This window comes from Aegilops tauschii, chromosome 1 (assembly GCF_002575655.3).
Source record: "Aegilops tauschii subsp. strangulata cultivar AL8/78 chromosome 1, Aet v6.0, whole genome shotgun sequence".
Classification (NCBI taxonomy): domain Eukaryota; kingdom Viridiplantae; phylum Streptophyta; class Magnoliopsida; order Poales; family Poaceae; genus Aegilops; species Aegilops tauschii.
The window spans coordinates 28478646-28550734 of NC_053035.3; the positions used below are offsets into that span (position 1 = coordinate 28478646).

The window sequence follows — 72089 nt, forward strand, 5'->3', positions numbered from 1 at the left end:
CTTGTTGTTCGACCAATCTCTCGGAGAAGGAGAGGTGGTCGATATCACTTCTCTCCGTATGCATATGTTCATGACGATCTTCTGTTTCCTTCATTTGCTTACTAGCTAGCGTGTCGAGTCCTCTCTATACGTATATATAATATGTAGCGTACGTCGACCAAGCACGGAGATAAGAGATGACACTTCTCTCTATTAATTAGCTAGATAACACAATATATGAAACACCTAAATTAACCCCCCAAAACCCCTAAACCACCCCCTTTCAAAAAAAAACTCAGCTCCTGCCAGCTGCTGACGCGTGGATGCCTATTGGTCCCGGTTTGTGCCACCAACCGGGACCAAAGGGCCTCCTGCCTGGGCTCGCCGCACGGGCCACGTGGAGGCCCATCTGTCCCGGTTCATGTAAGAATCGGAACTAAAGACCCAGGGCATTAGTAACGACACTTTAGTCCCGGTTCAACAACCGGGACAAAAGCCCTTAAGAACCGGGACAAATGGCCCTTTTTCTACTAGTGATCCTGTCTGTTGGGGGAGAGAGCCTAACAGAGGACACTTGCTCAGGCATACCTCTTCCAGGTGACAGAAGCAGCAAGATCACATATGGTACCAGAAAAGCTAGGCAGTACCACAAACCTTAAGTAGCAGTATTTATGTATATATACTGATGCATGATGCATGTAACAAATTTTCGACAGATAAAAGATATTGCATGCATTCCTAATATTTTTATTTTGAGAATGCATTCCTCATATTCAGAAGCACACATAGAAAAAGTAAACAAAGCTCTCAAGATGGTTTTATTATATTTATTTTGGTCCATCAGATTAGCCATAGCTTGATTTCAGAGTGCTAAACAGGACGAGCATGCAGATTCTGCATTAGAAAACAGAAACTAGAGATTTTCTCTGGGAACGACATGGACCTCCATGGTAATCTCCTTCTCGTTCATCGACTTGAGTTCGAACAGGAGCATGTCTCCGTCAACCAGGCCACCCTCCCGCACTTCGTTGCCACGCATGAAGTCGCCCCAACCACTAACAAGCATCCATCTGTTTGAGTTATTATTGCCTTTCCTGCAAGACATCTTGGTTTCCCAGTCTTTCCCGTTCGATTTGAGTATCACATCTGTAGTTTTAGCTGGAAGATGTACGGCATGGGCATAGTCTTGACCGAATTCCTGGTGTTTTGCAGATACAAAAAACAAGTTAAAATGGTGGTTTGGTAAATTATGTCGGTGAAGTAAGTAAACTTCTTCATGTAGATAACCAGTTCTAACAAGTGCCTTTTCAAGAGTAATGTAGTTTGACGATATCCACGGTAGCCTGGAGACACTTTACAATGCAAATCATGCCCTTCAACAAAGCACACGTTAAGAAGATGAGAACCGGTGAACTCGAGTATAAAATGTACCGCTGACTCTTGTTTTTAGCGTAATCTCTACATGTGAACATGAGAAGCCTATTGTGTCTTGTTTAATAGTCCACACCCCCTACATCCCACAGAAAACCAACATAAAGCTAAAGGAGAAAAAAAGGAGTGAGAGGCTGAGAGCACAAACATAACTGTTACTCCCTTAGAAAACTCACATCCTTACATCTGCATCACTTAATTAAGTGTTTTTTTTCAATGGAAGATCGTAAGTTCACAACGAAATGGTTTTTGTACTTGTATAAATTGAAGCCTACAAAGAATTGAGCTTACAAATTGCTTCTTCTGAAGGCTGCTTGAGTTCAATGTTGCTACATATAGGCGATACTTGGATCCAATAGCTTGACATTTCTCATCAACTATCTTCCGCTGAGTAGTAGTTAGACTGGTTCTCCACGGTAGGATCAAAGAAGGTTGCTCAGAAGAATGAGTGTCCTTGCCATCTAGACTATCATGAGGAAAACCATGAATGTCGCTTTCCGGGGAAACATTTCCTCCTGCAGGTAACTTTGGTTGATCAGATCAAAATCTAGAACCTTTCAAATAGTTTAAGTATGGCTATGTTTTCTATTATAGTATGATACCATGAGAAGGCTCCACTTTAGTTACTGCTAAATCAGTCATTGCATCCTTTGTACCATGTCTTGAGAGAATGTTTGTAACACCCCTTGGAGGAGTTGCTTTTGCAAGTATATGGACCGTAAACATGGAACCTTCACTACCCGTTGATGGTACAAAGATGCACATATCTCCCACCTGCACATTGTTGTCACATACGAAGCCTAACCAATCACCTGCAAGCATGCCCTCGCCTTTTTCCATGTAGAATCTTGGATGCCACTTCTCACTCTTGTCTGGAATTTGAAGTGTGACAGGCATTCCATTTTCATGTGGAAACTGTGCAGCTTCAACTAATGTGCGTTCCTTCGAGATGATCTGGTTATGTATGAATCGGATGTGATAATCATTGAAGAATAAATAGATAAACCAAACTCAGGCTGAATTCAGAAAAAACATGTTTCAATTGTCCAGAGAAAAACATTTAATAAAGTGTTCTGAAGATCCACAAGAACTTGAAGATGGGAATTCCCCGCTTATAATGTACACTAGGAACATAAATGTAGAGTACAACAGCAATCACACCAACATATGGTTCATATTATAAGCATGTGAGTTGCCGATTCAGTTTAGAAGAAGAAGAGCATTTTACCAGAAGAGGACGAGGTGATTGAACATCACTATTTTTCATGACAGCCACGAATACAACAGTTTCAGGTTTAACTTTCTGGATAAGCGCATTTAGTCTCTCACTTTGTGCTCCAGATAGACAACCCCTAAGAATTAGCCCACAATCAGTTTCTGGAGGTGATTGCCCATCTTCTGGCTCCACAGACTCATATTCTAGAAGACTGCCATGTCCTGTACAAAATTTCACAGGTAAGTAATTTAAGGTTTGACACATACGAACATATCATCGGAGCTGCTTCAAATACGAAAATAAATGATGCATGTTTATTCAGCATTACCTTGGATTGGGACAATATCAGGTCTTCCAAGAAGGAAATTATCATGCCCAGGGCCTTCCTGTGGAAGATCATCCGACTTCATTGTCTTGTGCTGCAACAGAGTTCCATGAGTAAATTAAGCGGATTGTAGTGAGGGGTGACTATTAATTTGATGCAAATTGACCCTACAAGTTAACCTGAAAATTCCTGAGATGGAGAAGATGTTACTGCCCTCTTCAGTTGTTTTCCATGACGCCTTGAGGTATTGCTGTCACCTTCACCAGATCCATCAATCACAGGTGCAGCAGAGGACGAAGCTCTGTCTTTCGCACAGCGTACACAAATGTTATTTCTTCCGATGAACTCCATTCCCTTGCAGACCTTGCAAGGATTGCCCATCTCTCATAAGTCCTGCAAAATGGATCAAGCAGAAATTATTTCAGACAGCTACATTCAAGAAACTGGTAAAACGAACAGCACATTTCGGCTAGCTAGTTACTCCCTCCGTTCCTAAATATACGTCTTTCTAGAAATTCCAACAAGTGACTACATACGGAGCAAAATAAGTGAATCTACACTATAAAATATGTCTACATACATCCGTATGTTGTAGTTTATTTGAAAGGTCTAAAAAGACTTATATTTAGGAATAGAGGGAGTAGAATACTAAGTCTGTCTACAGCAGATTATATATCGTCATGCATGTGAAGTAAAGAAAATACAACGGAAACAAAGAAAGTAAACTGATTTCCAGGCTTAGAAGAACAAGAGAGACATGACAGACTGAAGGAAGCAAATTGGTGAGAAGATACTAGAGCTTACTGTGGTGCTTCTGCCACGGCAGATCGATAGGAGGGAATGAAGGTATCAGCGGCAGTTGGTCCTGGGCTTAATATATGAAGATGGGCAGGGGGAAATGAAGGGGTTTGAACGGCAGATTGTGAAGACGGATAGTGGGAAATTAAGGGATTGAACACCACTCCAAGAGGTTCCTGAACTTAATAGATAGTGGGAAATGGTGAAATTGAACAGCAGTCCAAGAGGTTCTTGGCCTTAATAAATTGGCACTGCATCACAAGAAAAAAAAAAGAGAGGAAGAGTCCACTTTTTCTTCTTCTTCCCAACGCCTAGTCCTCGATTCAAAGCAAACAAGTTCGTGCACCACACATCTAAACTAAATAAATGCAGATTTAGTGTGCAAGTGTGTACACCAAAGAGATGAATTCTAGAGGGATGCAGGGCAAACTCACAATTTTGGGTCGCTTCGAGCAAAAAGGAAGGGCTTGGCCGGCTCACCTCTCAGCCTGGGACGAGCCGCATGGGTGGAGGCCAGCGCCGCTGTCGCTTGCCGCCGGACTTCACTCCAGCTCCGCATGCCTGCCCCCAGCGCCGGACCCGTCGCCGCCATGTCCGGACCGGAGTGGGCATCAGCCAGCCGACGGGACAGCCACGACACGCTCAATGTGCGCCTGGGGCCCATGTGTTGGCCGCCCAACTACCGTCACGGTCATATTTAATGCAACCCACCCATCTCGGGCCCGCATGGCATCCTTTCGGTCTGTCACCCCTCCCTCTCCGCTCCCTGGCCACCGTCACTCACAACAGCGGAGACTGATATGCGGTGGCTCTGCCGCAAAAACCTCTGGCACACCATCGAGCACTCGTAGCTCGAGACTATGCTGGCGGCCAAATCAAAGGCCGCCTGACTGGCGAAGGCAGGAGCACGCGGTCCGTAGGATGACTAGCATCATCTCCTCCTCCTTCGACTCCGACCTCTCTAATGGCTCCCACGACTCCAACTCCAACAATGACACCCTTCCCTCCGCTGATGCTTACACGAGGGGTACAGTCGCACCGACGGACGCAAGGGGAACGGGCCGGCGAGGAAATGAAGATTTCCTCCACCCTTCTCCTTCTTCGTTTAGCTATTAAGCTATTTTAGTTTAGATTTGTGTTCGTTCGGCGATGAAATGTGTATTTTTGTCCGATGAACTTTCATATTTATATGCCCGTATGTAGTTTGGTTGAGCTATATCTGTTTGTTGCTTTGTTTCGTTGATCTACTTAAGATGATCTACGTACTTTCGTTCATGTTGCATGGATAACAAAGATTTGGGGGGCTGAATTTTAGTTACACGGGCGTGGACGCGTGCATTTGAGGGGGGCAATAGCTCCTGTGCGACGTTTTTCATGCGAATTGGAAGGAGTGCGATGTAGTTCGAATGAATGACTGTGATGCGACGTTTTAGAAGCCAACAATAGCTCCAATGCGACATGGCTCTGTTTAACCATGAAATGAAAAACACGAGGGGTTAGCGATTTGAGTTATGACATGCGGGACCCAACAGTTACTCGCATGCGGGTGGGACCCACAACTTATCCACACAAGCATGCCCGTGCTCATCAGCGTGCCCCGACCCGAGCCAGCCACGAGCCCGAGCCAGCCCACCCCCCCTCCATTGCTTGCCCTGCCCCTTTCCTTCCGCACCTTCTTCTTCCTCTGCTCCGACAAAGAAGCGCGCCGCCGGCGAGTGATGTCTAGCTCGACTTCGGCCTCCCGCCAATCATGGACGCAGTACGGTCCACTGCCGTCGACAAGATGCCCCGATTGCCCGCGCGTGGAGCCTCTGAAGCGTTTGACTTGTGTGAGGGAAGAAAATGGCAACCGTGGGCGCGAGTTTGTGAAATGCTTGAGCAAGCCACAGCCGGGGCAGGTTAGATCTGTGTTCTTGACCAATCGTATGGTCTAATTTCTCCCGATTTCTTCTTTTTTCCTCAAATTAGGGCGGTGGATCTGGGTGGTGGATCTAGGATTTATGCACCGCCGGCCCCCTGTTTTTTAGGTTCTGAAGAAATGTGGGCATTTTGAGTGGCTCGATGACTATGTTGAAAGGTTGAAATTGGAGGCATCAACCCCAACCGAAGAGCTCAATTTTGGGGGGCGGCTTGCCGTGGAACAAGCCCCCAATTTGGCGGACAGAGCCGATCCGATGATGCGCAATGCAGAACTAAACTGTGAATTGAAGAAAATGGGCAAGCAACTAAAGCATCTGATCGATTTGATGCAGCAAGCAAATATGATGGCTGGAGCATTTTATTGTTGTGTCATTGCTATGGGTTTATTTTACTTGATGTTCATCTATCGCTAGAATTTGTTAGAGTTTCAGTTAGTGTGTCAGCTAGTTGCAGGGGTTCCCTAATTTCAGTTATTGTGTCTATAGCTAGTAGTGCCCAGTAGTTTGAGTTAGCCAGGGATCATTTGTTAGATGAATTTGAATTTGTGTGAAGCAAAACTTGCTTGAATTATTGTAATGATATTCTCAGGGGCCCTATTCAGTGTTCATGCTCTGTTTCCTCTGTTTTTGTTCTTCAGTTAACAGAGTACACACCCAAATTCAGTTTCTAGTAAAAACAAAACTGGGCTGCCGAATAGATGTTGGGCCGTGAGACCAGCCCACCCGCGTAGGGGCACCAGCCCACCTCTAACTTCGGCAAATAAATGTTACTTGTTTTTACTTTGGCCTTTTTCTTGCACTAAATTTTATGATGGATCATTTTTGGATGCACTAAAACTAAATGTTACTTGTTTTTATGCATGTCTATGGTTCCATGAACTAAATGAGTTGCATGCTTGCATGAAGTAAATTAGTTTGCATTTCCTAGTTGCATGTCCATAGTGGCTTTGCATGGGGCTCCTAGTTGCATGTCCATGGCTTGGCCAATATTTTGAAGATGGTGTGTGTGGTGATTGGGGTGTAGCAACCCGGGCCCGTAGCAACCCATAACAATACACAAATAATAGCAAGAACAACCCATAGCAATCTACAAATAATAGCATGAAACACACAATATATACAGTAGCATAACGATTATATAGAAGCATAACGATTGCAACCCATAGTTCCACGATAGCCTTATAACTCCACGATATCCTTACAACTTAAAATACTAGTACAACTTAATAATAGTAGCATAACGATTACAACTTAAAAAAACTAATACGATAGATATATAGCAAGCTAGATAGATCGGGGGGCACCAAATGCGGGTTCTTCTTCGGGTTCTTCTTCTCCTCCTCCGGGTGAACAACGCCACCTCGCTCCTCCGGGCGCCGCCCTTCACTCCTCCCTGTTGTTGATGGGGTACGGGAGCCTGGGCATAACGCCGTTGTTGGGGAAGATGCTGTTGAAGTCGGTGAAGATATTATAGGTGGTGAAAGATATGAACTCACAACCAACCCAATACGCTCGCCCGAGGAGGTGGAAAGCATCGAAAGGGTTAGTGAACGTGGCAAGGAGGCCAACCACAACGCCATTGTGGTTGACCTCCTCAAGATGGTACATCCGAGGAGAGCCGCGGGGGAGGTGGCGGAAGCCGGCCGCAAGGAAGAACTCCGTTAACTCCCTTGCGCCCCTCCACCTCGAGATCACCCACACCCTAAGGGTTCTCTCCGGCCGGGTAGAGCCTTTCCGGCACGGTTGGGGGGAAGCGGTAGGTGGGGGCGTTGTACTGCATGGTGGCTCGAGGGCTCGATCGGGTTTGACGGAGAAGAAGGAAGAAGGAGGGCAAAGGAGGCAGAGGATGGGTATGGATGAGGAGGGAGAGGAAGACGATAGTGTCCGGCTTAAATAGCCCAAGTGCGACGTGGTTTCACCCCGTAGAATTAATGGGCGGGCGGCGTTTGGTGGCGCCCCATCGAAGTGTGTACACGAGCGTGGGAAACGGGCTGCGACGCTTCTGTGCCACCGGTCACGGGTCAAGGGGGACGGGCTCACGCACGCGTCTGTGCCGTCGTGGGTCAAGGGGACACGCCTACCCCGGGTTCTCTGCGTGTGCTGCCCGTGCATGCATGCATGGCAATGTAGGGGCCCGCAAGGTAGCCTTCTTGCTAGGACCTGGCTAGAGGGCAACGTTCGGTCGATGGGAGATGTGACAATAATGGACGCCTTAATTTGCCCATCTTGGAACGAGCAGCACGCCGTTCCCCCATTTGAACTGCATCGGTACCCATCATGCCAGTATTGTGTCGTTCAAAGAGGAGCACGCCATGCACCGCACGCCATGCACCGTTGGCTTTTTGGTTGTCTTCGTCGGGGTCTGGCTGCTGCATTGTGGCCGGGTGCATGCTTTGATGCGACGGTGCATCGATGCTAATGGTAGGCATGCGACAGCTTACGCGTCGAGAGGGGTGGCGGAGCAGGGCTATGCCGAGGGCATGCATGCAACGCACGGGCGCGTTCTGCGGGTGGGCATGCATGCTCAACGGGCGCCGGTGCTGCGGGTAGGCACGGGCACGCATGCAACGATGGAAAGGGCACTGCGTAGGCTTGGTCCATGCACCGCGTCAACTCGTGCCGTTGGATTCAAATGAACGGTCCTGATGCCCCAACGAGAGAGGCTGATCCAAACCCCACTGATTCAATCAATCAGCGCGTCTCATGCGGATCGAAGGACACTATAGCTAACCCTAGCGCCTGATCTCAACCGTCCACGCACAACGATCGACGACCCGGTAGTGTGTGGGGTTTTGAGGGGTTTTGAGAGGTTTTGAGGGGTTTTGAGTGATTAGGGTTGAGCATAACTAATTCGAAAAAATCAAAAATATATATAACTTGCGCACATCGTCTTATTATGTCGTATAGTAACGAGAAAAAAAATATAAATATGGTTTACATTCATTTTTACGAAAAACCATTCACTAAATTGTCATTCCTCGAACAATGTAGTATGGAGTTCAAGGGAGAGAGTAGTGGGCACCTGAGAGTAGGTGGGGTTTTGAAAATGAAAAGTGTGAAAACCTCACCAAAACTTCATTTTGGATTGACTAAGAAAGATCTTAACTTACTTTTCTCATTTTCATGTTTTAAACTTGTTATATATATAATTTTCTATTAAACCTTGTTTTTTAAAAAAGAAAAGAAAATAATAGAAAATTAATTCAATAAATAGTGAGACTTTAGATTTACACTATATAGGTAGAATAGATGTGTAGAAAAATTATTTGGCTGGTTTAGACAAGGTGCCAAAAAAACTTGCTTAAATATGAGGCCGTTTACCCTACCTTTGGAGGTCATTTGAAACACACTTTTCATGACTATGAGTTCAACTTACCAAAAGGGCTCGGATTGATCAGCAAGTAAACATATTTCAGTTGAGGTACTTTAGATAGCATTAAAACATCAATACCATTCAAATTTCAAATTTGAGCCCAAATTTGAATTTAAAACAATGACCAACAAACAAGTTCGAATAGAAATACGGGGATACGTAGTGACTACCAGTACGCACCAAGTTACAAATATTATTGGGCCCAAATATTATTACATGACACAAATTTTCAAACAGTTCTCTGTTCTACCTCTTCCTACCACGCCCACGTCGTGTGCCCTTCTTCGCCTTAGCACTTCTTGTTTTTGGTTCTACTACACACACAAGTTCACTGATCATCTTGGTTTTCTTCACTGGTGTTTTCAACACCTCGCCAACACCCTCGAGATCAGTGTCTTCAGTCTGAATGTTGACAGCAGTTTCAGTTTTTTCGTTGTGTACCTCAACATGGGTTTCTTCAGTCTGAACCTCAACAAGCTCAGGTTCAGTTTCAACCTCGAGAGCAGTTTCTTCAGTCTGAATGTTGACTGCAATTTCAGTTTCTTCGGTGTGCACCTCCACATCAATTTCTTCAGTGTGAATGTTGACCGCAGCAGGATTTTCTTCAGTTTGCTCAGGCTCAGGCACACTTCTCTTCTTTCTACAGCCATTGACTCTTGCTTTTTTTGTTGGCCAACACTATTCAACAACAAGGGGTTGACTTGCTCGCTTCCTCCTGGCCATTGGGAAAATGTTATAGATATAGTAATTGGAAAAAAGCACCAATCAGAACACAGACAAATAAACAAGAACATACTTTGGCTTATCAGGAGTGTAACGGCATTTGACAGATCCCACTCTATGCCCAAGTTCCTGGCACAACTTGCATATGTTTTTGTTACCTTTTTGGGCCCTTTTTGGCTTTCTATCTTTCTTTCCCTTCTTACTACTCCCACCTTTCTCAAACCATGCCTTGAATCTACTCTGTTTAGGCCTGCCAGCCTTTCTTTTCGTCAAGGGAGGACACATGGAAAATTCGATCTCCACTTCAGGCCACTGAGACTGATCTGTAAGTGCTGGAATTGGAGTAGCATATGCAGCTTTGAATCTTGCTACCGAATAATATTCATGCAAATATGGGTACATGTTTATCTTCGGTTGGGATGCTAAGAAAAGAATGGCATGCTCACATGGTTTACCAGTGTGTTGCCACTCGAGGCAAGTGCAATCATGCAATTCAGTGTTAACAACATGTCTCCTTCCGGTTTTGTTATCTCTAACTTCAGCACCCCAAGGTGAAGATTTTTCAACAAACAAATGTGAAAGACTTCTGCTCCTATTGACCACCTGTTGTACCACTGCTGGAAGCTTATCACATTGCAGACAATCACCTATCCTTCTTCTCAAGTCCCACAACCGCATGACCATGATCCTGATTTGGTCAACCATGTCATGCACAGGCAAATCTTTTAACTCCTTCACCTTGTTGTTGAAACTCTCTGCCAAATTGTTGTTGATGTGGTCACACTTGATGGCAGTGTTGAATGCTGACCTGTACCATAACAAAGAATGGTAGGTGTTCAACCATGAACCAAACTCATCGCATGCTGCCATTATCTTATCAAGATGATATTTGTGTGTCTGTCTAGTGTAAGATCTTGCTGCAGGCCACATGCGCCCAAATTCTTCTCCTCTAAATTTTTTGATCAAATTCATCCAAAAATGACCGAAGCACTCCCTCTGCTCAGCATGTGGGAAAACATTTTTCACTGAATTTTCCAGCCCCTTACATGCATCTGTGTGTATAGCCAAAGGTGACATTGGCCCTAGGCATCTTTTTAACTGGATCATGAACCATGTCCATGAAGCCTCTGTTTCTGACTGAAACAAGCCAACAGCAATAGGAAACATCCAGTTGTGTCCATCTAGAGCATTGCATGCTGCCAACTGACGATTCCACTTGCCTGTCAAAAATGGTGAGTCTATGCTCAAATATGGACGGCACCCTGCTTTGAAGCCATCGATGCAAGGCTTCAAAGCCATAAAAAACTTGGAGAACTTGACTTCACCTTCGGCTGATACCTCAGTATCTATCTCCACAACACTGCCAGGTGACCTCTTTTCCACCTCTACTTTGAAGTTGTAAAGCATCCTAAATGTATTTGCCCAATCACGATATAAATTTTTTATTGCCCTTTGTTTTGCCTTCCACACTGTGGTATATTTCAGTTTAATGGGGTACATCTTTTCCAAGTCTACTTTGAGTTTCTTGGCAGTAGTGTTTGGTGTTTTGGCTAAAATTGGGGTGATCTTTTCTGCAACCCAAAGTTGTGATGTCATGGTTGATACTCACTGTGAACTTGTAATACAAGTATGTTGATTGGGGATTTGGTTAACCCTGACAGTACTTCCATCAGGTTGCACTCTAGCAGATATGTACCACTTGCAAGGCTTGACACTACCATCAAATCCTCTGCACCTCGCATAAAACTTCTTTCTATCAGTCCAAACAGTCTTGGCATCAAACTCATGTTTCACTGCATAAGTCTTGAAACACATCCTAAACTCCTTCATGCTTGGGAACAACTTGCCTACTTCAATGACAGGGTTTTCTTTGTCATACACATGCACCAGCTCATCATCATGTGCATCATCTACTTCATCTGCAGCTTGTTCCATCAACTGTCCATCTACATCTTCATCAGCATTAGAAGGCAAACTAGATTCGCCCCTCTCCTGCTTATCTCTGTCATCGACTGGAATGCCAAAAAGTTTGGCCATCTCAATGTCAGGCATTGGTGCAATGGCCAAATCAGTAGGCTCATCTATATCAACTACATTCCAATCAACAGTAGCTGCAGTTTCAGTTCTAGTCACCTGTCCCTCTTCGGCTATTACTGTAAGTTTAGTACACATGGGAATCAATGGCCTCTGTGTAGCCCAATCATCATCTACCATCCGCGCAGCCAAGTGTGATGACAAATATCCAACCTTCGAAAAAATATTCAGATCAACCAGCTCAGCAAAAAAATTAGCATGTTTGCTTGTCCAGCCGTTTTGCCGATCGATTTCTTCAACAATCTGTTCACCATCTTCTATTCTCACATACTCTCCTTTCCAATCATCAAACCGCAACAGTGATACTTCTTGCTCTGGACCCCAAACAATAATATCCCCAATTTTTTCCACCCATTTCTTCACTGCCTTCTCTCCCATGTTCATAGAACTTGTGGATCAATCTCTGTAAACTCAACCTCCCATTTAAGAATTGTGTCTCTCTCAATGTTCTGTATGCTACCATCAACTAATTTTGCCTTTGATGGAAAGAAATTGACCGTCAATTCGAAGGTCCGAGCGGCAGCATCCCCTCTGTCAGTGGCAGACAGTGTGAGCCCGTGAGAAAGAGCAGACGAGGCCCTAATTGCATGCAAAATTGGATCGGAGAGAGGCGCATTACCTATTCGAAGTTGAATCTGGTGGCTCCATCTCAGTATGCCCACGGGCTCCCCTCACAACCTATCGATTCAACAACCGAAAACAGAGGAAACGAGTTGAGATCTACGGGCCCGAGAGAGGAACGGGACTAGGGTTCGAATTCGCTCACCATTTTCTGAGGACGAAGGCTCTGCCGCCGGTGAGAACGAGGGCTCCGCCGCCGCCACCGAGGACGCAAAATCCGCCACCACCGGAGAAGAAGGGGGGGGGCAGAGTGGCGGGCCCGGCACATTCGGGCGGCAGGACACGGTCAGCTGTTTTGAGGACCAATTAAGTTGGACCCACATGTCCTAACATAAACGGGCTTGGTTGACGACCAATTTAACCCCATTTAACACCCCATGTGGCCCTGGGCTATTTACACGCTCAAATGTGTCGCATCACAGCCATTCATTCGAACAACGTCGCACTCCTTCCAATTCACATCAAAGACGTCGCACAGGAGCTATTGGCCCGCATTTGAGGGGTGTTCGGTCCCTTTCCATGGGCGCTCCCAGGCACGTTCGGGGACATATAGGGGTTGTATTAGCTACATCTGGCTGTAGATGCTCTAACTTCCACATTGTCAGACTGCTTCTATTATGTTAATGCCAAGAGAATTACTAAGATGGAGATCATCCTTCATGGCCAGTGCTTCCATAGTCGCAACATCAGTTGCATATAGATAAAAAATGCACTTGCCCATGATGAAAGAGCCATTAACATCTCTCAAAATTGCAATTGTCGCTCACGCACCTGATTTCCCATAAAATAATGCATCAACATTCAGCTTCATATACACATGGTTTGGTCTGGTCCATGGGAGGTTTGTACGGGAGGTATTCTTTCGATCCCTGTTCGCGGCATTAGCAATGAATGCTAGAACCGAGACTAGCCAATGATCCATCGGCGGAACCGCACAATAAACTATCAAAGCAATGAACATCACATTATCATAGGTTCCACCGCACAATACACTGCCAAAGCAAAATGAACGGTAAGTACGTTATCTTAATTATTCTCATGTATTTGCGGATGCTTGCATAAAGGTTATAATCATAATTATTTTGTTTGTTCAGGTAAGAACATCACATTATCATAGGTTCATAGGTTCCACTGCACAATAAACTATCAAAGCAATGAACGGTAACTCAATGAATCTTGATGAAAGTAACTTGGTGAAACTCTCGTGTGTCCTTGAGAACACCTTGATCCCTATAAGTAAAACAATCAGCTTGTCCTTGGCACAATTAAGGATTGGGCCACTTGTTGCACCATTACATGTTTTTACTGTTTACTTTTCTAGCGATTGCTCTTGCTTTCAAACAAACCATCAAACACTCTTTGCATCTTTTCAGTGAACTCTTGCTAGTTTCCATCAACCAATCATTCTACTCCTCATGGGGTTCGATACTATTAGTTATTGAAAAGACTACTATAGATCCCCTCCACTTGTGGGCTATCATTGTGCTACCGCCTTCAACAAAATTTCTTTGCCACCAGTAGATAGCTGCTTCTCCTTCCATCCACTAATTTTTTTCATGAATTTAATTTTTCCAAAAAATGTTTGAAATAATCACTCCTATCCACTCCCACAAGCATAGGGAGACCCAATAATAGCCAGACAATGCTTCCATGTCAATATGGAGCTCATTACAAATTTTAGTCTTAGCAACATTACTTTGTATGAGGACTAAAAATATACTAGAGTTTGCTCCACTCACCAATTGTCCAGAATTCTGCATTTAGCAAACCCAGGTTCATGCGTATTAGAGAATCATCGGTAAAAAGGAGCTATGACACCGATGGTGCATTTCCGCACAGTCTAATCCCATAAATGCCGCTAGCTTCTTCTTCATGCATCAGTAAACTTGATAATGTTACATGTTATGTTTGCTAATTACCATCTTTCTTACTCTGTTTTATGCTCCTATTCTTAGCTTCAATGGTCTAGAATGGTGTGTCATTGATCCGATTCATGTCCAGATTGAGTTCAACTTAAGGGAACTAGTGAAGAATATGTACAACTGCCAATGTCAAAGTTGTGTGTCTCATGTTGCTATATTTAAAAAAAAGTGTTAGTGTATGACTAGATGGATTTTTTTAGATTTAGATGTATGCTTAATATATTGGCATGATATGTACTCATGTGCAGAAAAATCCTGGGCTAAAACGTGTTTGGTTCTGCTGTTGAATCTGAAACGTAAATTACCAGACTATATTGTAAAGTATAAACCACTTAGCAATCCACCTTCTTATCTTGCCATAGATTAAGGCATGCCAATAAAACACACAAAATAACCCTCATACTATGTAGAGCATATGAACTTTAACCAAATCATGTCATACTATAATTCCATTTTATGGTGTGTTGTCCAAAAGGAAGAGGAAGGAGCAGAAAAGAATAATAGGCATGAGAGCATCAAGAAACTTAAACCAAAGCATCCTCTAGCGTTATACGATGAACAAGGGCTTTAACCTTTCAGCAGGTTTCCATGCGCACTGCTCTTACGCCCACTTTACTTTGGTTTCCTACCTCACAATGTACATCTCATATCATCTCCCACATATATGTTTAGTTTTCCTTCTAAATGATTTAGCAAACGAAAAGGAAAAGGAAGGAGGTGCATAAGAACGATAGGAATGAGAGGCATTGGGAAATACCAAAAGGGATTTCCATGTCAACAAAAGAGGTGAAGAACCAATAAGTTAGTTTTTCCTCTATGTTCTCATTCCCGTTGCTCTTAGGGCATCTCTTTATTCCTATTCCTAGCTTTCTTTTAAGAGTTAACATTGAACATGTGCACACATATATATTTGGTTTGTAAGCTAAATCAACCAAGCGAGCCAAAAAATGAAGAGGAAGGAGTGCTTTAGAACAATAGGAATGGGAGGCATCGGGAAACACCAAACAAAATTATCACCTCCAACACAAAGAGGTCATAATGAAGGAAGTTAGGCTTTCCTCAATGTTCCCATTCCTACTACTCTAAGGCCCTCTATTCTTCCTCTTCTGCTCTCACCTTCAAAGTCTCATGTTATCTAAATTTATCGACACATGTCTATGGTTTCTCCATCAGAGCTATTGCGTAAGCCAAAAGGAAGAGGACGGAGTGAACAAGAACGGTAGGAATGGGAGGCATCAGGAAAGGATTCATGCCAAATATTTGCACCTCCAATACTAGAGGTCCAACAAACAAGGAGGGCTTTCCTCCATGTTCCCATTCCTATTGCTCTTGAAATCTCTCTTTCTTCCTCTTCCCGGCTTGCTCTCGCCTCTCAGTGCCTACAAATCTAACAATACAAAAACTCTCGAATAACAAGCTTGAATTATTGGACAAATTGTTTCAACTTTGAGGTATAAATAATGGGTGGTACACCATATGCATAAACTTTGAGAAGTAAGCAATGAAGACACCCGGTGCATGGAGGCATCATTCTACAATCAATGATAATGGGGTCACAGAATCACCAACCATGTCCTATTGTCCTCTACTCTTAAGTAAGGGCATGTGGCAATATATCTGTTTTGCCTACCTTTATTATCCATATCCGAGACCGGTACATAATATGTGTATCGGCCTTTTTTTTCTGAACAATATATGTATCCATGTGAGCATTTATAGTGTCAAAATATGTAGCAATAAGAAGTTATGAGCTAAAAATAATATGAAATTGGACAAAGTAAACCCTAAGTAAACTTGGAAAATGTACAAAACAGTGGGTGAAGAACCACTGAGGTGACAATCTTCTATTATATACATAAAATAGAAGTCAAACGAGCCATCATATTAATCCACATAGCTTAAAATTATATCGCCCCTTTGATTATAATAATAACGATTGAGATTAAAAGATATTACATAACATCCAAAAACATAGCATATTGATCTGTCACGAGTACAAAGCTATAGGCATGGAAGGACTTGTATCGTGCCAAAAAAAGACTACCATCACGTAATAAAAAGACAGCCAAATACATGGCAGATTGATCTGTCACGTGTACACATGCAGAAGGTATAGGCCTGGAAGGTCTCCCCAAAAGAGGAGATATATTGTGTCAAAAAAAAACTACCATCACGTCCAAAAACAAAACTTGCAGTCATTGTACTTCGTGTCCTACAAGACTTGGTGTTGCCTCAAAAAAGGTAATACCCCCGTTTTTAGCTGGAATTAAAATCAGAAACAAGAGCCCACTAATAATTAGTTTTTTGCTTTATTAAACCAGGATCATAAGGACTACGACCTAATTATTAGGCTAAACTATTCAAAATAAAACATGAGAGCACCTAAGAGCATTTACTAAATTAGGAAGTCTATCTCTATACTACTTAAAAAACGTAAGGTTCCTATTTCACCCTTCTTCCCACCACTTTAGACATGAGCTACATTATATTGATGCCATGATGTGATTAAACCATGATTTGAGATAACTCGTATCAGCAAAACCAAAATGTCTATATTTCATTTTATCAAGAAAAATAATTGTATAGTCCTATTGTCCAGCGAAAATGCCAAACGGAGACCGAGCTCCATGGAGGCCTTTATTTGAAAACTTCAAAATTCAAACTTTTCAGTTTCAAAAAATTCTGAAAATAAATACACCTATAGCTAGATACATAATATACATGTGTGCAAATTTTTAGGTCGAAATACAATAAAATGTGAGCTACACAAAAATGAAAAATCTGAGGCTTTTTAGCATATGTACTGTTCATCTTTAAAGTTCATGATTTTGTTTTTTTGTGCAGCTCGCAATTCAAGATATTTCATCCTGAAATTTTGCACACGTACACTTTACATCTTTGCATACTTGTGTAATTTTTTACAGAATTTTTTTTAAACGGAAATTTATGAATTTCGATTTTTTCAAAATAAAGGGCTCCATGGAGCTCGGTCTCCAAAATGCCCTACTCTATTGTCCAGTAAGCAATTTATTCTAACGAAACATATCTCCGTAGAAAGAAATATAGAAAAACATATATCCAAGGTACCATCAAGCGCAACCCCTGTGAGGAAAATACATGAAGATATAATTGCCAGATATTTAGTCTAAACTCACTGTACACATTAATTCAACGTGGATGGCCTAAGCAACACGATGAACCACCTAGTATTTTAGGGACAACATTCACACGCAAAGAACGAGATCCTGAAGAGACTTCAGTACTTCTTCCACCTAGTACTTCACAGTAACAACCTTGTAGCTCTGCCACCATCACTATAAGGATCAAATAACCCAGGTCGAAATGCAAAGACCCACCAAGGATCAAAGCCTTATCTTGCAGGTCAAAAAAATCCATAAGAAAACATCTTTTTATGATCGCGTACAAATGCCATTAAAGTTTAGAATCTTCAAGTTGTTGTTTCTTGGTAGTTCCCGTCACTAGTAGAAAAAGGGTCATCTGTCCCGGTTGGTAAGGGCCTTTTGTCCCGGTTTTTGAACCGGGACTAAAGGGTCGTTACTAATGCCCTAGCCCTTTAGTCCCGGTTCCTACACGAACCGGGACAGATGGGCCTCCACGTGGCCGGTGCGGCGAGCCCAGGCAGGAGGGCTTTTGGTCCCGGTTGGTGGCACTAACCGGGACCAATAGGCATCCACGCGTCAGCATTTCAGGGGCTGGGTTTTTTGTTTTTTTAAGGGGGGGGGGGGGGGGGGGGTTGGGGGTTTTGGGGGGTTAATTTAGGTGTTTCATATATTGTGTTAGCTAGCTAATTAATAGAGAGAAGTGTCCTCTCTTATCTCCGTGCTTGGTCGACGCTACGTACTATATACGTATAGAGAGGACTAGACACGCTAGCTAGTAAGCAAATGAAGGAAACAGAAGATCGTCATGAACATATGCATACAGAGAGAAGTGATATCGACCACCTCTCCTTCTTCGAGAGATTGGTCGAACAACAAGTTCTCGTATATCTATCCGACACTACCGGCTACATATATACAATAATTATCTCTTACAATATAATCTCCTAATTATATATGAACACAGGGTCCACATAGTATTCTCCGTTTTCAGCGATCACGTGGTCAAGGAAGAATGCCGCCAATTCCTCTTGAATTGCTCGCATACGATCTGGTGCTAGGAGTTCATCCCGCATCCGAAAGATCTAATTTGAAGAAGGGGGTCAATACATATATATATGAATAAATGAAACTCAACACAAATGATGGTAATAAAATAAAATTGTGAATATTATTGCTTACGCACTTCATATTGTTCGTCAGAGTAGCCCCGCTCACAGGTCGTGTGGCGGATGGACTCGCAAACGTAGTATCCACATAAATCATTCCCTTGTTCCTGCCACAACTACTTTACAAGAAATAGAGGTCAATCAAACTGATAAGCAAGCATGCTAAATGGTATTGATGAAACTAGCGCGTGAATCACTAGGAGATGCGCAGAACATGCTACTATAGTACATACTTTCGGGTGTCTAAATTGCAGCTTCTTCGGCAGTCCCGGAGCTTTTTTGGTGAATTTTCTCCAAACCCTGCCAGACAAAGAAAACAATTACTTGATATCAGGAAATGAACAAAGTTGCTGATATGGTGGATAATTATCGATTTAACTTACTTCTCGAGCATTTGAGTCATGTCCGCATAGTCCTGGGGATCTTTTCGTCTCGAGTCTAAGATGGTTACTACTCCCTGCTCAAGCTTAATCTCTAGGAGAATATAGTGGAAGCTGCGCACGCATGCATAAGTCATCAATTACATTACTATAACCTGGACTAATAAGGGATACCGAATATGCACAAGACAGTAACACTCACTTGAAGTTGTAAGGAAAGAGTATTATATCTTTGTTTTCATTTATTACCAAGGATCGTAGCAAGTTGGCCTCGGTATTTTCGGCATGATATTTAACCTCAGTTGCATCTATGAGATTTGTGTTAATGAACCCAATGTCACCGATTCGTCTTTTCTTCAATTCGGCGATCTTCAATCTGCATAATATAGTGAGGATAATTATAAATACATGCAATGAAAGAGCTGACCTATATAGAGAGACTTAATGACAGAAGTATTACTACTTACAGACAGTAGCAAGTGACCGTTGATTTATCGAGGGCCTTTTGATTGAAAAACTGGAAGAACTCCTCAAATGGAACATTCAACAGTTCAATTCCAACGAGGTCATGCTCCTCTTTAACTCTCAGCGTCAAAGTATTCCTCCCCCAGACTCTCTGCAGGTTTTCATGTACCAATCATGTAATCTTCGCATCATCGTTGTTAGAGATCTTTCATCTTTGACGAGAGGCTTCCCGTAATGGTATTTGTGTTCGTCCACCTCCAAGAAATCATAATGTACATCGTCGGGCAGGTAATCTCCAAGATTGCTATAACCGGGCACCATCCTCGGATCATTAGCGACGATGTCGCTAGACACCTTGAGCGGGGGGGCACGATTGGTTCGCTTGTTCGCCGAGCTGGGCAATTTTTTCCCAGCTCGTCGTTCTTTTAACCTTTGATCACTGACTGTACTTCCCGACCGCTCCGCTTCGACAAATGTCTTTGCAATAATGCGCTCATAGTTGCCTTTCGGCGGAGACTTTGATGGTTTTGTCAGGGCAGCCAGAGTGTGCTTCGCTTTCACCGGATCTACCATCTCCTCCGGAGGTGGATGTTTCTTTGCTTTCACCCCTTCAAAGAAGTTCGTCACTTCGGCTCGCACGATCTTCGTGGTTTCCTCCTCGGTCCTCTCGTATGGTAACTTCTCTGGAGTCTTCAGAGAAGGACCGAATCTGTATTGCCTCCCGCCTCTGGATGTACTGCTAGACGCCGGCAGAGCAGACGGAGCGGTTGCGGCTGTCTTCTTTCCTTGCTTACGAGGCGGAGGAGAAGGACTACGACGCGCCGGAGCAGCCGGAGCGGCGGCGGGTCTCTTCCGCCCTTGCTGACGAGGCAGAGAAGGAGGAGGCTGGCTGCTCGGGCGCACCGGCGTAGGCGGAGAAGGAGGCGGAGTGCCGCCACGCGCCGGAGAAGGAGGCTGAGTGCCCTGATCACTCGCCGGAGGAGGAGGCGAAGTGCCGCCACGCGTCGGAGAAGGAGGCTGAGTGCCCTGATCACTCGCCGGAGGAGGAGGCGGAGGAGGAGGCGGAGTGCCCTTACTCGCCGGAGGCGTCCAGTTCGGAAGGTTGATGAGCTCCTTCCGCCATAGGCATGGAGTCTTCAGAGCAGAACCGAGCCGAGTCTCCCCTTCACCGGTAGGGTGGTCAAGCTGGAGGTCCTCAAATCCCTCCGTTATTTCGTCCACCGTCACCCTAGCATATCCTTCTGGAATGGGATGACAGTGAAAAGTTGCGCCGGGTTCAGGTGGTCGAACAGAGCCGACAGCCGCCTTGACTTTGAAGTTCTGCCATTGCGTCATAAGGTGGCAATGTTGAGACTCCGTGATAGCATCCACGGGGTAGCTAGCAGGAGCCGTCAAGACATGCTCCGGCTGAAGCAGCTCGGTGGAAGCCACGCTGCTTCTCCGCTGAGATGGTGGGGTAGCTTCGGGGGTAGTTTCGGCAGGTCGATTGCTGCGAGCTACGTCTCGTTCCTCTAGCGCTTGAACCCTTTCGTGCAGCTTCTGAATTTGGGTCTGCTCCACTTTTTTCCTCCTCTCCTAGCTTTTGTAACCGCCTGCGTCCGGAAAACCAGCCTTCCACGGAACGGAGCCTGGCGTGCCTCGTGTCCGTCCAAGGTGCTCAGGATTCCCGAGGGCCATTGTGAGATCGTCGTTCTCTCTGTCTGGAACGAACGTCCCTTGCTGCGCTGCATCGATATAGTGCTGAAGCCTCTTGACTGGTATTCTCAAAAGCTCGTCCGTCCAAACGCACTTCCCTGATACAGGGTCCAAGGAGCCGCCAGCCCCGAAGAACCAAGTCCGGCAACGGTCTGGCCAGTTCATTGTCTCTGGTTCGATCCCTTTATCAAGCAGATCATTCTCATCCTTAGCCCACTTAGGCCGGGCTTTGAGGTAGCCACCTGACCCATGCGATGGTGAAGCTTCTTCTTCGCAGCATTTTTCTTGTTTGTCGCTGAAAACTTCTTACTCTTTTTCGATGTCTTGTGGGCCACAAATGCGGGCCAGTGATCTCTGATCTTCTCATATTTGCCGATGAATCCTCGTGTCTCTTCTTTATCGACAAACGTTTTCAGCTCATTCTTCCACCTCCTGAATAGGTCTGCCATCTTCTTAAGAGCATGAGACTTGATTAATTGCTCTTTAACTGGCTTCTCCAGATCCTCCTCTGGCGGTAGGGTGAAATTTGCCTTCAGCTCAGTACAAAGATTATCTTTCTGCATATCATTGACATAAGACACCTCAGGGTCTTCCTTCTTAGGCTTATACCATTGGTGGATGCTGATCGGGATCTTGTCCCTAACAAGAACCCCGCACTGAGCAGCAAATGCTTCCTTTGTCCGGATGGGTTCAATCGGTTGGCCGTCGCGCGCGATTGCTGTGATCTCAAACCTTTCATCCGAGCGCAACTTTCTCTTCGGGCCTTGTCTCTTTACCGAAGTTGTGCTTGATCCGGAGGGCTAGAAAAAGGAAGAAAGACGAGAGTTAATTAATATGTGTACATACCAAAACAATGAATGCATCAATTAGCTAGTCAGCACAGGCTTAACTAATATATTTACCTGGCCGGAGTCTGTTCGGTCACCGGAGCCGTCACCACGGGCTTCTTCTTGCACCAGCATTGGGTCACCGGAGCCATCATAATCATGTCTTTCCTCCCCTACTCTTCGATCACCGTAGCCTGCTTCTTTACCCTGTTCTTCCAGACCATCATTGTCGTTAAGATACGACAAGACATCACCTCCGGCTAAGATTATGTCCCCCAACACCTCTTCTGCTTCCTCGTCTCGTCCGTGCTCCATTGTTTCTGCAAATATTACAACATGGCAATTATTACACAAACATGACAGCAGGTGGATATATTAGTGCAAACGTAGACCTAGCTTATTCCGGGTTTGGGGTGGCCTCGGCAACGCTTCAAGGGTAGGGGCGCGGCGGGAGGGGGTAGGAGACCGACATCGTTTTTTCTAGGGTTTGGGTGTCCTCGAGAGTTTTGGTCGAGCGAGAGGGCCGGGGGGTGCTCCCGTGGTATAATTTATCACGGTCGAAGTTATCCGGGAGGGGGTTATATCGACAACGACGACATACATACATGGGAAAATAATGTTATCGGGGAGGGGGTAGGTCGAACCCCCCCCTCGTGTTGAAGTTATCGGGACACGGGGTATATCGACAACGACATATCCGATAAAAAATAAGAAGACGGAGAAGAAATAAAAAGAGGAGAAGAAGATATTAATAAAGGAGAAGATTGAAGAAAAAAAGAAGAAAAAAAAAAGAGGAGAAGAAGAAAGGAATAGAGGAGAAGAAGAGAAAATAGAATAATTTTCTCTTCTTCTCCTCTATTCCTTTCTTCTTCTCCTCTTCTTTTTCTTCTTTTTTCTTCTTCTTATTTATTTCTCATCTTCTTCCTCTCCTCTTCTTCTCCTTTCTTCTTCTTCTTATTTTCCTTTTTCCTCTCATTCTTTTTCTTCTTCTTCCTTTCCTAGCTAGATATATAAAACTTTTCTAAAAATGTAAGTTTTGCATATATAAAACTTTTTCTTCTTCCTTCTTCTTCCTTCTTCTTCCTTCTATTCCTTCTTCCTAAATATATAAAACTTTTCTAAAAATGAAACTAACCTAAAATGTACTAAATCAGAGAACATATATAGATAAAACTTTTCTAAAAATCTAACTTTTGCATATATGTATTTTTAAGACATCATTACAAATGAAAAATACATACATACATACAAAAAACATGTAAAAAATACATACATACATATATGAACATACATAAAAAAAATACATATATCTAAAAATACATACATACATATATGAAAATCTAAAAACATGTAAAAAAAATAGCACGGCGGCGGGGCAGTGGTTTATAAGCCCCACTGCCGCTCCCCTCTCGAGCTCCTCTCCATTGCAGGCTTACGGGCCTAATTGTCACTGCTATGCCTGATGGGCCTACTGGGCCTTCTGCGGGCCTGAATCCTGGCCCATCGATGGGTTTCTAGTCGTATTCAGGCCGTGGTGGCCCAGTAGGTGGCATAATTTTTATTTTTTGCCTTTTTTTCTTTTTTGCTTTATTTATTTTGTTTTGTTTCTACTTACAAAAAAAACTTATTTATTTTATTTTATTTTGTTTCTAATTACTTATTTATTTTACTTTATGATAATATTTTTGCTATTAAAGTTTCTAACAAAAAAGTTCTTTATGAAAATTCTTTTTGCTTTCCATGATTTTGAACAGAAAATACTTCGATAATTTTAGTTGCATCAATTTTATATAATTTTAGTTTCAATAATACTAGAGGTAGCTTATAATGTTTTGAACAAAAAATACTTTGATAATTTTAGTTTCATAAATTTTATTTATGTTATTAAAGTTTATTTTATTTTGTTTGTACTTATATATTTTATTAAAGTTTATATTATTTTGTTTCTATTTACTTATTTATTTTATTTATTATTTTTCATGCACCATTTTTCATGCATTTACTGGTTATTTTGAGCTATAAGACCCTAAAATTGAAAAGCATTTCAAATGAACTCTGAAAAGGTTGAAAGTTGGCATGGTATCATCATTTCATCCACATAGCATGTGCAAGAAAGTTGAGAGGGTTACGGCAAAAATTGGATGCACTTCCTGTATAAAACGGACAATCTCTTTCGAAGTATCAGGATTTCATACGGAAACTCGTCTGTTACAAAGGGATTTCATTTTTTAAAACTTATTTGAACTCCTGACTTTTTATGTGTTCAAAATGCACCATTCAAAGCCACATCATCAATTTTCAACCCTTTCTGACTTCATTTCTTTTTTTTCATGCATTTATTGATTATTTTGAGCTATAAGACCCTGAAATTGAAAAGCATTTCAAATGAACTCTAAAATGGTTGAAAGTTGGCATGGTATCATCATTTCATCCACATAGCATGTGCAAGAAAGTTGAGAGGGTTACGGCAAAAACTGGATGCACTTCGTGTACAAAACGGACAATGGTATCATACTCGTCTGTTACAAAGTTGGCATGGTATCATCATAATGGTTGCGGGAGAAAGTCTTCACTTTTTCTTCGCTTGTGTCATTTGCTTATTGCGCCGTAACCATGGATAATCTTCATCGTTTATTAGGATGCTTGGTTCAGCCTTGACTTTCAAGGGAGGAATTTCATGAAACTTTTCATATTCTTCAGATATGTCTGTCTTGCCCTCCACTCCCACGATGTCCCTTTTTCCTGAAAGAACTATGTGGCGCTTTGGCTCATCGTATGATGTATTCGCTTCCTTATCTTTTCTTTTTCTTGGTTTGGTAGACATGTCCTTCACATAGATAACCTGTGCCACATCATTGGCTAGGACGAACGGTTCGTCAGTGTACCCAAGATTTTTCAGATCCACTGTTGTCATTCCGTACTGTGGGTCTACCTGTACCCCGCCTCCTGACAGATTGACCCATTTGCACTTAAACAAAGGGACCTTAAAATCATGTCCGTAGTCAAGTTCCCATATGTCCACTATGTAACCATAATATGTGTCCTTTCCCCTCTCGGTTGCTGCATCAAAGCGGGCACCGCTGTTTTGGTTGGTGCTCTTTTGATCTTGGGCGATCGTGTAAAATGTATTCCCATTTATCTCGTATCCTTTGTAAGTCAATACAGTCAAAGATGGTCCCCTGGACAACGAGTACAGCTCATCACAAACAGTGTTGTCACCTCTGAGACGTGTTTCCAACCAACTGCTGAAAGTCCTGATGTGTTCACATGTAATCCAGTCGTCGCACTGCTCTGGGTGTTTGGAGCGCAGACTGTTCTTGTGTTCATCGACATACGGGGTCACCAAGGTAGAGTTTTGTAGAACTGTGTAGTGTGCTTGAGACCAAGAATGCCCGTCCCTGCATATTATTGAGTCCGCTCCTAGCGTGTCTTTTCCAGTCAATCTCCCCTCATACCGCGATTTAGGGAGACCTATCTTCTTAAGGCCAGGAATGAAGTCAACACAAAACTCAATGACATCCTATGTTTGATGGCCCATGGAGATGCTTCCTTCTGGCCTAGCGCGGTTACAGACATATTTCTTTAGGACTCCCATGAACCTCTCAAAGGGGAACATATTGTGTAGAAATACGGGCCTCGGAATGTCAATCTCGTCGACTAGATGAACTAGGACGTGCGCCATGATATTGAGGAAGGATGGTGGGAACACCAGCTTGAAACTGACAAGACATTGCGCCACATCACTCCTTAGCCTTGGTATGATTTCTGGCTCGATTACCTTCTGAGAGATTGCATTGAGGAATGCACATAGCTTCACAATGGCTAATCAGACGTTTTCTGGTAGAAGCCCCCTCAATGCAACCGAAAGCAGTTGCGTCATAATCATGTGGCAGTCATGAGACTTTAGGTTCTGGAACTTTTTCTCTGGCATATTTATTATTCCCTTTATATTCGACGAGAAGCCAGTCGGGACCTTCATACTGAGCAGGAATTCAAAGAAGATTTCTTTCTCTTCTTTCGTAAGAGCGTAGCTGGCAGGACCTTCATACTGCTTCGGAGGCATGCCGTGTTTTTCGTGCAAACGTTGCAGGTCCTCCCGTGCCTCAGGTGTATCTTTTGTCTTCCCATACACGCCCAAGAAGCCTAGCAGGTTCACGCAAAGGTTCTTCGTCATGTGGATCACGTCGATTGAAGAGCGGACCTCTAGGTCTTTCCAGTAGGGTAGGTCCCAAAATATAGATTTCTTCTTCCACATGGGTGCGTGTCCCTCAGCGTCATTCGGAACAGCTAGTCCGCCGGGACCCTTTCCAAAGATTACGTGTAAATCATTGACCATAGCAAGTACGTGATCACCGGTACGCATGGCGGGCTTCTTCCGGTGATCTGCCTCGCCTTTGAAATGCTTGCCTTTCTTTCGACATTGATGGTTGGTCGGAAGAAATCGACGATGGCCCAGGTACACATTCTTCCTGCATTTGTCCAGGTATATAGTTTCAGTGTCATCTAAACAGTGCGTGCATGTGTGGTATCCCTTGTTTGTCTGTCCTGAAAGGTTACTGAGAGCGGGCCAATCGTTGATGGTTACAAACAGCAACGCGTGCAGGTTAAATTCCTCCTGTTTGTGCTCATCCCACGTACGTACACCATTTCCATTCCACAGCTGTAAAAGTTCTTCAACTAATGGCCTTAGCTACACATCAATGTCATTGCCGGGTTGCTTACGGCCTTGGATGAGAACTAGCATCATAATGAACTTCCGCTTCATGCACATCCAAGGAGGAAGGTTATACATACATAGAGTCACGGGCCAGGTGCTGTGATTGCTGCTCTGCTCCCCGAAAGGATTAATGCCATCCGCGCTTAAACCAAACCATACGTTCCTTGGGTCAGCTGCAAACTCAGTCCAGTACTTTCTCTCGATTTTTCTCCACTGCGACCCGTCAGCGGGTGCTCTCAACTTCCCGTCTTTCTTACGGTCCTCACTGTGCCATCGCATCAACTTGGCATACTCTTCGTTTCTGAACAGACGTTTCAACCGTGGTATTATAGGAGCATACCACATCACCTTCGCAGGAACCCTCTTCCTGGGGGGCTCGCCGTCAACATCACCAGGGTCATCTCGTCTGATCTTATACCGCAATGCACCGCATACCGGGCATGCGTTCAGATCCTTGTACGCACCGCGGTAGAGGATGCAGTCATTAGGGCATGCATGTATCTTCTGCACCTCCAATCCTAGAGGGCATACGGCCTTCTTTGCTGCGTATGTACTGTCAGGCAATTCGTTATCCTTTGGAAGATTATTCTTCAATATTTTCAATAGCTTCTCAAATCCTTTGTCAGGCACAGCATTCTCTGCCTTCCACTGCAGCAATTCCAGTACGGTACCGAGCTTTGTGTTGCCATCTTCGCAATTGGGGTACAACCCTTTTTTGTGATCCTCTAACATGCGATCGAACTTCAGCTTGTCCTTTTGACTTTTGCATTGCGTCCTTGCATCGACAATGACCCGGCGGAGATCATCATCATCGGGCACTGGTTCTTCTTGATCTTCAGCAGCTTCCCCCGTTGCAGCATCATTGGGCACATCATCTGGTTCCTCTTGATCTTCAGCAGCTTCCCCCGTTGCAGCATCACCATATTCAGGGGGCACATAGTTGTCATCGTCCTCTTCTTCTTCGCCGTCTTCCATCATAACCCCTATTTCTCCGTGCCTCGTCCAAACATTATAGTGTGGCATGAAACCCTTGTAAAGCAGGTGGGTGTGAAGGATTTTCCGGTCAGAGTAAGACTTCGTATTCCCACATTTAGGGCATGGACAACACATAAAACCATTCTGCTTGTTTGCCTCAGCCACTTCGAGAAAATCATGCACGCCCTTAATGTACTTGGAGGTGTGTCTGTCACCGTACATCCATTGCCGGTTCATCTGCGTGCATTATATATAATTAAGTGTGTCAAAAACCATTACACAACATCATGAATAGATAATTAAGTGACCAAATTAATAGAAGTTCACCATCACATTAAAACCAAAGTACATACATAGTTCTCATCTAACAACATATAGCTCTCCAGAGCATCTAATTAATTAAACCATACATTGAAACTATGTAAAACATTTCAATACGAAGACAAATGCGATCATAATCGCAACCAAGGTAACAATTGATCCAACGGCATAATGATACCAAGCCTCGGTATGAATGGCATATTTTCTAATCTTTCTAATCTTCAAGCGCATTGCATCCATCTTGATCTTGTGATCATCGACGACATCCGCAACATGCAACTCCAATATCATCTTCTCCTCCTCAATTTTTTTATTTTTTCCTTCAAGAAATTGTTTTCTTCTTCAACTAAATTTAACCTCTCGACAATAGGGTCGGTTGGAATTTCCCGTTCACATACCTCCTAGATAAATAAAATCTATGTCACGTTGGTCGGCATAATTTTCATAAACAATAAATGAACCAATAGTTATAAAGATAATATATACCACATCCGAATCATAGACAGGACGAGGGCCGACGGGGGCGGATACCAAAACCATCACACTACATAATAACAAGCAATAAAATAGTAAGAAAATTAGACAAGTATCTATCTAAAGTAAGAATTTTTTTCTTTCAGAAAGAAGATAAGAACAAGAGGCTCACCACGGTGGTGCCGGCGACGAGATCGGCGCGGGCGATCGACGGCGGTGAAGACGGGAATGGGACGTGACGGGCCGCTAAACCTAGACAAATCTCGAGGAAAATGGAGCTTTGAGGTCGAGCTTCGAGAGGAGAAAGCTTAACTAGTGTGGCTCGGGCATCTCATCGAACACCTCATGTGCATAGGAGGTGAGCTAGAGCACCACAAAGCCCTCCCCTCGCCGGCCAGAGAAAAACAAAGCACTGGAGTGCTCTGCTCGCGGGCGAGGGGCATATATAGGCACCTCATTGGTCCCGGTTCGTGGCATGAACCGGGACTAAAGGGCAGCCTGTGGTCCCGGTTCAAGCCACCAACCGGGACCAATGGTGGTGGGCCAGGAGCGAGGCCCATTGGTCCCGGTTTGTCCCACCAACCAGGACCAAAGGGGCCAGACGAACCGGGACCAATGCCCCCACGAGGCCCGGCAGGCCCCTGGCCTCACGAACCGGGACCAATGCCCCCATTGGTCCCGGTTCTGGACTGAACCGTGACTAATGGGCTGACCCGGCCTGAACCAAAGCCCTCTTTTCTACTAGTGCGTGTATATCATTACTTTGCTATGTGCATGTGTGAAGTCTCTAGGAACAGTTTGTCCGATTCAAATCATTTTCAGGGTGGATGCTAGTTGATGCTAAAAAATGTGCAATGCATTTACTGTTACATGTTTTGTGAGCTAATTACCATCTTTGTCACTCTTATTTCTGCTATAAGTCTTACCTAAAATGTGTCATTGAACTGATTTTATTTCGCACATAGGTTCAACATACCAGAACTAGTGAAGAATCTGTATTAGTTTATGTATTAAAGTTTTGCGTCACATCTTATAGTACTCCCTCCTAAACTAATATAAGAGCGTTTAGATCACTAAATGCTGTATTATTAGTCTTGCTTTGTTTGTGGTGCTAGTAAAATCTAGAAAATGAATTACAGTACTACTAAATTATCTAAACCAGTAGCCCCGTTAAGCTGACATCTTATCTTATGAATGGATTAAGGCATGCCAAAGAAACAAACAAGCAAACATAGAAAACTATGCAGGTTGAATGAAATCATATTATACTATGCATCTTTTTTATGCTGTGTGATCGAGAAGGAAGAGGAAGGAACACCAAAGACAAATAGGCATAGGAGGCATCATGAAAACTCAAAACAAAGCCTCTTTCAGTCTTAGACGAGGAACTGAATTCTCTAGCCTTCCATCATGTTCCCATGCCCATCGCTCTTCGGCCCTCTTTCTTACTCTCCCTGACGCACAGTGGACAACTCGTATGACCTGAATATATGCACATATATGTTCTATTTGTCGACTTCAATGATTTCACAAACGAAAAGGAAGAGGAAGGGGCGCATAAGGATAGGAATGAGAGGCATCAGGAAATATCAAACTAAATTTCCATCTCAACACACGAAGTGGACCAATAGTTAGACTTTTCCTCTATGTTCTCATTCCCGCTGCTCTTAGTCCTTCTCCTTCTTCCTCTTCCTAGCTTGCTTTTGTGATCTCATAACAAATATGTGCACATATATATTTTTTACACTAAAGCAACCAAGCAAGCCAAAAAGAAAGGAAGGAGTGCTTGAGAACAATAGGAATAGGAGACATCGGGAAATACCAAACTAAATTCTCACCTCCAACATTAGAGGTGAAAAAAAGCAAGTTAGGCTTTCCTTCATGTTCCCATTCCCACTGCTCTCATGCTATCTTTTCTTCCTCTTCTCGACTAGCCTTCTAGATCTCAGATTGTCAAAGTATGTACACACATATTTACCGTCTCAGACGGAAAGGGAGGTGGGGAGGAAGGAGTGCTCAAGAACCATAGGAATTGGAGACATTAGGAAAGCAAAAAACTAATTATTTGCACCTCCAACATGAGGGGTGAAAACAAAAAAGTTACACTTCCCTCCATGTTCCCATTCCTAGTGCTCTTATGTTATCTCTTTCTTTCTCTTCCCTATTTACTCTCAGAGCCTACAAACTCCGAAGAAAAACAGTATCAAACAACAAGCTTGAATTGCTGGATGAAGTGTTTCAACATTGATGTATAAATAGATGTGTTGTGCATTATGTCGAGAATCACAGAGGGATCATGTAATGAAGACACTCAGTGCATCGAGTATCACTAAAGTCAAGGATAATGGGGCACATTGTCCTGTACTATACGTGTAAAGCACTTCAGGGCTACAGAAGATTCCCAGAAAGAAAAGGATAGTTACTGAAACTTAATCCTTGTTCATTACCAAGGGATAGTATCAGAACATAACAATAGGTGCTATATAATTTGTTCACAGTATTTCATTAGTAAACATTAAGTATTCTATCGAGTAAAGACAAATTGTTAGTATTCTAGAGAGAACAGACAAATATTTGTTCTTGTCTAATGTCCTTTTAGGGAACTGGTTTCAGAGGCATGCATGATGCATCCCAAATAGAAACTCCATCTGCACTACATATAGAAGGTAGCAAGTTAGCAGGGCTGGTACATGAGGAAGCAAAATAGAAAATGATGAAAAACTTGTCCATATAAATAGCTTAGATGATCGTTCCTACTTAGAGTAATCAACAACATATGTAGCTTTTGCTTTTAGGAATGTAATAAGTTTTGAGATGACATTAGCGCAAAGGCGTAAGTTGACCCAACACCCTCAAATCGGAAAATGGTGATGCATACTGATCAAGTTAACTCCAGTTATTCATGATTAGTTAACCGGGATATTGAAAAAATGCAGTAGTGGGGAGTTCCTTGAATTTGAAGTAGTGCCCTCCTACTCGTAAATCTCCCAATTTCACCAAGCACATTTGCCTTTAAATTAATATTCTGAAAATGCAGGAACTACGTGTTGTTCATCAAATTCAACTGCACCTACTATAAGCTACTACAGAGAGTAAGTCACAACAATAAAATGTGCAATCCTCCTTAGTGCAATCTACTTGATATGCACAGCTAGAGACCTTGGGGGTGATAAAATTTATCCTAAGTTACCATAAGAGCTAAGAGCATCTTCAGCCATTCGGCCCCCTAGGGCGCCGAAAAAGAGCCCCCTGGGGGCGAGCCGGCGCTAGATTGGCGCGTGGGGGCGACCTAGCTCCCAGTCGTCGGCCCACCGGTCACCCCGGGTTCGGCGATGTTGTACAAAATATATGCAAACTGGGCAACTTTTGCACGAACTCTGCGAAACTTCATTGAAATTTATACATAAAACATGCAAACTACGCCTAAACTACGCCAAACTATGCCTAGCCGCCACCGCCGCCGCCGCCGCCGTCGTCTACATGCCGAGAAGCCTGTAGAAGCGGGTGTAGTCGCTGCCGTCGCCGTCGTCGTCATCGTCGCGTGGCTGGCTTGGGCCGGCGACGTCCCTGCTGCAGCCCTGGCCAAGGTCGTCGAGGCGCGGTTGCGCGCTGGACGGCCTGGCCTCGTCCTCCTCGTCGCTGTCGAGGACGATGAAGCCGCCCTCCTCGCGCCCGCGGCGCCGGGCCTGGAGCTCCGCGTACGCCCAGCGCTGGCGGCGGACCTGCTCCCGGACGTAGTCCTCCTTCGCCCACTTGAGGGTGGACTCGTCGTCGGGGGCTGCCATCTCAACGTGCTCCAGCTTCACCGGGAGCAGCCCCGGCTCGGGCTTCGGCCGGACCAGGCGGGGAGGGCCGGGCACCCTCGTTGATGACGAGGGCACCGCTGCGCGTGCGGCGCCCGACCGGCGTCTCCTCCGGCTCGGGCTTGACGGGGCGGAGCGTGGCCGGTGAGCTGGAACCTGACGACGAGGACGACCCCGGCTCCATCCGCCGCGGCGTCCAAGAGCTACCACGGCGGCGAGAGAAGGACGACCGCTGCATGTACTCGAGGCGCGGCACGTTGCCGGTCTCGATGTGGTCGAGGACGGCCTCGAGGGTGCGGCCTGGCATGCCCCACCACTCGCGTCGCCCGTCGGCGTTGAATTGGCCGAGGGGGATGACGCCGTTGGTGGCGGCAATCTGCTCCTCGCAGCGGCGCTGGAAGTACATGGTCCAGAGGTTGTGGCTGTCGGTGGCGTAGCGCGGCTCGTCCCTCTGCTCCTGCGTCAGGGACGAGCGGATGCGGGCGATCTCAGCCCGCCGCGCCGCCCCTTCGGGCACCGGTGGCACTGGCGCGCTGTCGGCACTCAGCCTCCACGTCGCCGGCACCCGCATGTCCGGGAGCGCCGGGTACTCGGCCTCGTAGAGTAGGCGCGCCTCCTGCTCTTGGAGGTGGCGGCGGCCGAAGCCGTTCGCCGCCGCACCGTCGCCTAGGTACCTCTCGACCATCTTTCTCATCAGCGGGAGGAGGGGAGTGTTGCTACCTACGCCGGAGAGGGGGGGAACGAGGGCTGTGGCGTCCACCGGCGGGGAGGGCGCCTTTTATAGCCATAGCGGGGCGGCGACGGGCTGCATGTCGGGCGACACGTGGCTGGACGCGCGTCGTGGCGCGTTCACTGCGCCACCCGTGAGGCATCAATGGAGGCTGACCAGCGCGGCAGCCTTCGCATTGATTCCCGCGGGAACCGAGGAGATGAGGGCGACGAAGCGGCGTCTCGCTGACTCGGCGGGCCCATCCGCTTTCGCGCCAAAACCGCTCGCCCCGGCGCCCCCCAGCGCGCCAGATTCGGCCTGGGTCCGCCGGCGCCAGTTTCGGCTCAAACCGGCGAAAATCGGGCTCCTGGGGAAAAAACGCCTGAGCCGATTTTTGAGCGCGGGCGCGGAAAAAACGCCTGGGGAGGGCATGTTGGGGGCGCGGCTAGAGATGCTCTAATAAGTGTCCAATATGTGCATTCCTGTCAGAAAAGGGGACCAGGTAATGATTGGCTTCACATCATCAAGGAAACACAACAGAGCTAATGTTAATAACTTAATATGCCCGCCGCACTAGAGCACAAAGTAATATTTTAAGCACGTGTATGAATCAACATAAGTACTTAGAACATGCACATACTTACTCTAGCAAAAAGAAATGCATGTTCTATAAGAAACTGATAAGCATAAAGTAGAAACTAGGCCAGTAGGGGGAGAAGCCCCTACTGATTTTTAATTAAGAGGAGAATGTGAGACGACAGCGTCCGAGACAATGCTCGAACCTGCGCGGGCCAGCTCACACAGCCGCTCGCTGGCCACTGATAAGCGTAAAGTACATGCCTAATATTTTTTTAAGTTCTACAGGGAACAGTAAACAAGAACAAGGACAGTTGGTTACATTTCTCCCTTAAACAGAATGAAACTATCTAAAGAGACCATCAGATAGACCACTGGTTGCCTAAAGGATCCATTAGACACCGTAATTCTGAAAGCAGCGAAATGTCATCAGGTTGAGAGAGTTGAAGGACGAAAAATAAACTCCCCCCTCCAGTTAATGCTATAATATTCAAATGATCTCTCTCGTTACCATTATCCTGTGAGCTAGCAATGCAAGTGGGTATCTAGTAGACACCCTCCATTGTTGCCGGTACACAAATCAGTGACTGGTTAAAAGAGTTGGTTGCAGAGCAGCAAGAATGGAGATCAGAGAGATACTGCTTTCGTTTGCCTGCATCAGCTCTTTGTAGTTTTGTTTGCGGGCATCGGCTCTCTGTAGTTGACTGCAGAAGGGCAGCTCCCGCTGCTCGAAACCGGTAATACCAGCCCAAGTCATGGAATGTGTAAGAGGAGAGGCCAGAACATCCATCTTGGAAACTTCCTTGCCCGCAAGGCGGTGCCATAATGAGTTTGAGAGCCTCGGAAATCCAGACACCCGGATCCGTTGGTACATAATGCAAGAGTTCCAATCAAGACTCCGCGAATAGTAAAACACTAGCACTTAACACCCAGGCGCTTCTTATGGAATGATGCCAATGGTTTCAAGCACAGAATAGTGTCAAAGGTTGGCCTCCTCCCTCTAGAAGTCTAGATACTTGCAGTCTTGTAGATCCGAGTAAATCATATAAGCACTCGCTTTGATAACCCCTCTTTTAGTTGATGCATAGCCATAGTTTTCTATTCTTGGAAACCCAAATCAGCAAGTGTAGGCCATAGGACCCGCTGCTGAAGACAATGCAAACACCTCAAAACTCTCTAATCATGAGCAAGAAACAGCAAGAGCTCCCCAGCGTAGCAAGAAGTTGTGAATGAATTTCAGAATCGGTGCTCATCCTATGCAACTTGGCAACCGGTAGGATACTGTAAGAAATTTATGTCGCTCACCGATAGATTGTTTCATATACATGCCTGAGGTGATGCCCATGCTCTTTCAGCTGAACTCCAAAATTACAACAACAATTAACAGCTATCTGGTCGATGATTGTTTCAGCTGAACTCGGACAACGGCCACGGTCTTGGCCAGGATAACCAACGCTTGGATCTGCCTTTGTCGTGACCTGAGGTTGCAGAGGTCACAGCTGCACTTTGTAGAACAACATGTGCGCCGCGGCGACGTCCTCGACGTCGGCACGCACCTGAACTACCGCGCAAATGTCATCGTGGGGTTGGAGTACCCACCCAGAGAGGCAGAGACGATGTTCGCAGCACCCTGCTAGCATCGTTCCCCGAGCATTCGGTCGAGCACATGGTGGGCGTCGGCGTGTCAACCTCAAAGGACGGCGAATGGTTGCAGCAGAGGAGGGGTCAGCCGTCGGCGAGGGCTCTGATGGTGACATTACGGACGTAACCCTGCATCAGTTCAGTAAAGAGTAGTAAACTACAGTAGCTCGCACCACATTTCAGTTTGCCTCGCGATAGTTTGACAAAAGTTCAGTCAGCGCTAATAGGATATTAGATAATAACGAGAAATAAACGAGACAGAGAGACACGGATTTTTACGTGGAAACTCTTGCGGGAGAAAATCACGGACGCACGAAGGCGCAATTACTATGAGGAGGAGTATTACAAGCACGAGATGACAGACCGTCTGAGGTGCGACTATATGGGGTATATAAGAGGGCAATACATGAGATTCCTTGGAGGACAAGTAAACGAGTTGTACTCGTATGCGTCGGTACCAACGTAAAAGCCCACACCGTTTGTACTACGTCTAGTCCAATACGGTATAATTTGGATCACAATTTAACAATCTCCACCTTGATCCAAATTCCCTCTAGGAGTCGAAGAAAGTGAATAACTCCATCCAAATCAGTATAAACACCTTGTGCGTCAAAGTCCATAGAACTAGTGAGAAATACAACCTAAGCCTGAGCAAAGCTCAAACTTATTGGTCGGAACTGGCTTTGTCATCATATCAGCAGGATTATCATGAGTACTTATCTTGCATACCTTTAAATCACCTTCAACAACAACATCTCGAATATAATGAAATCTGACATCAATGTGCTTTGTTCTCTCATGATACATTAGATTCTTTGTAAGATATATAGCACTTTGACTGTCAGAAAATATGGTAGGGCAAGATGAATCTCCACAAAGCTCAGAATACAAACCTTTCAACCAGATAGCTTCTTTGCATGCCTCAGAAATAGCCATATACTCGGCATCAGTAGTGGAACATGCCATAATAGACTGCAAAGTTGCTCTCCAACTCACAGCACAACCACCAATGATGAAAACATAACCTGTGAGCGATCTTCTCTTATCCAAATCACCAGCAAAATCAGAATCAACAAAACCAACAAGTCCATCTCCAGTTTCCCCAAACTATAAATAAGCATTAGAAGTACCACGCAGGTATCTGAAAATCCACTGAACTGCTTTCCAGTGCTCTTTTCCAGGATTAGCCATGTATCTACTGACAACACTCAATGCATAAGATAAATCCGGACGGGAACAAACCATGGCATACATAAGTGAACCAAGTGCACTTGAATAGGGAACTCTAGACATGTACTCAATATCTGCATCTGACTTAGGACATAAGGCTGATGATAACTTGAAGTGTGCAGCTAACAGAGTACTCACCGGCTTGGCATTATGCATATTAAAACGACGAAGAACTTTATCAATATATCCCTTCTGACTTAGATATACTTTTCCAGACGGTCTATCTCTGGATATTTTCATGCCAAGTATTTTCTTTGCTGCACCCAAATCCTTCATCTCAAATTCATTACTCAATTGCTTCTTTAGTTCATTAATATCTGACATACTCTTTGGAGCAATAAGCATATCATCAACATAAAGGAGCAAATAAATAGTTGAACCTTTGACAGTTTTCAAATAAACACAACTATCATAATTAGACCTTTTGAAACCTTGAGAGAGCATAAAGGTGTCAAATCTCTTGTACCACTGACTAGGGGATTGCTTCAATCCATAAAGAGATTTCTTTAACTTACAGACAAGCTTTTCTTTTCCAGGAATAACAAAACCTTCATGTTGTTCCATATAAATATCCTCTTCTAATTCTCCATGTAAGAATGCAGTTTTAACATCCAATTGTTCAAGCTCGAGATCATGCATGGCAAGAATACTGAGTAAAGTGCGAATAGAGCTATGCTTCACAACAGGAGAAAAGACTTCGTTATAGTCAATACCTGGAATCTGACTGTAACCTTTAGCAACTAACCTTGCTTTATATCTTGTCTCATCATTAGGAGAAACACCTTCTTTCCTCTTGAAAACCCACTTGCAACGAATAGGTTTCTTCTCTCTAGGTAATTTTACTAAATCACAAGTGCCATTCTTTTCAAGTGATTCCATCTCATCATGCATAGCAGTCATCCACTTATTACTATCACCCGAAATAATAGCCTCGGAATATGAAAAAGGCTCAGAATTACCTTCAATTTCTTCTGCAACAGATAAAGCAAAAGAAACAATATTGCACTCTTCAATTAACCTGTCAGGTTTATTAGAACCCCTCCTAACTCTATCACGTGCAAGATTCCAACTGGGTGGAACAATAGGCTGATTTGGAGTGGGAGTGACATGATCATTATCAACGACGGGTTCATCATGTGCAACAATTTTATTACCACATGTATCACCTGAATCAATAACATGCCGCTCCACCTGAACAGTAGGCTCCTGAACAATAGGCTGTTGTTCACTCTCAACGGGAACATTAGTAGATGAAACATCATGTAACATAGCAGATTCATTAAAGATAACATTTTTGCTAATAACAACCTTCTGGGTTTCAGGATTTCACAATTTAAAATCTTTAACACCAGACTTATAACCAAGAAAGATGCACTTAACAGCCCTAGGCTCCAACTTTCCATTATCAACATGAGCATAAGCAGTGCAACCAAAAACTCTCAACTGTGAATAATCAGCAGGTGAACCAGACCATACCTCAATTGGAGTTTTCTTATTAAGAGCAATAGATGGTGAACGGTTAATGAGATAACAAGCAGTGGAAGCGGCCTCAGCCCAAAAACGCCTATGCAAACCTGCATTGGACAACATGCAACGGGCTCTGGAAATAATGGTCATGTTCATACGCTCAGCAACACCGTTTTGTTGAGGAGTATAAGGAACGGTGTAATGTCTGACAATGCCTTCAGACTTGCAATAATTCTTAAATTGCTTAGAACAGAATTCCATACCATTATCAGTGCGAAGTATTTTTACCTTCTTTTCAGTCTGCCTTTCAATCATAATCTTCAATTCCTTAAATGCTGAGAATGCTTCATATTTATGCTTCAAGAAATAAGGCCAAACATTTCTCGAATAATCATCAATAATAGTCAGCATGTAACTAGCACCACCTAGTGACTTCTCGCGAGATGGTCCCCATAAATCAGAGTGGACATAATCAAGAATACCTTCGGTTGTATGAGTCGAAGTGTTGAACTTCACCCTCTTGTGCTTGCCGAAGATACAATGCTCACAAAATTTCAATTTACCAGGTTCATATCCATCAAGAAGACCTCTCTTATTTAACTCTGCCAAACCAAGTTCACTCATATGTCCAAGACGCATATGCCAAAGGTTAGCAGCATCACAATCAGAATTCTTTGAAATAGCTGGAGTAGCGTTACCTGAAACGGTAGAACCTCGAAGGTAATAAAGACCATTGGTCGAACTTAAGTCACCTTTCATCACAACAAGGGAGCCTTTGGTGACCTTCAAAACACTATCTCCACCTGAATACTTATACCCCTTTGCATCAAGGGCACTAACAGAGATAAGATTTCTCTTCATCTTCGGAATATACCGAACATCTGTCAAAGTTCTGATTGTGCCATCAAACATCTTGATTCGAATAGAACCTATGCCTTCAATCTTGCATGGTGAATTATCAAAACCCAAAACGGAACCAGCAGAAGTAGTGGAATCAAAAGTATTAAACCAATCTCTATGTGGACACATATGAAACGTGCATGCGGTATCAAGTACCCACTCATCATTGGTCTCAGCACATCCAGCAATAACGACAAGAGCATCATCGGAACAATCATCACGAGCAACGTTAGCAGAATTTTCACCTTGTTTGTTACCTTTTCTCTTTTCTTTATTCTGCAACTTGAAACATTCTGAGATGTCATGCTCGTCTCTCTTGCAATATCTGCAATATTTCTTGTCTCTGGATTGCGACCGGCCCCTGTAGTCGTTTTACTTTTGCCTCTGTTTCCATTATTGGAGTTCTTCTCCTTTGTCCTGCCACGAACAGATAATCCCTCTGCTTGGGATGAACTTGAACCATCATGAGGCACCATTAGTTTCATCTTCTCCTTAGAGTTTAAAGCTTCATAAACTTCATTAAGCGTGATACTCTCATATTGCGTTGAAGGTGTGAGCAGTGTTAATTGTTTTACCATCAGAGGAACAAGATTGTTGCTGAAATTTGAGATGGGCTCTAGGCCCATATAGCAATTTCTGAAAAATCTCTAAGGGCCCATGTGGGTTATATGTTACTAGGTGTAGTGGGAAGTTTAGTCCCACCCCGGAAGTGGAAGAGGAGTTGGACCTCCTTATAAGGGATTCTCTTCTACATGCTATTGGAGCTTGAGAAGAGATGAGGCCCGACGCGCTTATTTTTGCCAGTCACTAACGGAGAGTTCTCTGACAGCTAGGCCATAATCTGAGACGTCGGATCGTGGGCTGTCACTGACTCGGACGTGAGTCGAGCCCACGTCTCTCCACGCGGCTGCGCCTATATAAGCGTGCGGTGCCTCCTAACCCTAGCCGCTACGAACAGATCACATCTGCTCACGCGCACGCCCACCGTCGTTGCTTTGCTGCTGCTGCCGCCGGTGACTCCATCCCGTCCGCCGCGAACACGGTCGACGGGAGAGCAGGTCTCCGAAACCCCGTCTCTTCGGTTCCTGTACGGGAGAGAGGCGAATAGGTTTTTGGGAAGCGACTACGCGACTGCTCGCTGTTCGTCTACTTCCTCTACGTCTGCGTCGCCCTCATCATCACCATGTCCACCGACGCCGAACGTGCCGCCATCGAGAAAGCTGAAGCCGACAAGAAGACCGCCGAGGACGCCGCTGCTACCACCAACGCCGCGGCCTCTGCATGGCCTACTAGAGGGTATAACTCGTTTATCCCGCTCCTACTGTTTTTTGTTTTAGCCATGCTTGCGTTATACGTAGATCTTTCTGCAATTAGAGTAGTATGTGCTTGCTTGACTGAATATCAGTATGCGTTTATTTGTGTCAATGCCATGCTAGTGATTTACTCGTGGATTAATTTAATCGAGAAATTGCCTATTTATTCAACAATTGTTAGGGAGATCACGATGCTGCATAAATTCATCAGTTCAGTACCAAGTCGAACCAAAATGCCAAAGATATAGATGATCTATACCTGAACGTCGCTGCACTAGACAACATATCCTCCTCCAGCAACACTAACATCACGGGGGGCATGATGCCCTCTCCAAAATGATCTTCAAGCTTACTAGTGCTGCTGGATGAACCTCCCATGGTTGTTTTTCCATCACCCAGCCCTGACATCTTAGAGAAAGGAGCTTGTTCAAATCCGACGAACGGCTCCCGCGGTATATTTTGGAGATTGGAGCCGCCCAACTAAATGATGCAGTTATGGGAACCGGATGGCACTGCAACACAAAATAAATGGTCAGCTTGAATACAAACTTATTTTGGGTGAGAATTCGATGGCTCTTTCGGATGCATAGCGCGCAGTGCCAACCAAAGTTTGCAAGACTGAAAATAAATGGATGATTGCTTAAAGTTCCTCGCTGGGGTGTACAATGGCTCATGATCTTCAAGAGCACATTAAATAACACAGTGCCAACCGGGACAGCATGAACAAATGCAGCACTTTCCACCATAGTTGAAAAGGTGTAGAATCCTTGTTAGCTTATGCAGTAGATGAATGGGACCTTTCATACTAAAACCTACTATAAATAAACCGAGATGAATGGAACCTTTCACTGCTAGCAAAGCAACAAAAGCTAGAACGTAGGCATTCTCTAAATAGAGCATGCTAGCTGACCAATGCTGGAAAGCAGTTGTCCCCATTCCACTTATAAATCTGACTTTTCAGACTCTAGCTTGCCATTTTCGTCCACCGCCCAGTAAAGCCCCCCACATGATTTCCTCTTCTGTAAATGTGATCTCCAATAATGCAACAATTCAGAACCTTATCCAACTAGAAGTTCGGATCTTGATGCAAACCAAGGGTTCCGATAGCACCCTCTGCTGCTAGTGATGGTAGGAAAGCCGTTCTCTATCTTATCTTACCATGGATTAAGGCATGACATAAAACCATGAAAAATAACCCTCCTACTATGCGGAGTATATGAACTTGAATCAAACCACATTATACTATGAATTTTTATATGTTATAATGTGGTCCAAAAGGATGATGAAGGGGCACAAAAGAACAATAGGCATGAGATTCATTAGGAAAGCAAAAACATCATATAGTGTTAGCCGATGAGCGAGAGATGTAGCCTTTCATTAGGTTTCCAAGCACACTGCACTTAAGCCCTCTTTACTTTCTCTTCCTGTTATACACAAAGCATATGAACATGAACCAAATCAAGTTATACTATGAATCCTTTTTTATGTTGTGTGGTCCAAAAGGAAGAGGAAGGAGCAAAAAAGAACAATAGGAACGAGAGGCATCAGAAAAACTCAAACCAAATCATTCTCTAGTGTTAGATGCTGAACGAGGACTTTAGCTTTCCATCATGTTCCCATGTGCACTGCTCTTAGGCCCTCTTTACTTCCTTTTCCTGTCTCGCTATGGACATCTCATATCATCTGAATATATACACATATATGTTTGGTTTTCCCGCTAAACGATTTAGCAAACTAAAAGGAAGAGGAAGGAGGCGCTTAAGAACAACAGGAATGAGAGGCATTGGGAAATACCAAACATGGTTTCATCTCAACACAAGAGGTGAAGAACTGATAAGTTAGGTTTTCGTCTATGCTCTCATTCCCATTGCTCTTAGGCCCTCTCTTTCTTCCTCTTCCTAGTCTCTTTTGTGATTTCACATCGAATATGTGCACACGCATATTTGGTTTGTAAGCTAAATCGACCAAGCAAGACAAAAAAAATGAAGAGGAAGGAGTGCTTTAGAATAATAGGAATGTGAGGCAACGGGAAACACCAAACTAAATTATCACCTCCAACACTAGAGGTGAAAACCGAGCAAGTTAGGCTTTCCTCCATGTTCACATTCTCAATACTCTAAGGCCTTCTATTTTCCCTCTTCCGGGCTCCCCTTCGAGGCCTCATGTTATCTAAATATGTGGACACATGTCTATGTTTCTCCACTAGAGCTATTGCATAAGCCAAAAGGAAGAGGAAGGAGTTCACAAGAACGGTAGGAATGGGAGGCATCAGGAAAGGATTCATGACAAATGTTTGCACCTCCAGCACAAGAGGAGCAAACAAACAAAGAGGTCTTTCCTCCATGTTCACATTCCTATTGCTCTTGAGATCTCTCTTTCTTCCTCTTCCCGGCTTGCTCTCAGTGCCTACAAATCTAACGACACAAAAACTCTCGAAGAACAGGCTTCAATTGATGGACAAATTGTTTCATCTTGGAGGTATAAATGATGGGTGGTGCACCATATGCAGAAACTTTGAGAAGTAAGCAATGAAGACACCCGGTGCATGGGGCATGATCTAGAGTGAATGATAATGGGACCACGTAATCACCGACCTTGACTTATTGTCCTCTACTCTTAAGTAAGGGCACATGGCTAAAGATCTCTTTTGCTTACCTTTGTTACCCATATCCGAAATCGGTACATAATATGTTTATCAGCCATTTTTCATAACAATATATGTATCAACTTGAGCATTTATAGTGTCAAAATATATAGTAATAAGAAGTTATGAGCTAAAAATAACATCAAATTGGACAAAGTAAACCCTCTTCACTACAAAAAAAGGCACATCCGTGACATTTTGGGCCAAACGATTTTTTTTCTGTCATGCTTATTGTCGTGGAATTGTCACGACAGATGTCCTAGCGGAAGGACTTAGTCGTGGAGCCATCACAACTAGGTTAGCTTAAAGGGGTTAAACGGGACAAAGAACACAGGGAGTTTATACTGGTTCGGCCCCTTGCGGTGAAAGTAAAGGCCTAATCCAGTTTAGGGTTGTATTGATTGGGCGTCGATTACCAGGGAACGAATACGCTTGACCTAGTTCTCGATCTCTTCTCTATTGCCCTAAACCGCCGTCGGGTCGTCCCTTTATATACACAGGTTGACGCCCGTCGGTTCACAAAGTCCCGGCCGGCTCATACACAACGTGTCCGGCTCGGTGACTAACTACGCTTGCCTTACAATACAAGTCATACATACATGGCGGTTCATCCTCCTGGGCCTTAAATCACCTCTGGGTCTTGGGCCGTCAACGGGCTCGTATGATCCGCCATCTTTATTGGTAAGCCGCCAGTAGTATGACCCTGGCCCCTCCTAGGCGGTTCATACCCAGTAGTTATATACCCAACATTAGGCCCCAGGTTGATTTGAACTTGTTCACATCAATCTTCAATACCCGACTTGTCACAATCTTGCATCAGTTGTCTAATAACCTTGCTGTAACCCGCCGTGACATCAGCTCAGAAAATTTTCTTAAACCGCCATGACATCATTTCGCATTAACATCACGCATAGCCCAGAATATCTTAATTGGTACTTATCTTAATGAGCCTCCTGAAAACCGAGGCGTCCATATAGCCATATGATGATTTTGGCCTCCTCGATTCCCGCACATGCCTTGTACCCACCCCCTTGTAAATAGGGACAGGGGTCTTTATCATTTTTACCCCTTCCTTTGTCTTCCTCTCGCATCTCTTCTGCCGCTAGACCTCCGCCGCCGCTACCTTCGACCGCTGCACCGACCCAGGCCGCTGGATCAACCTGGTTGGATCAGAAACTCCGGCGCGCCACCGCTGCTCCTCATCTTCCGTAAGTGCACCTTTCCTTCTATCTCAGATCTGCGTTTAGGGTTTGGATAGTTCATCGGTGTTCTCGCTATTCTTCGCTGCTTTCTTCAACTCCAGTGGCTTTTAATCTGGGTAAACCACGAGCCTTGTGCGGAAGCAGTTTTAACCCTTGTTTTTATTATTAGAATAACATCTCTTCACAAAAGATCTCATCAGAGCATCCATATTTTTCCACCGCCGCCACTTTAAGCAAGAATTTTGCTGCTTTTCTGAACTGCAATAGATCCAAAAATATAAGTTGAACTTGTGAACTGCAATAGGTATATATAGACTTGAACCAGAGACGCTATCTTTGGCTCCTTCAGCCTCTTGATATCCATTGTATGAGTATTCTGATGCATTGTCGTTGATTAATAAAGTGGAGCTTGCTTATATAGCTTAGAAAAAAAGTGAGCTGGTGGGGAGCGGATGCAGTGGTTTCCGCGTCGGAGAGCAAGTCACTTGTGCCGTTACCTATTGTAACTCGGATCGAGACGCAATGCAAGGACCGGCCGTATCTTAACCTGGCAGAAATCCACACACGATCGCCGTCCTTAATACTGGATGGATCCCCCTCCTCACCCGATCGATCTGTAGGAGACTACGCCTACGTGCCAGCATGCCACGGAACGCCCCGGCCGCCGTCAGGGAAGGCCCCAGACGCTGCCCCAGCCTCCCGCCGGAGCTGCTCGACAACATCCACGACCGCCTGGGGTTCCTCGACCGCATCGCCTTCGCCGCGGTCTTCGCAGCATCCTGCGGCAGCGACGACAACGTATTCAAGCCGTCCAGACCGTGGCTCCTACTCCCCGGCAAGACCACGGAGACCGTCGAGCTCTTCTCCGTCAGGGACCGGCGGGCCGCCACCGTGCGCGCCTCGGACCCCACGCTGCGCGGCCACTTCGTTGTCCTCGGCTCCTCTCGCGGGTGGCTCGCCACGGCCGACGAGCTTGGCCAGATCTACCTCGTCAACCCCGCCACGGGCGAGCAGCACGCGCTCCCGCACATCGCCACCATGGGCGTCTTCAACGACTGCAGGTGGCCCCACGACTCGTTCACCGTGCGTGTACGGTGCTTTCTGACCATCCGGTATGGCCGCGGGCCGCCGTTCCTAGATAGTTCCTTGGGGCGTGAGGGGTACGGGGGCTACTCGTTCGCCCTCAACTATATGTTCTACCGGAAGGTTGTCCTGTCCCCGCGCCGCCCCGGCAGCTACGGCACCGCCATGCTTATCCTCTGGGATGTTTTCGGCACCCCGGCCTTCGCCACGGCGGAGGACGGTGTGTGGAAGCTGGCGCGGTCGGAGGATGGAGTCGAGGACGCCATCCACCACGACGGCCAGTTTTACTCCGTCTCCTACTCGGGTGTTGTCGAGGTGTGGCAGCGTGACGCGGAGTCTGGCGAGTACACAAGCACGGCTGTCACACCAAGGCTGGCCATCGAGGAAGCCAGCTCGTGCCGCCCTCTCAAGTACCTGGTGGCAGCACCGGGTGGGCAGCTGATGGTGGTGCTCAAGTATGGTCGTGTGACCAAGAAGCGGTACGACCGGGAAGGGTGGACGTGCTCCTTCAAGGTCCATGTCCTTGGCGACGACGGGCAGTGGAATGAGACTAGAGACATCGGTGCCGTCGCGCTATTCGTCGGGGTGAACAACTCGTTGTGCGTGCCGACGAGGGGACGCCCGGAGATCGAGGCTGGCTGCGTCTATTTCACTGACGACAGACTCAGGGGCGTGCGCAAGCAGTATTATTCGCTTTGGGATGATGACGATGTGGACGTTCGTGCTGTTGGGGTGTACAGCCTCAAGGACGGCACGCTGAAGAAGATGGAGGCGCTCGGGCAAGAGTACAACAGGTGCAGGTTCTTGCCGCCGCCGGTCTGGATTACACCTTCTATCCCATGATAGCAGTATGGTCGATCTGTTTTGAATTAACTAGGTTCAACGTTTTTGCTTAAGAACGCTAGCAGGTTCAAGGTGAACAGATGTGTGTGTGCCAAGTGAAATGTCTCGATCATCATTTTTAGCTGCTTAGTCATATGTTGGTTGCTGATTAAGATGAGTGAGAAGTAACCTGTTCAACTCACCACCTCGACGTTTTCGCTTAAGATTGGTAGCAGGTTGAAGGTAAACATGTCAGTTTCGGGCAATGTGGCTACCTTGCAATGATGTCATATTTATCGGCCAAGCGAAGTCCTGCAATGGTCTCATATGATTCTGTTGCAGGACGGAGGAGACTGTGGATGGAGAAGCTTCAGGCTGAAACTAACATTGCTTCACGACATCAACTAATGAGGCTGCTGCCCTTTGTTGTGCAATTAATCTTGTAGGAGATGCAAGTGAGGATGTAAACCAGGAATCCCTCCTAGGTTTCTTCCTTCTAATTTTAAATAATACACTGTGTGCTAAGCTAAGGTGGAGAGAACGGCTGTGAGGAGAAACTCCAGACTGATTTCGGTGGGTGATGCTGTTGCTTTTATTTTCCTTTCCTTTTTCAGGAGTTATATGTTATGTAGCATGTTATGTTGGGGAGCTGCCTTTATCTCTCTGATGAAAACTGTTTTCTTCTCTTTATACTTGTTCTGTAAAACCAGGAAACCACCAAAAATGCATATTATTTTTTTAATTTTGGGGGTTCTCTTTCATGGTTATCATGCAGAATTACGGATCCAGCTGTGGGTGCAAGTTGCTTTTCCCCAGCAGGATTGGGTGTACTGACTTGTGTGTAGTTGATGTACTGGCTTATCAGTTTGCAATGTTTTCCTCACTCTCCTGTGTCAATATTGGCCGATAAATATCATGACCTAACTTGGATTCCCCTTCAGGACATCACCATGGATCGTGCAAAATCGAGTTTCTGGTGCTCTTTTGCCTAGCTTCTTCTCCTTTTTAGTTTTTTTGTGAGATTTCTATTTTCTTGCGAGATTTCTATGTACTTGTATTTGGACCATCACATTTCCTGTTAGTGATTTGGTGTTAATTTGGCTTGTATGGTTTTGCCTAAATTGGATGGTTGCTTGCAAATAACACGCTTCGCACCGTGACACGCCAGTTGATTTGTTTAGGAGACAATAGCCAGAATGCCACTATGAGAAACCGAACTTGCCAAAATACCACTATGAAAAACCAACTTGCCAATATGCCACTACTTCCAGTTTTCTCTAGCCAAAATACCACTAGTGACTAACGGAGAGTAACACCATCCAAAAAAGACTTCTATACCCTTACCTCTTCACAGCCCAAAGCATACATTTCAACAACAAAAAGAGCAACTATAGTGCAACATTTCAGGAGCCAATTGACATGAAAACATCACCAACTCAACATAATCTTACTTTGCATCCTCCAACAACAAGATAGCAACTTTTCAGCATCATTTTGAAAAATTCCAGCAGCATTTCAGCAGCATTTTGACATGAAAACATCACAAATTCAACATAATCTAAGTTTACATCATTGAACATCAATATAACAACATTTCAGCAGCATTTCAGCAGCATTTTGACATAAAAACATCACCAATTCAGCATAATCTCATTTTGCATCATTGAACTTCAATATAGCAACAAATCAACAATGATACATAATGGTTCGAAATAAGATAACATCAAAAACGATACATAATCGTTCAAAAGAAGCTAGCGTCAACACATAATGGTTCAGACCACCATTTCTTCAAACAAAAGATCGTGGTTCAAAAGAAGCAAACAATGCTACTAATCATACCATGAAAGTGTTAGTGTTCGGTAACTTGGAGGCATGTATCCTCCATGGACAATCCTCATCGGTGCAACTAGCCCTGAATCTTTTAGTGTCACTATACTGCGTGTCAAAAGACCAATCTTCTCTAATTGCTAGTTGTCTCAATGCAACTCTAAATGCTTTGGAGTTAGGAAATGTGGCTCCTACTTCGATTCGAGGATTTTTTTTATCGTGGAGATAAGTAGGAGCCACATTGTTTGCGAGTAATGTCTCATCATCCCCTCGCGCATGATGTGGATCATAAGAGTTGTCAACATCTAGTGTTCCCAATGGTACTCTTGCAGCCTTTGGCTCGACATTTTTCTCCTTTGACTCTGCATTCTCCTTTGACTCCGCATTCTCATGCAAATAGGTGTTCTCCTCACCGCATCCTACAGGCTCATCATCCTCATTCTCGCCTTCATAGGCTTGCTTCGGCCAAGCAAAGAATGGAGCATGAATAGGTTGATCATCCATATCCTCGGCCATGACAGGAGCTTGTTCCTTGTGTTGCTGTTTGTTCTCAATGGTCACACCAAACCTCACTATTTTTGTGTTAGAACACCTATCAAACAATTCAGCTATCTCAGATTCAGAGATCAATGGGATGGTGTGTGCGTGCGGGAGGAGAGGGGGGGAGAGGATAGGGTTGAGCCACGGGGGTAATGTTGGAATAGCCAAAAAACTGACAAGTTGCCTTCGGTTTGACTAACAGAAAAAGTTTGACAACTAACGGAAGTGTTATTTTGACAAGAAAAACTGAGTGTGCAGTGGTATATTGGCAAGTTGGTTTTTCATAGTGGTATTTTGGCAAGTTCGGTTTCTCATAGTGGCATTCTGGCTATTGTCTCTTTGTTTAGCTAGTCTTGTTTTTATTAACTTTGGTCGGAAGTTCCTTGTCCATTGAGCATTGTTCTTCAGATCCGCCTTCATAGAAGTGAACACTTTTTTCCTACTTTTCTGCCTAACATGGTAAGCTATCTTAAAAAACGTCTTGGGGCTTGATTTCTCACTGCGTGAATTTTGGTCCTCAAACTTCAGCTTGAATATTGCAGCATGATATGGGCGAATTATTAATATTGTGATTAAGCATTTTTCTGCCGCTCACTAGCCTTGAACGGGTCATCCGCTCTAAAGTAGCGCGATGGATCGTAGGGCGAGACTGAGAAGGGGGAGGAAAAGTGGAAGCGGGAAGAATGCGATGGAGGGGACCGAGCACACCGACATCAGATATTGGGAGAGGAGGCCCGTGAGTAGCAAGTTGATAAGAATGGAGGCGGCAACTCGTCTTTGACGCATTAAGCGTACAAATGCCGGCATTCCGCACAAACGAAGCGAAGCTAGCGCTTGGGTGGGCTAGGACATTTTAGCTAGCGTAGGGACTACAGCAGTCAGATTTTTGCGAACTACCCAGAAGGTTTTGTCTGGTTTTTCCAAGGGATTGACAACCCCTTATTTGCTTTGGGTGCAAGTATTTGTTCTTTTGAGTGTAGGTTCTATTCACGAGGTATTGTGTGATTCTCCTACTGGATTGATAACCTTGGTTCTTAAGTGACGAAAATATTTATCTCTACTGTACTGCATCATCCTTTCCTCTTCGGGGAAATCTCAACGCAGCTCACAAGTAGCAGGAAGAATTTCTGGTGCCGTTGTCAGGCAGACATAAACAAAACCTACCAAGTACCACACATAAACTTTAATCTCCTTGCATTTAATTTATTTTCTATTTGCCTCTCGTTTTCATCTCTCCCACTTATAAAACGTTTTCACAAAAACACAAAAAAAATTACTTTTGCCTTTTTGTTTGTTTGCTTGATTGCTTTTTTATTGTCTTCATGTCAACACTAAAAGGAACAGAAAAGAAATAAGAAAAATAAGATGGATCCTCACCGTCTTGCTAATCTTTTAAAAAAAATCAATTATGATGAACCAATTGCTAGTGAGTTGAGTGCTCTAGATTATCTTTGTGAAGTTTTCATTAGTTTTCTCTTTTCCTATGTTTTTTGTTCAGTTTTTATTTTGTTCAACACATGCTTTTTTCCAGTAACTTTCAAGATTTTTCATATAAATGAAGAACATTTTTTATATGCAAGTTATATGAAAAATTAATTTTATGCATGTTCAACATTTTAAAAATATACAATTAAAATATACTTAAAATGAATATTTGATGCTTACATTTTTGTATAAATCAAGAATACTTTTATACATGTTTAAAAAATACATGATTACCATTTTTTAAAATTACATGTTTTGATATCTACTTTGTGCCACACACATTTGTACATTATTTGTATACGGCTTTAATATTTATTTTATATAGGTTTTAAAATTTTCAAATACATGATAAACATTTTTTCAACACACATTTTTTTCATCATTGATGCTTGAATATGTATTAAACAGTTTTTCTAAATAAGTATTGAAAGAGTTTTTTGAAATAAGTATTGAATCATTTTTCCAGATGCTATCAATTTTTCTATGGTTGCACCAACATGTTTTAACAGTGCACAAACATTTTCTTCACACTGCAAAACATTTTTATCAGATACTATTTTATAGTTGCACCAACACTTGTTTTAGCACTGCACAAACATTTTTTTCAATCTTAAGTTTTTTTTTTGAAATGTCTATATTTTGGAATCTATTTTTGGAAAATATAACAAAATGTGAAAATTTAAAAAAGGAAAAACAAGAAAAACAAGATCAAGTGAAAGAACGAACCAAAGGAACGGACTATAAACGATTGAGCGAATAGTGCCACTGGGTTGGCCCATTACCACGTCAGTTCAGGCAAGTGGATGGTTTGTCTCACTAGAAGCGAGACATAGCGTACCCTATTTTACGCTGAAGGCGCCGGTTGAAGGCAATTTTGCCAACCGGCACACACCCCCGATCCGAGATGGGTCGGCCATTTACCGTTTTCTTCTGCAATTTAAACTTCAAAAAAAATATTTAGCGCACTATTTATTTATTACGTATTACACACTAGCACTTAGATTTTTGAATTATTTGGAGAACTTTTTTTATGAAAAAAAGTTATTTTATGAAAAAAAGTTCATCAATTTTTTGAAGAAGTTCACAGATTTGAAAAAAAGTTCACGAATTTGGAAAAAAATTCATCTATTCTGAAAAAAGTTCATCGAATTCGAAAAAAGTTCACCGAATTTGGAAAAGTTCATCGATTTTGAAAAAAGTTCACTGAATTTGAAAAAATTTCATAAAATTTGAAAAAAAATATGCATCGATCTCGAAAAAAGTTCACCAAATTTTAAAAAAATTCGTCGATTTTGAAAAAAAAATCTTCAAATTTGAAAAGAAAAGTTCATCATCTATTAACAAAAATTCATCAAATTTGAAAAAAAGATCATGATTTCTGGTGAAAATGGTGCATTTCAGAAAACAAAAGCAAGAACGGGAAAAAAGAAAAAAAATGAATAAGAACATGCATCCTAGGAAAACCTAGGGCGTAATAAATCAAAGGCAAAAGCAATGATAAACGAAGCCGGCGGGGTATCTTAGTGGTCACTACTGCTATGTTGGAATAGTTTGGTTCGGTGTTCGATTCCTATTGCCCGCGTCTTTTTTATGGTTTAAACCGAAGAAAAGTAAAAGGTCGAACTCTAGACCTCTCATTCACAGACTAGGGACAAACCACAGGAAACGTATCACTTTTGACAAGTTATTCCTTTTTTCCCTTTTATTCTTTATCCAGTTCGCATAAGCCCAGACAAGACTCACCTAACTGCCTGCCCGCTCGACACCTATTTGACAAGCGATGGGCTGGTCACTGAGGTGGAGCGGTGGAGAGGTAGTGGGAGTTTGCCGGCATGAAGCTTGCCGAGTCTTCACTTGCCGATATGTAGCTTGCCGGCAACCAAGACCTTGATTTTTAGTACTAACTTAGTTCTTCTTGATCACCTGCCTTGAGGTCTTCTTCATGGTTTTACCAACCAAGTCTTGAATGTATTGAGCCACTCTTCGGCAAGCCCTTAGTGGTCACTACTGCTATGTTGGAATAGTTTGGTTCGGTGTTCGATTCCTATTGCCCGCGTCTTTTTTATGGTTTAAACCAAAGAAAAGTAAAAGGTCGAACTCTAGACCTCTCATTCACAGACTAGGGACAAACCACAGGAAACGTATCACTTTTGACAAGTTATTCCTTTTTTCCCTTTTATTCTTTATCCAGTTCGCATAAGCCCAGACAAGACTCACCTAACTGCCTGCCCGCTCGACACCTATTTGACAAGCGATGGGCTGGTCACTGAGGTGGAGCGGTGGAGAGGTAGTGGGAGTTTGCCGGCATGAAGCTTGCCGAGTCTTCACTTGCCGATATGTAGCTTGCCGGCAACCAAGACCTTGATTTTTAGTACTAACTTAGTTCTTCTTGATCACCTGCCTTGAGGTCTTCTTCATGGTTTTACCAACCAAGTCTTGAATGTATTGAGCCACTCTTCGGCAAGCCCTTGCCATCGGGTAGACTACAACTAACTGCCTGCGCACAGGTCTTGGGTACTAAAAGCACACCTACTTTAGTACACCGACAGGAGCCCCCAGGCCTGGGCCGCACGCGCATGCGAGACGTCATTAGGCTAGGTCCAAATAGTGCACAGACATACGGTCCACATGTAGTCCATAGTGAAATCTCTACAAAGACTTATATTTAGGAGTGTAGGGAGTATCAGATTTTTTATTCTTTCCTTCTCTCCATGTATCAATGACCATCAGCGGGTCGACGGACGGATGGTGTTCCTGGCTAGGATGAGTGGTGTGTGCATGTGTTGCAGTTGCTTTTTTCTGCATGGATGAGAGGATCTTTGTCGAGGAAAGGGAAGTTATGATCCTGTTAAAAAAATTCAAATTATTACTTGATTGAGAGTATTGGCTGAGAAGGAAAGGAAACTTATGATTCCATTGAAAATATTGTCAGTTATTACTTGATTGAGAGGAATTGGCTGAGATATGTGGGAGCGGTCGTAGTAGGGAGGGAAACCCTGGAGGCGAGAAAGCTAATGACGAACTCCCCTTTAATAGTAAAGATTTGCAACAAGGATGAGAGATCTTTGTGAGGAAAGGAAAGTTAAGGTCCCACTAATTTTTTTGCAAATTATTACTTGATTGGGAGGAATCGTTGAGAAGGAAAGGGAAGTTATGATTCCATTCAGATTTTTGCAAGTTATTACTTGATTGAGAGGGGCCGACTAAGATATGTTGGAGCGATCGTAGTAGAGTGTGGCGGGGAACTGAATGCCTAACTCCCCTTTAATAGTAGAGAGATATGCGAAAATTGCTTTTGGAGGCCGGGCTCCATGGAGGCCTCCAAATGCAAATTTTAAAATTCATGAAAATTCAAAATTTTACATTAAAAAAATGAAAAAAATACAGAGATAGATGAATGCATAATTCACAAGTGTATAAATTTTCAGGACGAAATATGTTGAAATGAGGGTTGTTCAGAAAAGACAAATCTGATGCTTTTTAACACATGATACTATTCATCCTCCCATACCATGAATTTGTCTTTTTGTACAGGTCACATTTCAACATATTTATCCTGAAATTTTACACACATATGCCTCACATCCTTGTTTACTTGTACAAAAAAATTTAGATTTTTTTGAAACCAAAATTTTTGAATTTTGATTTTTTCAAAAATTTGGCCTCCATGGAGGCCGAGATCCAAAACGCCATTCTCGGAGATATGTATATATCTATATCTATACTAATATAAAAAGACATAAAGATGCAAATCCAATTAATCTCGGCCATCAAAAGATGTCAATCCAATGAACTAATTGCTCTAATGGTGAATGTTCAACATATTTAGCATACAATTAATATCATACAAAATATCAACATATGTGCTAATCACATAATTAATGTGTAATTGATATCCTACCGAATATAAATGTGCAATTAATTTCTTCCTAATCTTTTTGAGTAGTTTGGATTGTTTACTACATTTTTTTCCTTCCTAATATTAACGTGCATTGCACATACGCATTTACAAGTATGATAAATAATGAAAGGGTGAAATAGTCTCAAATTCACATTTGTCCAAGGCAACATTGGGTGTATCACCTGCTTCCGGTCGTGTTAATCCACTATGGGTGCGCTTGGTTGTCGCCTCTTCTGGCCCTACCAAATCGCCGGCGCACCCAAAAATTTGTAAATGCCCACATTTCGTCAAATAGTTGCCAAAGAAATAAACATGAGAACCCCCCGTAACCCGAGCAAGCAAATTACTTGGCCTCCATCCAAAAAGGCACTGGGCACTTGGCGAATGCCAAATTTTTCGCTTGGCATCTGTAGGCTCTAATCAAAACAGCCCCTATACCTTCGACCCGGAAGGAAAATGTACTGGAAAAGCAACCTAGCGTGTTAAATGGGAGTCTATTTATCTGGCTAAGCAAGTAACAAAGCCAAAAGACCAATTTACAAAAAAAGAGTGCATTTTCATGATGTGGGTTGGAAAAAAATGTAAGTATGGATAAAAGGAAGAAGCTAATTAGGTCATAGTGGTTGTCATGGACAAGGATCAACGCGTATCCTCGGCTGTAAATAATTTAGCTTGACACTCATGCTCATAACAGTAGTATCTGGACTCAATGTCTTATGAAGTTATGATATACGTAGTTTTTCTGTTTCGTAGCAATACACGGATACTTAGCTAGTATATGTAGTGGGAGGGAACACATGTTGCAACACTTATTCGCTGAATTCAACACTAGATATAGTGCCTGCTACCCGATTGTGTCAGTTCATGGCGCCTTCGATACATCATGCAGATCGACTAGAAAAACAATCAAAGAAATTCATTGAAGCAAATCAATATGTTCTGATTTTGCAGATCTCGCAAAACATGTATAACTGTTGTCACAATTTGTGTACTTGATTCAAAAGTTCTTATATTTTTGTATTTTCCTTTCTCGCTATAATTGAAAATTTGTTGCGAGGCGTCTCTATGTGGAAGTCGTTCATTATGCTCTGCGATGGGTTAGGGGATGGTTTGCGACAATTTTTTCTTGTTTTTATTTACTTTCCGTGTTGTCGATGGCTTTGTGTTTGGTCTGCCCATGCCTTTTTAGCACGCCGACATTTCACATAGCGCCTCATCCTACCAACCAGTGAGTCATTGCACATTCAAAACTTGGAATTTTATATGATAATGATAATGCAAGGGGGGAATAGTGTGAAGCGTATGGCTGTCAAATATTTGTGTGTCAATTTTCGAGTTGTGGAGATGCAACACATCTCACCCGTTAAACCGTGTCTATCAAATGGGCTATATTGTTTCGGTGTTTAGCACTAAACAAGAATAACATCCTCCCCAGGTAAAAAAAAATTAGCATGCTCCCCTAATTAATAGCACATTACGTCAGCCCTAGCACTAATCAACTAATTATATCTTACTCTCTTCATCTGAAATGATTGTTTCTCAAATGGATGATCTAACACCAAGTTAGTGATAGATACATCCATTTGAGAGACAAGTTTGGGACAAACTTTTTCGGACGGAAGGGGAGTACCTAATATAAACGTGTAAATATGATCTTGCCAAATATTAGCGTGCAATGTCATCAATATAGTCTCACACATGCATATGGCGCTGCATCACGACCAAGACGCACCGTGATAGGCCAGCGTTATGTTCAAAGTTGTGGAAACGAGCCTATCGATAGTCCTAAAAGAACGAAATTGGAAGAAACATTCAATTTACTTGTGCATGTATGAGAATGAGAGGATTGACATATCAATGCATGGAAAAGAGAGCCAATAATAAGTCCAAAACGACTGCATGAGAGAGCCAAGCGAGAGGATGCTAAACTACAAGAGTATTAATTACAACTGTGACTATTACTTTTGAAATTCCTGGATTATACTCTTGGATGAACTAACGAAGTACTACACGAGATTACTAGTGTAATATAAGGCTCACAGTAATCCAGGTACTAAAAGCATTATGCATCTCATAGTTCTAAAACGCGATAAGCTCGCGCATGACCGCTCGAAAGGATGCCCTTCTTTCTCCTCTTGGTACGATAGTGTATCTCTGAAAAGATGAATTCAAGGCTGAAACGAAAATGAATACGTACAGGGTAGAGTGCCAGTGTCCTGACTCTCCAAGCACACATCACGTGGCTTCAGTGCAATCTTGCTGAAGCACGTGTGTACTGGCAACTGTGGCTAGCTCCACAGCTGTGATGCTGTAGAGACACACAAGAAAATACGCTCTGACGAGCTGTGGCTAGCTCCACTCCACTACTACTCAAACACCAGCTGCAGCATCCCACCGGACATGAAAGCAGTTCAAGTAACCAACCAACCCGAAAGTGTTGAACAGTGAAATAAAATTTAAAGACTGAAACTTTTTTTCCGCCAAACATTGATAAATATTATGATGGGTTGTACCATTTTGGAGCATCGATTTAATTTTTTTGCCATGTTTTTCACAAATGTGGTGATTGAACTTTGCAACCATCAAAACATTTGTCCACAAAAAAAAATCTATTTTTTTTATAAAAAAAATCATTTTTTCCATTTTACTGTTCACCAGAGCTCGCATGAGCTCTTGATCAGAAACCATCAACCAACCACCCTTTTTGAGATTGCAGTCAGCCCATGACTCACTCAAAACATGTACGTACTACTACATGGAACGGCTAGTAACTTCAGCTCTTCTTGACCATCATCTTACAAACAACTCAGCAGCAAACTGGTTCACTTGTAGTGTGTGCGACTATGGTTTCAAGCTTTTGCGCACTGTAAATGACAAAAGCCACAGACAAGGCAAAAGATCACTTGGCTAAAAGATCAACTAACAGCGGTTTCTGCAACTAAGCCGAGCTACGAACACAAACAGCACTAAAAAAGGACTGCTAGCAAGTGAACATCTACATCACAAATGCCAAGTGACCAACCAACCACCCTATTTGAGATCGCTGTCAGCTCATGTCTCAAACATTGTACTACATGGACTGACTAGTACAGATACTACACCCTGCCAGAGGACCTTCACACACAGTGTTCTTCTTCTTCATCTTAACTAGTATGATTTTCAGGCTGGCTCCTGGTCAGTACATCCAGCCCGACGATCAAGCTTGACAAAACATACACTCCCATGCATGCTCTTCATCGTCATCTCTTACAAACAACTCAACAGCAAACAGGTTCACCTGCGGTGTCTCTGCGACTATGATTTCAAGCTTTTGCGCACTGTAAATAATAAGTAACCATTGACAAAGCAAAAGATCACTTGGCTAAAAGATAAACTAAATCCTTGAACATAAGCCTGCTTAAGATTGTACCAACCATATCAGTACAATAACAGTCAACAGCTAGCAAGTGAAAACCTACAGCCTACAGGCACGAACTAATGTCAACAGCTAGCTAGGGGCTCCCCTCTGTTTCACAGTTCAGGGGAGAGGTGGTTCAACCTTCAGCAAAAGATGAAAAGCGGTATATTTGCTCACGAACACTAGCTACCAAAAAATCCTTCCACTAGTCTCCAAGTTTCACAGACAGCGCACCTTCAGTCCATCGAGTCGAACCTGGCGTTGCTGGACCCTCTCATCATGCACAGATTTGCTGATCATCCATGCCGTAGTCGATGCTGAGCTCGCGCATGGGCGGGATGGCATCCATGGCGAACACCATGAGGTGAGGGCACGATTCGTTTTCGCCACCACGGACGACATACTGGACGAAGACGTTGGGAGTGCAGCTGTGGCTGATGTAGCTGGCCAAGTTCCTCCTGCGGGACACGTCGAGCACATAGCCGGGCTCCTGGAAATGGGGGAACTGGGGGCGGGGCACCCTGTCATCATCATCTCCAACGAGTGCAGGAGAGGCATCCCCCCACTCGGTCCATCTCTTGGGGAACCTCTTTGGGTCGATGACGGAGCCCTCGTCCATGGCGAACTCGCACTCGCCGGTGGTGACCACGACGTCTCCACTGTACTCGCACACAAAGGCGCCCGGCTGTATGAGGTCGAGCGTCCTGGCGCCCCACTCCGTCTCCATGGACCGGAACACCTCCAGCGTGTGCTTCATCCCGCGCTGGGTCGCCCTGTTCCCGCAGCTCATGGGGCAGCCGCAGAGCGCGCCGCACTCGTACACCACCGGCCTGCCCCTGACGAGGGTGCCGTCCTCGTTGTACACCGGGCCGCCGCCGCCGTTCTTGATCACGCAGCCGCACTCGGGCCCGCACGGCGAGGTCACGCAATGGCAGCCCCAGTGCTGCTGCTTCACCCGGGAGAGGGGCAATGGAAATTCAGGACGGGCAATGTAGTCGAAGTCGAGGAGAGAGCTCTCGTGGTCCACGCCGTTGAAGACGGGGACGCGGAGCACCTCCCTGCCGTTGGAGAGGTCCGGCGAGATGTAGCCGGGCGGGAGGGCCTGGTTGGCCAGCAGCTTGTCCTTGATGTCCTTGGCCAGACACCAGTTGCTGCTGCCGAGCTCCTCCTGGCCAGGGATGCGCACCAGCGTGTACTTGCAGACATGGCGGCCGGACTTGCCCGGCTCGTAGGTGGAGCTGACGGCCTTGTAGAGGCCGTCGTAGACATACACCTTCCGGCTGGGGCTGGAGTCGCAGGCGTGGCAGCGGATGACGCGCACCTCCACGCCGTAGTGGCAGCTGTAGTGGAGCGCGAGGTTGCCGCGCTCCAGCGTCTGGTCGGCGTGGTGCTCGACGCGGTTGCGCTGGCGGCCGCCGCTGCCGCTGTAGACGAGGACCTGGCCGTTGTCCTCGTCGTCGAGGTAGCCGCCGGAGGAGACGATGCTGGTGGCGACGGGGTGGCCCTCGCTGACGAGGCTGGCGGGGATGTAGCCGATGCCGGCCTGCGGGGTGCAGTGGAGGCCGACGACGCAGAGCTCGGCGCGGTAGTGGAAGGCGTCGCCGACGAGGACGCCGGGGATGGGGCCGACGATGCGCACGTCCCGGTACAGCCAGAGGCCCCGGGAGAGCATCTTGCTGGAGGCGCGCAGGTCGAAGCGGTTGCGGGGGCCGCCGTCGTACGACTCCTCGCGCTGGTAGATCCCGCGGAGCGCCTCGAAGGTGAGGCGCGCGCGGCGGACCAGGGACCGGAAGTGGATGTGGTCCTGAGGCGTGACCGTATTGACGCGCACCATCTCGCCGCCGCGGGCGCGCTTCTTGGCGGTCGACGAAGAGGAGGAGACGGATGTGTCAGAGTGCGCGGGGGGAATGGAACCTTGTGGGTTGGGCTCGGGTTGCGGATTGGAGACGACGAGGCGGTGGTCGGCGGGGACGGCGTCGATCTGGTGCTGTGTGAAGTGGAGGTGGCCGGTGAGGTCCGGGTGGCCGTCGGGGGAGGGCTCGAGCTCCCGGCGATAAACATCGCAGAGCTCGGGGGTAAGAGCAATGGGTTCGAGCTTGGGGATGAGGGAGGTGGACGGGACGGGGCTGGGGGACTGGGGGGCGTCGGGGTCGGGCTTTGGGGTAAGGGGGATCTGCGTGGGGAGGGGATGCGGCGGCGGCGGCGGCGGCGGCGAAGACGCCATTGCTCTGTCTCTTGTCACTTTACTCTGCAAGTTGCTACGCCGAATCGCTGAATGCCCGAGTCTCTCTCTCTCAACTATTCCCCACTTTCTCTCGGGAAAAGGCAATGACCCAACTTTATAATAATATCTTCAATTTTTTGAGAAAAGACAATAGCCCGACTTTATAATAGCTTCTCGAAGACAACTAAAAAATCTCTACTAATAAATAATTATTGAGGGTCTCGCAATAATTTAGAAAGAATTTGTAGTTGGGTGTTTTCTCAAAAACACATAATTTTTTCTCAACTGTATCCCTCCTTCGTTTGTTTTCTCTTCTCATGTACATCAATTCTACACCATATCCTGCATTAACTCAATCAAATCAAAGCTTATCAAAACCTGAACTAAATTAAAACTTTGCTTGGGTTCCCTATCCATACCAAAATCAATTCAAATCTTATCCGATCATCAACTAAATCAAAGCTTTCATTGCCTTCCCCTACCAATACTTAAAGTGTACTCCCTCCGTTCCTTTCTCTAAGGTGTATATTCTTGGGCATGGTGACCAAGTCAACAAATTATAGATACATTAGTACAAAATTAACCTTGTCAAATTTGTTTATTGCCGGCAAGTAAATCAGTTAGGCTTTGAAAGAAAGAGATACAGTCAATCGGGAGGGAAATACTTTCCTTCTTTTCTATAAAGTGAGATACAGAAAATCGGGAGAGAGATACTTTCCTTTTTTTTCTATAAGGACAAAAAAGGGATTACGAGAAATTAGAAGAAATGCATCTTACATAATTTTATTAAAATATAAATAAACCTTATATAAAGGAACGGAGGGAGTATCAAACCAAATCTTATCAAAACTTAGAATATGGTCGTTGTAAGGTATATATGACGGACATGATTGGTGTTGAACCACTAGAATATGTATGCCCCATTGTATGCATGGACAATTAGGTAATACTAAATCCAACACATGTGGCCCACTTGTCAATCAGCGGTGACTAGGCAGAGGGTGGCTTTGGTGGTCGCATTGTGGTCCGACGACGATAGCGAGGGTCCGACAACCCACGATGGTGGTTTCGCGGTAGTTCGGTGACCTGCGGCGGAGGTGGTGTGGTGATCTGGTGACCGCGACAACAATGACGTAGTGGTTCGGCATCCGACGCGATGGCGTGGTGGTCCGGATGGCGACACGGTGTTCCGACAGACTACTCTGGCGGTGTGCTGACATGACACTTATTGGGAGAGTATTGGGAGAGGCCCAATATTTCCTAAATAGTGAGTAGCAGTTTTTTGGGAGCTCACAATAATTTGTTGGAAAAAAGGAGTCTCTTGAATATGCTCTAAGGAAAACCAAACATGGTAGAGCAAGTCATACATCCACATGGTTCAAAAGTGCAATAGGTTCAAACATAAACTAGAGTTGTTACAAGGCCAACATGGCTATGATAGGGGGCGCAGGCCACAAATGCTAGCAAACTAGGGATAAAAGGTGAAACTAGATAGTCCTCAATGCCATGGAAGCGGTAGAAGAATCGGTCTTGAGCTCCACAACATGGGTGTCTCGCGCTTTAGCGACCATCCGCCGTTTTTGTAATATAACAATCAATTTGAAAAGAAAGACAGTAGGCTAAGCTAAAAAATGTGCTCAATAATGTATTTACTACAATTAGTCCATAAAGACCAAGCAACAACAACAAAAGCTACCAACAAAGACGCCCAGTTGAGGAGATAGAGGAGCAAGGAGAAGTTGAGCAATGTTTTTTGGATCCCAAGTGATGTTTAGCCATGAGCGCACACAACTCCACATGAATTTAACTAGGGGGCTGATAAATAATATTCTCCACATTCTTAATCTCTAGACAAAAGAGTGCATACTGCGTTAGCTGGTCAATGTCACTTTATAATTTGGTCACTGGATAGCAAGCGTCCCGAATCGCTTGCCATAGGAAATTTTTGGGTTTAAATGGGATACAAGCTCTTCAAGTGTCTTTGAATTTAGTAGTACGAGCTCCGGAGCAAAGCCTGCTATATAAGGATTTAACTGAGAAATTACCAAAAGAGGTATGAGGCCAGGTCCCTATATCCTTGTCAACTGAGTGGTTACGAAGCAAGGTTATAAGCAGTTTACATTGGTCCATCACACAAGGTGTCAACGAACATCAATACCCAAGTCCCAATTGCTAGCATGGAGCTCAGAAATGTGTGCAATAGGATTGCCACAATACGAGAAATGAGTAAAGGAGCGATCCTTCAACGGACCATCCCTGGTCCACTAATCAAGCCAAAACATAGTGGACGATCTCGAACCAATGGTAAATTTGACATGTGCTTGATATTCATAACAAAGTTTAGCCAAGGATTTCTAGAACTGGGAATATCTAGGTGGTGACGAGATAAGAGATTCTTTATCTGAGAAATATTAGCACTAACAAGTTGACCCTAGTGGGTTTAATAGCAGTTGGGTTGGTAAAGTTTCCACCAGCACTTCATCAGAAGGTATTTGTTTATTAAAGTCGTATAATCCCCAAGCCCATGTTAGGAAACGTAGTAGAAAAACATAGCCTACTTATAAAACTCAGGATCACTATGAAGATGCAAAGAGGTTTTATATCTAATCTTTACCAATTACATATGGGTGAGAAGAAGTTGGTGAAGACATTGATGCAGATTTCTGCAGCTAGGATTAAACCTCCCAACCATGAGAATATTCCTCTTGTTCTAGGATCGAAGGAGCGATTTATCTGTCATTTTCCGCGCGTATGAAATCACCAATCGATCACACACATCAACATCAACAACCGAGCAAGAGTAGGGTATTACACCTTTGTGGTGGCCTGAACTGTTGGGGAACGTAGTAATTCAAAAAAATTCCTACGATCACGCAAGATCTATCTAGGAGATGCATAGCAACGAGAGGGGAGAGTGTGTCCACATACCCTCGTAGACCGAAAGTGGAAGCGTTTAGTAATGCGGTTGATGTAGTCGAACGTCTTCACGATCCAACCGATCCAAGTACCAAACGTACGGCACCTCCGTGTTCGGCACACGTTCAGCACGATGACGTCCCTCGAGCTCTTGATCCAATAGAGGGTCGAGGGAGAGTTCCGTCAGCACGACGGTGCGGCGACGGTGTTGGTGATGTGATCCATGTAGGGCTTCGCCTAAGCACTACAACAATATGACCGAGGTGGTAAACTATGGAGGGGGGCACCGCACACGGCTAAGGACAACTATTGTGTCTTTGGGGTGCCCCCTGGCCACGTATATAAAGGAGGGGGAGGAGGAGGCCGGCGGCCAAGGAGGGCACTCCAAGGGGGGAGTCCAACTAGGATTCCCAATCCTAGTTGGATTCCCTTTCCTACTCCAAGAGGGGGAAGGAGGGAAGGAGAGGGAGAGGGAAAGGAAAGAGGGGGCCGCGGCCCCTCCCCCTAGTCCAATTCGGACTGCCTTGGGGGGCGCCACCTTTTGGCCAGCCCTCTCCTACTCCCTTATGGCCCATTAAGGCCCATAACTTCCCCAGGGGGTTCCGGTAACCCCTCGGTTCCCGATAAATATCCGAAACGTTCAGAAACCTTTCAGGTGTCCGTATACCTTCGTCCAATGTATCAATATTTACCTCTCGACCATTTCGAGACTCCTCATCATGTCCGTGATCTCATTCGGGACTCCGAACAAACTTCGGTTCACCAAAACACATAACTCATAATACAAATCGTCATCGAACGTTAAGCGTGCGGACCCTACGGGTTCGAGAACTATGTAGACATGACCGAGACACATCTCCGGTCAATAACCAATAGCGGAACCTGGATGATCATATTGGCTCCTACATATTCTACGAAGATCTTTATCGGTCAAACCGCATAACAACATACGTTGTTCCCTTTGTCATCGGTATGTTACTTGCCCGAGATTCGATCGTTGGTATCATCATACCTAGTTCAATCTCATTACCGGCAAGTCTATTTACTCATTCCATAATACATCATACCGTAACTAACTCATTAGTTACATTGCTTGCAAGGCTTATAGTGATGTGCATTACCGAGAAGGCCCAGAGATACCTCTCCGATACACGGAGTGACAAATCCTAATCTTGATCTATGCCAACCCAACAAACACCTTCGGAGACACCTGTAGAGCATCTTTATAATCACCCAGTTACGTTGTGACGTTTGATAGCACACAAGGTGTACCTCCGGTATTCGGGAGTTGCATAATCTCATAGTCAGAGGAACATGTATAAGTCATGAAGAAAGCAATAGCAATAAAACTAAAATGATCATTATGCTAAGCTAACGGATGGGTCTTGTCCATCATATCATTCTCTAATGATGTGATCCCGTTCATCAAATGACAACACATGTCTATGGTCAGGAAACTTAACCATCTTTGATCAACGAGCTAGTCAAGTAGAGGCATACTAGGGACACTTTGTTTTTTCTATGTATTCACACATGTACTAAGTTTCCAGTTAATACAATTCTAGCATGAATAATAAACATTTATCATGATATAAGGAAATATAAATAACAACTTTATTATTGCCTCTAGGGCATACTTCCTTCAGTCTTCCACTTGCACTAGAGTCAATAATCTAGATTACATAGTAATGATTCTAACACCCATGGAGTCTTGGTGCCGATCATGTTTTGCTCGTGGAAGAGGCTTAGTCAATGGGTCGGCAACATTCAGATCCGTATGTATTTTGCAAATCTCTATGTCTCCCTCCTTGACCAGATCGCGGATGGAATTGAAGCGTCTCTTGATGTGTTTGGTTCTCTTGTGAAATCTGGATTCCTTCGCCAAAGCAATTGCTCCAATATTGTCACAAAAGATTTTCGTTGGACCCGATGCACTAGGTATTACACCTAGATCGGATATGAACTCCTTCATCCAGACTCCTTCATTTGCTGCTTCCGAAGCAGCTATGTACCCCGCTTCACACGTAGATCCCGCCACGATGCTCTGCTTGGAACTGCACCAACTTACAGCTCCACCATTCAATACAAATACGTATCCGGTTTGTGACTTAGAGTCATCTGGATCAGTGTCAAAACTTGCATCAACGTAACCATTTACGACGAGCTCTTTGTCACCTCCATAGACGAGAAACATATCCTTAGTCCTTTTCAGGTATTTCAGGATGTTCTTGACCGCTGTCCAGTGATCCACTCCTGGATAACTTTGGTACCTCCCTGCTATACTTATAGCAAGGCACACATCAGGTCTGGTAAACATCATTGCATACATGATAGAACCTATGGTTGAGGCATAGGGAATGACTTTCATTTTATCTCTATCTTCTGCAGTGGTCGGGCATTGAGTCTGACTCAACTTCACACCTTGTAACATAGGCAAGAACCCTTTCTTTGACTGATCCATTTTGAACTTCTTCAAAACTTTATCAAGGTATGTGCTTTGTGAAAGTCCAATTAAGCGTCTCGATCTATTTCTATAGATCTTGATGCCCAATATATAAGCGGCTTCACTGAGGTCTTTCATTGAAAAATTCTTATTCAAGTATCCTTTTATGCTATCTAGAAATTCTGTATCATTTCCAATCAACAATATGTCATCTACATGTAATATTAGAAATGCTACAGAGCTCCCACTCACTTTCTTGTAAATACAGGCTTCTCCAAAAGTCTGTATAAAACCATATGCTTTAATCACACTATCAAAGCGTATATTCCAACTCTGAGAGGCTTGCACCAGTCCATAAATGGATCGCTGGAGCTTGCATACTTTGTTAGCACCTTTAGGATTGAAAAACCTTCTGGTTGCATCATATACAACTCTTCTTTAAGATATCCATTAAGGAATGCAGTTTTGACATCCATTTGACAAATTTCATTATCATAAAATGCGGCAATTGCTAACATGATTCGGACAGACTTAAGCATCGCTACGGGTGAGAAGGTCTCATCGTAGTCAACTACTTGAACTTGTCAAAAACCTTTCGCAACAAGTCGAGCTTTGTAGACAGTAACATTACCGTCAGCGTCAGTCTTCTTTTGAAGATCCATTTATTATCGATGGTTTGCCGATCATCGGGCAAGTCAACGAAAGTCTACACTTTGTTCTCATACATGGATACCATCTCAGATTTCATGGCCTCAAGCCATTTCGCGGAATCTAGGCTCATCATCGCATCCTCATAGTTCGTAGGTTCATCATGGTCTAGCAACATGATTTCCAGAACAGGATTACCGTACCACTCTGGTGCGGATCGTACTCTGGTTGACCTATGAGGTTCGGTAGTAACTTGATCTGAAGTTTCATGATCATCATCATTAGCTTCCTCACTGATTGGCGTAGGAATCACTGGAACTGATTTCTATGATGAACTACTTTCCAATTCGGGAGAAGGTACAATTACCTCATCAAGTTCTACTTTCCTCCCACTCACTTCTTTCGAGAGAAACTCCTTCTCTAGAAAGGATCCATTCTTAGCAACGAATATCTTGCCTTGGGATCTGTGATAGAAGGTGTACACAACAGTTTCCTTTGGGTATCCTATGAAGACACATTTCTCCGATTTGGGTTCGAGCTTATCAGGTTGAAACTTTTTCACATAAGCATCGCAGCCCCAAACTTTAAGAAACGACAGCTTAGGTTTCTGGCCAAACCAAAATTCATATGATGTCGTCTCAACGGATTTAGATGGTGCCCTATTTAATGTGAATGCAGTCATCTCTAAAGCATAACCCCAAAATGATAGCGGTAAATCAGTAAGAGACATCATAGTCGCACCATATCTAATAAAGTACGGTTACGACGTTCGGACACACCATTACGCTGTGGTGTTCCAGGTGGCATGAGTTGTGAAACTATTCCACATTGTTTCAAATGAAGGCCAAACTCATAACTCAAATATTCACCTCCACGATCAGATCGTAGAAACTTTATTTTCTTGTTACGATGTTTTTCCACTTCACTATGAAATTCTTTGAACTTTTCAAATGTTTCAGACTTATGTTTCATTAAGTAGATATACCCATATCTGCTCAAATCATCTGTGAAGGTCAGAAAATAATGATACCCACCGCGATCCTGAACACTCATCAGATCGCATACATCAGTATGTATTATTTCCAATAAATCAGTTGCTCGCTCCATTGTTCCGGAGAACGGAGTCTTAGTCATCTTGCCCATGAGGCATGGTTCGCAAGCATCAAGTGATTCATAATCAAGTGATTCCAAAAGCCCATCAGCATGGAGTTTCTTCATGCACTTCACACAAATATGACCTAAATGGCAGTGCCACAAATAAGTTGTACTATCATCATTAACTTTGCATCTTTTGGTTTAAATATTATGAATATGTGTATCACTACAATCAAGATTCAAAAGAAATAGACCACTCATCAAGGGTGCATGACCATAAAAGATATTACTCATATAAATAGAACAACCATTATTCTCTGATTTAAATGAATAACCGTCTTGCATCAAACAAGATCCAGATATAATGTTCATGCTCAACACTGGCACCAAATAACAATTATCCAGGTCTAAAACTAATCCCGACGATAGATGTAGAGGTAGCGTGCCGATGGCGATCACATCGACTTTGGAACCATTTCCCACGGGCATCGTCACCTCGTCCTTAGCCAATCTTCGTTTAATCCGTAGCCCCTGTTTCGAGTTGTAAATATGAGCAACAGAACCAGTATCAAATACCCAGGCGCTACTACGAGCATTAGTAAGGTACACATCAGTAACATGTATATCAAATATACCTTTCACTTTGCCATCCTTCTTATCTGCCAAATACTTGGGGCAGTTCCGCTTCCAGTGACCAGTCCCTTTGTAGTAGAAGCACTCAGTTTCAGGCTTAGGTCCAGACTTGGGCTTCATCCCGGGAGTAGCAACTTGCTTGCTATTCTTCTTGAAGTTCCCCTTCTTCCCTTTGCCCTTTTTCTTGAAACTAGTGGTCTTGTTAACCATCAACACTTGATGCCCCTTCTTGATTTCTACCTCCGCAGCCTTTAGCATCGCAAAGAGCTCGGGAATAGTCTTTTACATCCCTTGCATATTATAGTTCATCACGAAGCCTTTATAGCTTGGTGGCAGTGATTGAAGAACTCTGTCAATGACACTATCATCAGGGAGATTAACTCCCAGCTGAGTGAAGTGGTTATGATACCCAGACATTTTGAGTATATGTTCACTGACAGAACTATTCTCCTCCATCTTGCAGCTATAGAACTTGTTGGAGACTTCATATCTCTCAACTAGGGGCATTTGCTTGAAATATTAACTTCAACTCTTGGAACATCTCATATGCTCCATGACGTTCAAAACATCTTTGAAGTCCCGATTCTAAGCCGTACAGCATGGCACATTGAACTATCGAGTAGTCATCAACATGTGACTGCCAGGCATACACAATGTCTGCAGTTGCTGGCGCGGGTGGTACACCTAGCGGTGCTTCCAGGACGTAATTCTTTTGTGCATCAATGAGGATATCCTCAAGTTACGGACCTAGCCCGTGTAATTGCTACCATCATCTTTCAACTTAGCTTTCTCTAGGAACGCATTAAAATTCAAGGGAACGGTAGCACGGGCCATTGATCTACAACAACATAGACATGCAAAAACTATCAGGTACTAAGTTCATGATAAATTTAAGTTCAATTAATCATATTACTTAAGAACTCCCACTTAGATAGACATCCCTCTAGTCATCTAAATGATCACGTGATCCATATAAACTAAACCATGTCCATCATCACGTGAGATGGAGTAGTTTTCAATGGTGAATATCACTATGTTGATCATATCTACTATATGATTCACGTTCGACCTTTCGGTCTGAGTGTTCCGAGGCCATATCTGCATATGCTAGGCTCGTCAAGTTTAACCCGAGTATTCTGCACGTGCAAAACTGGCTTGCACCCGTTGTATGTGAATGTAGAGCTTATCACACCCGATCATCACGTGGTGTCTCGGCATGACGAACTGTAGCAACGGTGCATACTCAGGGAGAACATCTACCTCTTGAGCATGCGTTGGTTTTCCCTTGAAGAGGAAAGGGTGATGCAGCAAAGTAGAGTAAGTATTTCCCTCAGTTTTTGAGAACCAAGGTATCAATCCAGTAGGAGACTACACGCAAATCCCTCGTACCTGCACAAACAAATAAGAACCTTGCAACCAACGCGATAAAGGGGTTGTCAATCCCTTCACGGCCACTTGCAAAAGTGAGATATGATAAAGATAATAAGATAAATATTTTTGGTATTTTTTGGTATAGATTGTAAAGTAAAGATTGCAAAATAAAAGGTGATAGAAATAGCTAGTTGACGAGAGATTAATATGATGGAAGATAGACCCGGGGGCCATAGGTTTCACTAGTGGCTTCTCTCAAGATAGCATATCTTACGGTGGGTGAACAAATTACTGTCGAGCAATTGATAGAAAAGCGCATAGTTATGAGAATATCTAGGCATGATCATGTATATAGGCATCACGTCCGTGACAAGTAGATCGAAACGATTCTGCATCTACTACTATTACTCCACACATCGACCGCTATCCAGCATGCATCTAGAGTATTAAGTTCATAAGAACAGAGTAACACATTAAGCAAGATGACATGATGTAGAGGGATAAACTCAAGCAATATGATATAAACCCCATCTTTTTATCCTCGATGGCAACAATACAATACGTGTCGGTTCCCTTTCTGTCACTGGGATCGAACACCGCAAGATTGAACCCAAAGCTAAGCACTTCCCCCATTGCAAGAAAGATCAATCTAGTAGGCCAAACCAAACTGATAATTCGAAGAGACTTGCAAAGATATCAAATCATACATATAAGAATTCAGGGAAGAATCAAATATTGTTCATAGATAATCTTGATCATAAACCCACAATTCATCGGATCTCGACAAACACATCGCAAAAAGTATTACATCGAATAGATCTCCAAGAGGATCGAGGAGAACTTGGTATTGAGAATCAAAGAGAGAGAAGAAGCCATCTAGCTAATAACTATGGACCCGAAGGTCTGTGGTAAACTACTCACACATCATCGGAGAGGCTATGGTGTTGATGTAGAAGCCCTCCGTGATCGATTCCCCCTCCGGTGGAGTGTCGGAAAAGGCCCCAAGATGGGATCTCATGGGTACAGAAGGTTGCGGCGGTGGAAATAGGGTTTCGTGGTGCTCCTGGATGTTTTCAGGGTATAAGAGTATATATAGACGAAGGAAGTAGGTCGGTGGAGCCACGAGGGGCCAATGAGGGTGGGGGGCGCGCCTACCCCCCTGGGCGCGCCCTCCTACCTCGTGGCCGCCTTGTTGCTTCCTTGACGTCCACACAAGTCTCTTGGATTGCGTTTGTTCCAAAAAACGATTCTCCCGAAGGTTTCATTCTGTTTGGACTCCGTTTGATATCCCTTTTCTGCGAAACACTGAAATAGGCAAAAAACAACAATTTGCACTGGGCCTCCGATTAGTAGGTTAGTCCCAAAAATAATATAAAAGTGCATAATAAAGCCCATTAAACATCCAGAACAGATAATATAATAGCATGGAACAATCAAAAATTATAGATACGTTGGAGACGTATCAAGAACACTTATACCTTGAAATTTGGTGAGGGACATCTTATAATGCTACCGCCGTACTAAGCAAAATAAGATGCATAAAAGATAAACATCACATGCAATCAAAATATGTGACATGATATGGTCATCATCATCTTGTGCCTTTGATCTCCATCTCCAAAGCACCGTCATGATCTCCATCGTCACCGGCTTAACACCTTGATCTCCATCGTAGCATCGTTGTCGTCTCGCCAACTATTGCTTCTACGACTATCGCTACCGCTTAGTAAAGCAATTACATGGCGATTGCATTTCATACAATAAAGCTACAACCATAAGGCTCCTGCCAGTTGCCGATAACTTTTACAAAACATGATCATCTCATACAAAAATTTATATCTCATCACGTCTTGACCATATCACATCACAACATGCCTTGGAAAAACAAGTTAGACGTCCTCTACTTTGTTGTTGCAAGTTTTACGTGGCTGCTATGGGCTTCTAGCAAGACCCGTTCTTACCTACACATCAAAACCACAACGATTTTTCGTCAAGTGTGCTGTTTTAACCTTCAACAAGGACCGGCCGTAGTCAAACTCGATTCAACTAAAGTTGGAGAAACAGACACCCGCTAGCCACCTGTGTGTGAAGCATGTCGGTAGAACCAGTCTCATGAACGTGGTCATGTAATGTGGTCCGGGCCGCTTCATCCAACAATACCGCCGAATCAAAGTAAGATGCTGGTGGTAAGTAGTATGACTATTATCGCCCACAACTCATTGAGTTCTACTCGTGCATATATCATCTATGCATATACCTGGCTCGGATGCCACTGTTGGGGAACGTAGTAATTCAAAAAAATTCCTACGATCACGCAAGATCTACCTAGGAGATGCATAGAAACGAGAGGGGAGAGTGTGTCCACGTACCCTCGTAGACCGAAAGCGGAAGCGTTTAGTAACGCGGTTGATGTAGTCGAACGTCTTCACGATCCAACCGATCCAAGTACCGAACGTACGGCACCTCCGTGTTCAGCACACGTTCAGCACGATGACGTTCCTCGAGCTCTTGATCCAGTAGAGGGTCGAGGGAGAGTTCCGTCAGCACGACGGTGTGGCGACGGTGTTGGTGATGTGATCCGCGCAGGGCTTTGATGTCTACTATGCAACTTTATTCTTGTAGACTCGTGTTGGGCCTCCAAGCGCAGTGTTTTGTAGGACAGTAGCAATTTTCCCTCAAGTGGATGACCTAAGGTTTATCAATCCGTGGGAGGTGTAGGATGAAGATGCTCTCTCTCAAACAACCTGCAACCAAATACAAGAAATCCCTTGTGTCCCCAACACACACAATACAATGGAAAATTGTATAGGTGCACTAGTTCGGCGAAGAGATGGTGATAAAAGTGTAATATTGAAGGTAGAAATATATTTTTATAATCTGAATAAATAAAAACAGCAAGGTAGCAAATAGTAAACGGGCACAAAAACGGTATTGCAATGCTTGAAAATGAGGCCTAGGGTCCGTACTTTCGCTAGTGCAATCTCTCAACAATGCTAACATAGTTGGATCATACGATTATCCCTCAAAGTGCAATAAAGAATCACTCCCGAGTTCCTATTAGCGGAGAACAAAAGATAGAAATTGTTTGTAGGGTACGAAACCACCTCAAAGCTATTATTTCCGATCAATCTATCCTAGAGTTCGTACTAAAATAACGCAAGCTATTCTTTCCGATCGATCTAATCAAGAGTTCGTACTAAAATAACACCATATGACACACATCAACCAACTCTAATGTCACCTAGATACTCCAATGTCACCACGAGTATCCATGAGTTAATTCTACGATATGCATCAAACAACTTCATGATCATAATATTTAATCCACACAAAGAACTACAAGGGGACCCCAAAGTTTCTATCGGAGAAAAGATAATAAAAACGTGCATCAACCCCTATGCATAGATTACCCCAATGTCACCGCGGGAATCCGCAAGTTGAGTGCCATAACATACATCAAGTGAATCAATATGATACCCCATTGTCACCTCAAGTATTCATACCGCAAGACATACATCATGTATTCTCAAATCTGAATATTCAATCCGACAAGACAAAACTTCAAAGGGTAAAGATTCAATTCATCACAGCAAGAGTAGGGAGGGGAGAAACATCATATGATCCATCTATGTTAACGAAGCCCATGATATATCAAGATCATGACATCTCAAGA

The 72089-nt window shown here is 44.1% G+C and overlaps 3 protein-coding genes and 1 non-coding gene across 4 annotated transcripts; 2 read left to right on the forward strand and 2 right to left on the reverse strand.

Moving 5' to 3' along the window:
• Positions 1-757: 757 nt before the first annotated feature.
• LOC109741520 (B3 domain-containing protein Os03g0619600-like) lies at positions 758-3300 on the reverse strand. The gene is made up of 6 exons (XM_040393571.3): positions 3131-3300; positions 2955-3045; positions 2639-2847; positions 2013-2364; positions 1702-1925; positions 758-1177 (listed from the first exon to the last, which is right to left on the reverse strand). The coding sequence occupies exons 2-6, from the start codon at positions 3034-3036 to the stop codon at positions 893-895; spliced, it is 1152 nt and encodes a 383-aa protein (XP_040249505.1). The 5' UTR covers positions 3037-3045; positions 3131-3300; the 3' UTR covers positions 758-892.
• A 41370-nt stretch (positions 3301-44670) lies between these two features.
• LOC109741521 (uncharacterized) lies at positions 44671-45954 on the forward strand. Its single transcript, XM_020300612.1, has one exon. It carries the CDS (start codon positions 44671-44673, stop codon positions 45952-45954), a length of 1284 nt encoding a protein of 427 aa, XP_020156201.1.
• Positions 45955-46839: 885 nt separating this feature from the next.
• LOC120973038 (small nucleolar RNA snoR60) lies at positions 46840-46914 on the forward strand. The gene has a single exon (XR_005767162.1). It is a non-coding gene; the product is annotated as a small nucleolar RNA snoR60 (small nucleolar RNA).
• A 10137-nt stretch (positions 46915-57051) lies between these two features.
• Positions 57052-59397, reverse strand: LOC109741537 (histone-lysine N-methyltransferase family member SUVH9). Its single transcript, XM_020300627.3, has one exon. It carries the CDS (start codon positions 59308-59310, stop codon positions 57364-57366), a length of 1947 nt encoding a protein of 648 aa, XP_020156216.1. The 5' UTR covers positions 59311-59397; the 3' UTR covers positions 57052-57363.
• Between the last annotated feature and the right edge of the window lie 12692 nt (positions 59398-72089).

Bases quoted from the DNA above. Each gene is read 5' to 3' on its own strand.
- LOC109741520 (XM_040393571.3), bottom strand. From the start codon at position 3,036: ATGAAGTCGGATGATCTTCCACAGGAAGGCCCTGGGCATGATAATTTC. The intron at 2,848-2,954 runs GTAATGCTGAAT...AATTTTGTACAG, and splicing joins TGATATTGTCCCAATCCAAG to GACATGGCAGTCTTCTAGAA. The intron at 1,926-2,012 runs GTATCATACTAT...AGTTACCTGCAG, and splicing joins TAAAGTGGAGCCTTCTCATG to GAGGAAATGTTTCCCCGGAA.
- LOC109741521 (XM_020300612.1), top strand. From the start codon at position 44,671: ATGCCACGGAACGCCCCGGCCGCCGTCAGGGAAGGCCCCAGACGCTGC.
- LOC109741537 (XM_020300627.3), bottom strand. From the start codon at position 59,310: ATGGCGTCTTCGCCGCCGCCGCCGCCGCCGCCGCATCCCCTCCCCACG.